Here is a 72,089-nt window from a genome sequence, read left to right as displayed (position 1 = left end):
CACCACCTTGTATCAGCATAGTCCTAGTAGCTTCAACCACTGACCGGTTATTTCTTTCTGCTATACCATTCTGCTATGGTGTCCTTGGTGTAGAAAGTTGTCGCTTGATACCATTATCATCACAATATTCAGTGAACTCTATAGAAGTGAATTCACCGCCTTGATTTGTTCTTAGACATTTAATCTTTTTGCCAGTCTCTTTCTCAGCTAAGGCTCTGAATGCCTTGAATTTATGAAAAGCTTCATTTTTATCCTTCAAGAATGTGACCCACATCAATCATCAGTGAAGATCATGAAGTATATGTCACCTTGAATGCTTCTTGTTCTTATTGGTCCACATAGATCTGTGTGAAACAAATCTAACAAGTGCTCTATTGAGAAGGACTTTCTCTTAAAAGTTGAAGAAGTCATCTTTCCCAGTTGACATTCTTTACAAAGAGAATTAATCGGTTTGTCTAGCTGAGGTAGACCTCTTACTGTCAAAATTAATATGACAAAATCTTTTATGCCAGAGCCAGCTATCATCCACTTTCACAATCAAACAGTTGCTAATTTTAGGATTGAGATGAAACAGATTACCTCTGGTTTGTTTACCGGTTGCAATCAATTCACCTTTATCATTAAGTTGTGCCACACTAATAAGATTATGATTTAGGCCTTCAAACCAATAGACATCGTCAGCACTACTTTTCTCATTAAGAGAGATAACTCCCTTACCTTTAACCATACAAGGTGAGTCATTGCCAAATCTGACAACACCGCCATCAAATTACTCCAAGGAAATAAATTTGCTCTGATCACCGGTCATTTGATGTGAACAATCACTATCAATGATCTAATGATTAGAGTTATCCATTCTGGATACTAGTGAACAAACACAATACCTTCACTAGCATCATCATCAAATTCTTCATCAGTAATAACACTATCAATAGCTACAAGACAATCTCTCTTGCCTTTACCCTTGTATTTCTTAAATTTGTCTCTCTTGTATTCATTTTAACCATTAGGGCAATTTGTTGCTATATGACCAATCTTGTTGCATGCAAAACATTTTAAAGGTAGCTTACCTCTATATTTACCAGTGCCTCTAGGCAATTGTTTTGCCAACAATGCTTCAAGTTATACTAAGTTGTCTTTAGCTTCAGCATCTCTATTGGGTCTAGATTCATAGTTATGGCTGGTATCTCTACTTCTTCTCACAGATGGGTTAGAGACAGAAGCTCTAAATGCAGATTTTGATTTCTATGCACTACCATCATAGCCATTTAGTTCAAAAGCAGTAAGTTTGCTAATAATAGAGTCAAGAGTTACCTTTGTCTTATCAATGGATTTCAACTCCTGAATAGCTGCAACTCGGATAGCATAGAATGGTAGCAGGGTTCTCAGTACCTTACTAATTACCTATGGCATCTTCCACTTTCCCTCCTGTGCTCTTTATCTCACCACCTATCTCTTTAATCCTTTGACCATACTGCTGGATGTTCTCACCTTCAGACATTATCATGTCTTCAAACTTGCCTCTTAAAATCTCCTCTTTGGCAATCTTAACATGTTCATCACCACTATAAATCTCTTCCAGTTTCTTCCATACTTCATATGTAGTTTCAAGACCATGAACATCTACATATTCAACATTAGACAGGGAAGTGATAATAGCTTCAAGTGCCTGGTGATTTTCTTGTTGTTCTTTCTTCTGATCATCAGTCAGGGGTCCAGTAGGTGTAGTGTAGTTATTTTCAGTATGTTCCCAATACTGACTACCAAGACTCTTAATGTAAATCTTCATTTTGTCACTCCATATTCTATAGTTATCTTTGTTGAACTTGGGACCTTATTTCTTCATCATGATCTACAAGATATTTTCCTCAAGCTATTAGGCTTTTAGATTAAGAGGACCTGAGATGCTCTGCTACCAATTGATGGTATGATGAAAGAATAAGTATCCCATAGAATACTGAGAGGGGGGGTGAATTTGTATACTAAAAAACTGATACAAAGTTCCCAAACTCAAACTCAGTCAAACAAAGTAAACATATCTCAGTCAAGATCAATATTCATAAGAATACTTGACATCAACTGGTTTAATTGTTATGACAACTTTAATAGTAAACAACTTCAATCTTGTGAATATCAATAATGCTTAATCATAAATCAACATATTCATCTCTTAATGCTTCTACTTAACATGCCTTATCAGAGATTTAACCAAATCAACATGTAAGATCACAACCACAAAAGCATTCACCACTTGAAACAAATGTTTATATGTGGAAAACCCAAATAGGTAAAAACCACAGTTAGATGAGACTCACAAGGATAGCTATCTGAACTTTTTCAAAGTTCTCCCTGTTAGGAGCCAAAGCATATTAGATCTTTACAATAAGTCCTGTTAAGAACTAATTCCAGTTAGGAATCACTCGGTTAAGGGATTTTACAAATATGCCTTGTCAAAAGCACAATACCCTATTAGGAGTAACCTCTCTGGAGGATTTAAGAATCCAATCTAATGGACCACCTTGTTAGAGGATTTAATGAGTAACCAAGCTTGTTAGAGCTTACCTGGTTAAGGGATTTAACTTCTGTTGTAATTTTTAGAAAATAGCAGTTTTGTTGATTTGTCTAAATAACACTACTTTTGCTTGATCAGATCCTTCTATAACCTTCAATTTGCCTTCACTCAAAGTGCAGATCCATTCACTGGTTTGGCAACTACACGCTCAATAGGTTTTCTACCAACCTTGCCAACAACCTTTACAACAACTTCATCGACCTTAAATAGAAATCAATTAGGTTGGTAACACAACCAAAACCTAATTCTCATCATCGAGATTACAAACAAGTTGGTACAATCTTGACCGTGAGAAATCATGACAACCTCTTCACATTTTTCAAGACAATTTCAACCACTCCATGATCACCACTCTATTAGATTTTGTAACTCATCACATGCTGTGCATTAGATGCAATCCACTTTGCTCCTTCTCTAGACAAGAACAAACACGCCAAAATGATTTGAACATATCCTCATTCAATGATCACACGTGTCTCCATCATTACCGCTTATCAGATAATAAACCATCAAAGCTGGTCGGTTAGGGTTTAACAGCTAATAGGGTTTATCGGTTACATTACATAGAAAGGTTTAACCCTTTACACCTTTACACCGGTTCAACTCACAAACTTTACATACAGGTTGACAATATCTTCCACAAAGCTCTCTTTACTAGTTACTAGCCAATATCAAAAACAACTATATCAGCAATAACATAAATACCATTACCGGTTCAATTGACATCAATGACAACATATCATTAATGCAATTTCTATGCAAAATACCAACAGGTTATACTTTATTGGGTGGTTTCAGCCCATGGTTTTGTAATACTATTTGACAGTTTCTTGTAGTGTATCTCCTATATATGAGGTGGGTGAGATAGAGGTTGTGTGTAAGAGTATTATGGCTATTGAGTTACCTCTAAATCTCTTATTAGTGGTACTCTCACAAAGAGATTTCTCTGTAATTATATTGTAATTTGTTTTTGATTGCTGAATAATATATTGGGCAGCTTTTGGAGTGTGGGGTTTTTCTCCCGAAAGGGTTTTCCCCATGTAAATCACTATGTTATGGTTTGAATGTTATTATGTCTATTTCCATTTTCTATAATTATTGTGAAGATCTATAAAAGTTTTTGTGTTACCCTCCTCTGAAGGTTAGTGTAGGAAGTTGTTCTGCTACTTAATTTCCTTACAAGTGCTCGATACCACTTGTTACTGTTACAAGCTAGGGTTGTCATTGCACCAAAACATCGACCTGTCATTGGCCGATACAACCACTAGACTTATATAATGTACAAGAGGTTGTTAAACCATGTCGCAAATCCTCACGAGGGATGTTGGCCCACTACCAACAATCCCCCTCCTAGTGTCACTCGTTGCAACCTATGTGATTTGATCCCGTGACCAAGCTCTGATACCACTTGTTACAAACTAGGGTTGTCGTTGCACCAAAATATTGACCTGTCAATGCTCAATACAACCACTAGACTTATAAAATCCACAAGAGGATGTTAAACCATGTCACAAATCCCTGCGAGGGACGGTGGCCCACTGCCAACAGTTACAAGTGTGGTTGTTGTTACACCAAAAGATTGATCTGTTAATGCTTGATACAACCACTAGACTTATCGAATCCATAGGAGGTAGTTAATCCATGTCACAAACCTGAGCGCTACACTGCACAACACAAGGAGACCAAGGGCACACACCTTGTAACAATCCCCCCTAGCACAAGCGAGGGGTTTGAACCCGTGACCAATCTCTGATACCACTTGTTGCAAGTGTTGTTGTCATTTCACCAAAATATTGACCTCTTAATGCCTAATACAACCAATATACTTATAGAATCTATAGGAGGTGGTTAATCCATGTCACCAACCTAAGCATTGCACTGCACAACACAAAAAGACCGAGGGTGTACACCTTGCAACACACTCATCACTACTGAACTTCTGAAACATGTGCACAAATTGAAAACATTGACTATTGTGTGACATAAATGTGTTATGCTCGTCAAAAAACACACCTTCATGCTGCTCATAACATTAATTTTGACTTAAACCACTATCACACCTCATAAAACTACTACCCAACTGAAAAGGAAAAGACTCACCTTCTACCACACAACTGGCATCATAAGCATCATTCAACTTATTTATTTTCATGGGAAAAAAATTTCCTTCTAAAGAATCCATTTGTAGATTACACTCATCATGCAAACCATCATCAAGAGTATGAAAAGAAAATGAGTCATACACAAGCACTTCCTTGGGCAACCGCAGTTCACAATGCTGATAGGAATTTTCAACTTCATGCTCCAAATATTTGTCAACATCCCTTGCATCAACAACTTGTAGACATGGTAGACTAGTATTATCATTTTTTCAAGGTTACACATAAGCATGCAACTTTGACTGATCGTTACAAACTAATTTCAAACTCATGTATGATCCTTCATCCATGTGAGGATCTTGAGAACAAGACTCCAACTCATAAGATAATTCACCATCATGGGACTCAATGCACTGGGCTGAGTTCTTACACATATTTAAGAAATTGGACTTATCATCACTCTTTCCGGGCCCATCACCATTCTCAACTGCCCACATATCATCAAAATATGAGTCTAAATTTTCATCAGTATGCATATCTTCATTATCAGCATCTAGATCATGATTATACTTATGAGATCCCATGTATTCAATCTCATCATCATCTTGTACATTAGCTGGATCAAATGTATGAAGAGGATTAGCAACATATGCATCAAATTTGGTACTATATGGGGAAGCCTCAATGTCAAAGCTTATCTCAGCCAGAAACAAGAGTTGTTGACCTCTCCCACATTATACCTCTAATACTCAACTACTAACAACTCTAAGACTCCTTCACTACTGATCAAGCATGTGTCCTCCTCATCCATATGTCCCATAGGTCTTTCCTCCAAGTCATCATAGGGGCTACAAATATTATCCTCTTGCAAATCACCATCTTCATCGTCATCCCTGAAGCCTAAAAAACTCAGTTGATTTATATGAACTTGCATTTTTCTTAATATGGGAGATTGAATCTCCAACAACCTTCTCAAGATCATGATCAACATCTCAAAGAAAGAATGGACCCTCATGGTATGCATCCTTAACTGCATTTAGGTTGTTATGAAAGTCATTTTTAGGTATGCATTCCTCATCTATCTGATGTTCACAACCATTATCCATTTTATGTCGACAATGCATTTCTTCTTCAACTATACATGGGGTATCATCACCAATCTTTTCATTATCAATAGTTAGATGTTCATTGTTAAGTGCAATCTTATACTTGAAACCTTCTATCATATCAATCCATCCAATAATCTAATCCAAACCTGCTAGTTTCAACTCCTTAGGCCAATGAACAACATTAGGTTCATAAACTTGCAAAAATAAGTCTATCCATTCATAATCTCGAAGCCTGAATCTCATGGGAATGTTTTGCAATGCCTTCAATAACCTTGACAACGGTGCATGTGCTGACTCACCTTCTAACCTTTTCATGTTCAGTTGTGCACTAACATACAATATTGGGTTCACAAGACTTCAGGACTGCACTTATATGTGACTTGAGGCTGGTAGAAATGCTCATAACACTGAGGAACATATACTAGGACAACAGGGAAATCGATACTTTGAAAAAAAAATTTAACACTTGACACACGTTGCACTTGTGCACACATTACATCCTCATATGCTGAAAAATTCTGAGAGCTAAAGGGCTGTCCATAACCTTCAAAATTATCACTGAACCTACTCAAGAAAAACCTCTTGAAATCACATGATGAAGATATACATTGTGATGGCAGACTATCATACCATTCTTTTTCATTATCCTTCAAAGAACTCACAAAACATTTCATGACAATGTCTTCAACACAAATCTGAAAATATTTGACAAACTCAAAGAATTATTGAATATGCTTAACTGCTGACTCATTTTAATTTGCATAGAACAAGAGAATTTGATCCTTGATTTCAATGGGGACAAGGTGTGGGTATCCCTGAATGTTGCGAAAATCTAAAGGCTTGTATCTTTCAGGGACAAACACCTCTCTAGGTGGACTTTGCTCAAGTTGTTGATTATTCATTATGCCTGGGTCAAAACTACAATGATACATTTTGACTTGACTTTACAAACACTTCATACAAGAACCACAATTACAAATTTCATTACTCTTTCTCTTTTACAACAAAGCCTTAAGTAGAAATGATACAAGAATGACTAAAAATTAGACTTAAGGACTCTTTGAATGAGCCTATGACAACATAACACACTTCTTTTGACACAACAATGGCTGGAACTTACAACAAAGAAGCATGAAACATGAAAACAACTATTTTCCCCTTCTAATTGGTGCTTCAACACTGAATAAGGGTTCATTTCAGAACTTAACATTTCATGGTTTTCAGAGAAATGTCAAAAGAAAATAACTGGAAAATATTGCAGCAACATGTAACTTCCTTTCTTTGGCTGAGAAGTCTTTAAATATGGAGCTTCTCTTCTATATTTTTAGGTTCTTGAATGTGAGAGTTACCACCTCCTTGTTGAGGAATGTTTCTTTGAACAACTAAAAGTTATTCAAAGTCTTCTTTCATTCTGGGTCTTCCTTTCTTCAACAAAGCTACTTGAATCTTCTTCAAACAAGTTGCAATGAAACTTTTCCAGACTGAAAACCTTTGAACTAGAGACTCATGGGAGACTTTTAATAGAATTTTCATTGACTTGGTCCCCAGTAGAGTCATTAATTTATTAGATGCATAGACTCTGATGGGCTAGTCTCTGGTACAATTTGACAAAACCTCAACCATACAATGTGTTCAATAACTTTTAATCAAAGATTATGTGTCAACTCCCCAGCGGAGTCACCAATTTATTGGTTCCCAAATTAATATATTCCTAAGCCCTAAAGATTTAGCCACTTTCTTATCTACAGGTTGAAGATTGGATTTGGCCAACGAACGAGATTAAATCACAAGACTGAAATCTCTTGCACTTTTGGCTCTGCAAGACCAAGGTGGGTGTACCTAAGTAATGCATAATTGACTTTCATCTTCCAACACTCAAGGCATTGCAAGATAAAACAAATATCCCAATATGAATGTGCCAAGGAAAGTGTATGAAACTTTGATTTGGCTACAATCCTGACTTGTCAACTATCACTCAACATTTGGGATGTGTTTTCTACACTAGACCTATTCCTAAGAATTGAAAATAAAAGAGATTTCAAGAAATAAATGGTTCTAGAAACTAAGAATAAACACATAATCAACGCCTTTATCTATTGTGCAGTTGAGTCTACTTTCAGTATGCAATCTTACACCCAAATAGTTTGGACTATAACCAATGAAATCTTAGTATTAATGCATTACATCAACACCCATTATCTTTGTTTCTCTTGTGATCATACTTTAAGATTGTGCATGCATAAGTCACTATTCTTCATCCTACTAAAGTAGTTTAATTTCTTCCTTGAAGAGAAGCAAAAATAGGATGAACAATAGATCTTGATCATTAGCTTCTAAAAATAATGCTTTTACATGTTGGATACAATAACAAGACAAACAATAAACATTGCATGCACTTCTGGTTACAACTACTTAGAGGATAAAGCACTTACAAACTGAAAATAAAACTCTAGCTAGCATTAATCCCTGCACTATACATTACATTGCATGCTCACTTGGAGCTCAAAAATATGGAACTTGGAATCTCTTAGAATAAGAAAATAATAGAATAAAAAAGTGCAAGAAAAACCCTAGAGAAGCCCTATAATTCTTTTCATTGGCTTGTGCATTTTCATGAATTTTAAATCCCTTCTTCAAAATCTGCACCTTGACATTGGATTTTGCAAATTTTAAAATATACACTTTATGCACCTTGAGACTATTGAAAATTTCTTGAAAATCTGGAAAATCTTCCTTTAGTAGCTTGTCAAATTCTCACCTTTGCCCATTTTCTAAAACGTTTAAATTTTAGCCAGTTGTCCTGCCCTGTTAATAACACACTTTTGTGTGGGGAAAATCATGTCTCAACCTCACATTTACATGATGTTACTATTTATAGAAATTTTTCATTTCAACACGAAATGGTGCGAAATTCTCCCCAAGGCTTTTGACTGGCTAGATAAGCATTCCGATAAAGTTTCGTCACAAGATCACAGTTAGTTTTGAAGATATTAAAGTTTCCATTTTGGAGGGGTCCAGTGAAAGGTTTAAAATTAATTTTGAGGACTTTAGAGGCCCTAAAAAACCCTAAAAAGTAGGCATAAATGACATAGCCATTTACGAGGTGATAAATCACTTTGGGAGCTTTCCGACGCTTCAAACAATTGATCAATCAGACACACGGTTCACAAGTTATGGCATCCAAAAGTTTGTACTCCTAAAATAGGAAATATAATTTGTATCGGACACAAAAATGAGCTATAAAAGGGAGGTTCATGTAATGATGTGTGTTTTAACACGTCATAGGGCATCTAGATTGGATATAAGGTCGGCTATACTTTATTGGGTGGTTTCAGCCCATGGTTTTGTAATATTGTTTCTTGTATTGTATCTCCTCTATATGAGGTGCGTGAGATAGAGGTTGTGTGTAAGAGTCGTATGGCTATTGAGTTACCTCTGAAACTCTTAATTGTGGTACTCTTGCAAAGCGTTTTCTCTGCATGTATATTGTAATCCTTTTTGATTGATGATTAATATATTGGGCGACTTTTGGAGTGTGGGGTTTTTCTCCCGAAAGGGTTTTCCCCAAGTAAATCATTGTGTTGTGGTTTGAAAGTTGTTATGTCTATTTCTATTTTCTATAACTGTTGTGATGATCTGTAAAAAATTTTGCATTACCCTCCTCTCAAGGTTAGTGTAGGAAGTTGTTCCGCTACTTAACTTCCTTACATTTTGCACCCCAGATTTGAAAATAAAAATTGCTCCTTTTGGTTGCCCTGACCTTTAGAACAAATTTCCTCCTTGAATAGAAAAAATATCCCCACTGGCTAAAAGTGATCACTCAGCTCAATCATTGTACATTTTCTTAGAAAATATTCCACCCTTTTCCCTTGGAGTAAAAACATTTCACCTTAACCAAAAATGTTTTCCCCTCTTCGTGAATGATTTTCAGATTAATAAAAATGCTCCCTATCTATTTATCCATCATCTTGCACAATGATATTTCATTCCTGAATGGATGCACTGGAATATTTTGGTTGTAAAGTCAAGAATAACCTTAATCATATTCACTCATGGACTTGAAAAGAACTGAGAGGGTGGGGGGGGGGGGTGTGTGAATCGATGACACCAAAAATAGAACTACCTCAAATATTAACTGGTAGATGAACTTAACAAAACTTTTAAACATAATGCATGTAATCCAAAATGATATAACAACATTCACAATAAGTAAAACATCCACCATAACACAAGTGTTTGTACATGGTAAACCTAAATAGGTAAAAACCACGATGAGATGGAACTCACAAGTTAACTATATGCAGTAATAGATAACTGACCGGTTAGGGTCTACAAAGTGCTCTGCTAGGAGCAAATCTTGTTAGAGATCCCAAATCTTAATTAGAAGCTTATACCATGGGTAAGTGCACAAAGATGGTGGTCAGAAAAGTGGACACACCCAAAAAAAAACATGAAAAACAACAAAACACGCATGTGGTATTTCAAATTTAAAGATCTGTAAGAGTTATAATGCAGATTCTAGTTTTTTGAGTATTCTTATAAATTTCAGACTTAGTCAAATTTCAGTAATCAACATGCTTATATCAGCATTATCTCTCTCGTCTCTTCCCTACATTCCCCCTCTCTCTTCCTTAACCCCTACCTTTTTGTCTCTTACACATATCCCTCTCTACTTTCTTCCCTCTCTCGGGTATCTCTCCCTCTCTTTCTCATCTCCCTCACCCTCTTTCTCTCTTTCATCTATCCCTCTCTTTCTCTCCCTCTCTCAAATATCTCTATCTCTCACTCTCTCCCCCTCTCTTCAGCGTCTCTCTCTCTCTCATTCTATCCCTCTCCCTTCCCCTCCCTTTCTCTTCCTTTGTCAAGTATTTCTTTCCCTCTAACTCTCTTTCTCTCTCCCCCTCTCACTCCATTTCTTTTTCTCTCAAGTCTCTCTCCTTCTCCCTATCAAGTCTCTCTCTCTCTCTCTCTCTCTCTCTCTCTCTATCTATCTATCTATCTATCTATATATCTCTCTCTCTCTATCTCACTCTCCTCCTTTGTCAAGTGTATCTCTTTCCCACTCTCTCCCTACCTCCCCCCTCCATTTCTATTTTTCACTTAAGTCTCTCTCTCTCTCTCTCTCTAAACTCTCTCCCTCTCATCCTCTTTCTCTGTATCTCACTCTCTCCTTCTTTCAAGTTTATCTCTCTCTCATTCTCTCCCTCTCTCCTCCCCCTCCCTCATTCCCTTTCTCATTACCTCTCTTTCTCACTCTCTCCCTCTCTTTGCACCTCTCTCTCCTTCCATCCCTTCCTCCCTCTCACTCAGACTCTCTCGATCTCTCACCCTCTCTTTCTCTATCTCTCACCTTCACTCCCTCCACCTCTTAGGTATCTCTTTCTCTCCCAATCCTTCTATCCACCTCTTAGATCTCTCTATATCTCCCCCCCTCTCTCTCTCTCTCTATGTGTCTCTCTGTCTCTCTGTCTCTCTCTGTCTCTCTCTCTGATTCCCCTTCACTATGTCTCTCTCTATCTTTATCTCTCCCTATATTTCCCCCTCTCTCTCTCCATCTTTCTCTCCCCCTCCCTTTCCCTTTCTCTATCTCTGTCTCCCCCCCTCTCTCTCATTTATCTCTTGTCTCTCCCTCCCAGTCTCTATCTCTCTATCTCTCTATCCTCCTCTCTTAGGTGTATCTCTCTCCCATTCCCTCCCTCTCCTCCCCCTCTCTAGGGTCACATGGTATTCTTAGGTGTCATATGGTATCCTATGGATCCATGCATGTGTCCTAAGGGGTCATAGGACACCATATGATTGCTTAGGACACCATATGACCCATAACGACACATATGAGGTCATATGGAGTCCTAAGGGGTCATAGGATACCATATGACCCCTTAGCACACCATATGACCCATAATGACACCAAATGGTGTCCTAAGGGGTTATAGAACACTGTATGACTTCTTAGGACACCATATGACTCATAACGACACCATATGGAGTCTTAAGGGGTCAAATGCTATCCTAAGGGGTCGTAGGAGAACCTGAACTTGGAGGACACCATTTTATGTTTTTTCATGTCATATTGTATTCTTAGGGGTAATATGGTATCCTAGGGATCCATGCATGTGTCTGAAGGGGTCATAGGACACCATATGACCCCTTAGCACACCATACAACCCATAATGACACCAAATGGTGTCCTAAGGGGTCATAGAACACTATATGACCTCTTAGGACACCATACAACCCATAAAGACACCATATGGAGTCCTAAGGGGTCAAATGGTGTCCTAAGGGGTCATAGGAGACCATATGACCCCTTAGGACACCATATGACCCCTAACAACACCATATGGTGTCCTAAGGGGTCATAAGGTGTCCTAAGGGTCATAGGACACCATAAGACACATAACGACACCATATGGTGTCCTAAGGGGTCATAGGACACCATATGATCCTTAGATCATAATATAACCCCTAACAACATCTAAGGGATCATAGGACACTATATGATCCCTTAGCACACCATAGGACCTATAATGACACCAAATATTGTCTTAAGGGGTCATAGAACACCATATGACCCTTTAGGACACCATATGGTGTTGTTATGGGTCGTATGGTGTCCTGAGGGGTCATATGGCATCCTATAACCCCTTAAGACACTATATGGTGTCGTTATGGGTCGTATGGTGTCTTAAGGGGCCATATGGTGTCCTAAGGCGTCATAGGACACCATATGACCTCTTAGGAAACAATATGACCTCTAATGACACTTAAGGGATCATATGGTGTCTTAAGGGGTCATAGAACACCATATGACCCTTTAGGACACCATACGACCCATAACGACACCATATGGAGTCCTAAGGGGTCATATGGTGCCCTATGGGATCATAGAACACTACATGACCCCTTAGGACACCATATGACCCATAACAACACCTAAGGGGTCATATGGAGTTCTAAGGGGTCATATGGAGTCCTAAGGGGTACACCATATGACCCCTTAGTACACCATACAACCCATAAAGATTATCCAACCAATACATCCACATGATCCAAAGAATCCAATACGTTCATCTTCTTCAAACATTCTACTTTATATCCTATCTTCTTAAAAAAAAACCAACCACCTTGTTAGTCTTCTTATCACCTCATCTATATGCAAACAAAAAGAAGATATATTGGAGAGAGAGAGAGAGAGAGAGAGAGAGAGAGAGAGAGAGAGAGAGAGGGGGGGGAGATAGAGAGAGAGAGAGAGAGAGAGAGAGAGAGAGAGAGAGAGGCACCTTGTACATGCTTGAGAGGGGGAGAGAGGGAGATAATACACATACACACACATATGTGTGTATATATATACTTAATATATTATATATTATTCTATACATATATATATTATATATTATTATATACATATATATATATATATATAAATATTATATATTATATATAAATTATTTATTATATGTATATACACATATTATATATACAATATCATACTATAAATACTCCCAAAATTTAAACATACAAAGCGCGTACGCGCTATTTATAGTAAAAATAGTGCGTACATGCTTTTTATAGTTAAGATAGAGCATACGCGCTTCTTACACCATAAGTCCCCCGTACATGCTTTTTATACCATAGGTACCCCATACACGCTTTTGACTGTTTAGGCTTGGAAATAGGCCTGGATGACAAAGCTACGGTTTGGAAGTTTGATTTCCCTCCATTTCTCTCCTTTTTGACGTGTTTTATTTTACCAACTTGGTTTTTCAACTTTGTCATCATCAGGTTTAGACTTCATCAAGTGGGTATCTCTAAAATTTCCACCATATTCTCACCCATCTTCTGAGCTTTCTAACCATATAATTTTTTTAAAATTTAAATAACAATACATATTATTATTGAATTTCTTTTACCAGTGTCTCCATATTTCTCACAGACATACATGCACCATTTTTTTAATAACTTTTGATATACCTATCCAAATTTTAAAAACTTTATATATTATTGTAGTGCACTTGATTATTTACAATTTTTAAAAAAAGTTGTATTTTTTATTTTTTTAGTGCAACTTATGCTTCGCGCACGAACAGGTACCTAATTTTCAGGATGTGCTCGATTGGAAAAATCATAAAAAAAAAAATACTCAACAAAAAATTATAAAAAAATACACATCTTCTATTACTCACTCTTAACTATCTTTCTGCTAAAGGATTTGTCAAAATACTAAATCTAACTATGACTTTTTTGATGCGCACGTCAGACACTATGTTATGTTTTTCTGAAAAAATCAGGGTCTATTTTTTGTGCGCAAAGGATTTGACCCCTTTAATCTTGTCCAATTTTTTAAAAACTTAGTAGTTTGGAAAATAGATTCAGAGTACTACAATATTTGTTCTTTGATTATCTTCATATCTTGAGTGGATCACTTTCAAATTTTGCCTCCAATTTCAGGTTCATCTGATTTCAGAAAAAAGTGTCCACTTATACCCCTCGTTTTGACCACCATCTTTGTGCACTTACCCCCGTGTTAAAGGTAGTACCCTGTTAGAGGATTTTTACAAAGAAGCTTGTTAGAGCTTACCCGGTTAGGGGATTTGAATTCTGTTGTGATTGTTAGAAAACAACACGATTGGTTTGATCTATCTGAGTAGCACAATAATTGCTTGATCAGATCCTTCTAAGCATATTCAACACTTCTCTTCTGCATATTCTCCAACTTAACTATTTTATCTTTCATACACAGCATATCACTTTCACTCATATGAAATAATTCATTGTGTAGACACATAAAAATTTCCATTAATTTGTTCTCATTTAATTTCAAATTTCTTCGAAAATTAGGCGAGTCCTTATTATTGCATTATTATTTCTCCATAATTCATTATTCATAATCTACATCTTTCATTATACTGTTATTGATATATTATCATTTATCCATTAAATTTATTAAATAAAACATTTATCATATTCATTTATATGCCTTCATGCATTCACGTTATATACATTTCTCTATTTATTTAATAAAACCCTTTAATATCCCCTCCTACCACTTACCATTTCCCATTTACCACTCATCTTCCCTATACCACTCATCTTGCATTACCCCATATTCATCCCACAACATGAACTCGCCCAGAGAAAATCTATTTAAACAAGCCCCTCTCTCTTATTTGAGCATCTCATCTTTATGTGCCAGACTTATGTCAATTTGGATCCCATTATCTTGACATCTTATCTGCTATATTTGCATTCTCAAATCTCCATTTCCTTATAGCTTTTTTGCATAAGTGCTTCTAAGAGAAAATATATTAAATGTGAAATCTTGAGGAATAGGAGTGCAATGGAGTGAATTTTTGTTGCATGCATGTGTGTTTTAGCTTAGATATTTGCATTTGCATGTGTGTGTTTTGCAGGTACTTCATTGTGGGATGTTGGAAGATTGAATCTTGTATTCAATCCATTTCCTCCATCTACACATTGTGATGTAAATATATAGCCATTAAGATTTAATGTCGGCCTAAAGAAATCATAATGCAATTTCCTAGGTACAGTGTATCTAGTCAAGTGATCATAACTCATCACAAAAATACCTCCAAAATTTGTCAATTGGATAACTCATCACGATTTGCAGTAACTCATCACAGAATCAACGAATACCAGTTGGAACAATCAATACTGGTTAGAGTGAAATCTCTTGATATGACCTCCGCTTGATCTTCATCTTGATGTTGACTAATGTGTATCCACCGGTTGTCTTCTATGCATATACCGGTTATCACAAAGTACCGGTTAGAGATAAATCTCTTAGTATAACCTCTAGCATACCGGTTGTAGAATAAACATCTTGAAGTTATACCGGTAGACAATATAAACATATGTGTGTGTATGTGTTTCATTAATGACAACATATGATGAATATATTACAATCATCATCAAGCCAACAATCTCCCCCTTTGGCATTGATGGCAACACTTAGAATTTTTTTGCAGTAATACCACTAAGTGTGCATACAAAACAAATTTACACATATACACATGCTCCCCCTTAATGCATACATTATACAAAATTTTCAAAAAAAAACATACATATTTCTACTCCCCCTTTGACAACAATGCCAAATTGAAAAAGCAATATATATATATATATATATATATATAATTTGTATCAAAGTGTTCAACATATACAACAATGACTGTAAAAAAAAAGTTCATGCATTCACCAATCTCATGAAAATATCATTTAAGTTCTAGTTCAACTATGATATGGCATTTTCCCATGTCTCTAGCACATTCTCAGTGTACTATTTTGTAGATATAAGATGTGAATGGAACTCTTCCATTAAATCCAGTGTATAGGCTTTTGGAGTTGCTAAGATAGCTTCTACATTTGAGTAGGCTCTCTGTAGTATGTCCACTTGTAATGTGAGTAGACTCTTGAGTTCCTTGAGAGACCAGAGTCTCTTTGCCTTCTCATGATCATAAGTATCCAACTTGTTGTGCAAATTATCTACAGATTTGCTAAAAGCAAATATAGAGTCCTGAAGTGGAATATATATGCATTGCATACCCTTTCTAGCTCTTGCTCTGTTTCTATTTACCTTTTTGTGATATTAGAATAATAGAATGAAACATTAGAGGTAGAAGAAAGATACTTTCCTCCTCTTTCAATAGGTTTTCTCAACAAATATTTATTATGTGATAGAGCCATCTTGACAGTATCAATGTCCTTTGCCAGTTTGTCTCCATACTTCTTCTTGTGATTTTTCTCAGCATAGGTTTGAGCAGCGTCTTCAAGTGACTTGATTTGATCAGATGCATCAGCAACTAACTAACCAAGTTTTCTAATAGGGGATGTCAAATGTGTTGTAGATGTTTTCGGTAGTAGACTAGATAGTATATCTACTGCATTATGAATTGTTTCTACCTCAATCCTTTGCTCTTTTAGTCTCTTCTTATGCGCTCTAGATTACATGACATTAGCAATCTTCATCATTTTAGATGTGCTCATTTTGTCAACATCAATAGGCCCTGAAATTCTCAATGAATCATCATCATCCTCATCAAGTTGTTGCTTTGTTGGTTTAGAGGATGGAACCTTAATGATCGCTTTCTCTAGATTTTTCTCTGGTTCTTTTTCAGAAGTTTGTGTGTCAACATTTTCCATAGACTACTTCTGAGTATGTTGAAGGACTGGTGGAGATTGGGGTTTTTCCAGTTGTTTTGTTTCTGGTGGATTGTCCACTTTCAGTTGAGTTTATGGTTGCTCAACTAATTTGTCTTGTAAGTCAGTGATTTTAGGAGGTTCCATATCTGGTGCAGTGTTGTCTCCAGAGAGATCAATTGTGTCCTAAACATCATCAACAACATGAATAATGGTGTCATCCTTCTTCTTGACATGATAGACCTCATCAGCTTCTACAATATCTTCTTCATCCATTTCCAATCAATTAACAACATCTTCATCATTCTTAGAGGATTGGAGAAGTTCTTCCATCCATTTGATTTCATAGGATATTCGATGGGTCTTAGTTTCAATAATTGCCCTCTTTCCACTAAGTAGCTTAAATCTCCTTGCTTTGAAAGAAAATTGAATTTTGTACTTATCAACCAAAGCACTTATTTCTTTCGTAGACAAATTGGAAAAATATTGCAAAAATATCTCATTTATAATTTCTTTTTCCAATTTTATAGCTTCCTCCCATTTATTTAACAGAATAGTGTATAAATAATTTGAGATATCCTTTTCAAGATCATGTGGATATCTACTGTAATGACACAAATGAGTAATTACCTGTTGAATGACTTGCTTCTTCTCATCTTCAGTGAACGAATCAAAATGCTCTTTGACATTGTCAAACCTGTTCCTCCCTAATTTCTTCATTGTTCTTTCAAAATGAGTATCAAGCTTGAAAGTTGATATATCGATAGGCACAGTTTCCTTTGGCACTTCCATTACTAACTTTTCTACTCTACCGATAGATTTCATCTTCTTAGGTTCTTCTTTAGTGTTAGTACCCTTAGATTCTTCTTGAAGAATAAGTTTCCGAGTTCTCTTCTTTGGTACATTCTCCTTCTATATGTAGACTCTAGGTGCCAGTTCCTTTTTGGTTTGGATACTCTGAGTCACCATTGTATTCTTCATCACCAGAGGTGCTTCATCAGTTTTCTTTTTCTTTCCTTTCCCACTTGTGGCGGGAGCGATACTAGTTTTGTCTTGTGCATCTGGGAATACCACAATATCCAATTTTGCCTTCTTTTTATCTTTAGGAGATGCTAATAGGTTATTAGCATAACCAACCAGTAAGTCATGGTTCACCTCATAACTCATATCTTCCATTGCTTCTTTTCTCAACTCAATTGCTTGCATCAAACAAAAATTAATGGTAACAATAAAAACAATGTCTTTTGCAAAATGTCTTACCACATCTTTAGGCAATCTCATTCTCATGCTCATTTTCTTATGAAACTCATTGAAATATTTATTCATAATAGCAGGGAAAGTATTCTTTATAGCCTTGATGTTGTTCTTGATTTGAGCAGATACCAGTAGGTCCTTTGGCCATTCAATATCTCCTATACCCGGTAGAAATTTTTGAAAACAAAAGAATAACCCAACCAATAGCTGTCCATACTTGAACTTTAGACTGCTGTCCTTCTTGATAGATTGCAAATTTAGAAAAAATTGTCTTCTAATTGCCTCGCAAAGATCATAATCTGCATTTTCAACTATCATCCAGTAAGTTGTATGAATTGTTACAAATGGAACACTATTTAGTCTACTGGAGTAAAATACTTGGTAGCCTATCACCATTGCTGCCAGTTTCACCACAGGGTCTCTGATATTGTTAACAAAAAAAAAAAAAATGTTTGTCAGATGTTGAACTAGTTAGAGAGAATACCGTCTCTTTTGAAATTTTCCTTAGCTCAGGTACTACATTGATTGATATATAACCAGTTACAGCCTAAATGGCTTCCTTAGTTATGGTGTGAGTTCTCTCTAAGTACATGTTCTCACCATGAACCTGACTCAAAATAATTCTGATATGCTCTTCCTCAAAATATTCAAGAAAATAAGTGGAGTTATGAAAACCCTTCTTGAAAACCCTAGCATATTGTGTTTGAATCTTTTCATTCTCATCACAGAGGGATTTCAATTGAGTGTGAATGTATAGTGATCCTAGATCCTCTATTTTACAATCAATATAACTTGACAAATCTCCTTTAACCAAAACTACACTAGGAACTTGTGATATTGCATTATATGACATAATTTGTTCCACCTCTACAACTTCCATAGGCTTAGATGTAATCATTAGCCTTTCTACAGACTTTGAAGATGATGCCATTGTAGATGAACAAGATTCGAAGCAGGATTTTCAAAGAAATCTCTTTTCTTACACATGCTGCCTTGTTTATCAGTTGAATGCCCAAGTGCACACCAGTTCAATTGTTTTGCAACCTTCAAATAAGCTTAATTGTAAATCACAATGCAACTTTGACAATTATCGACCAACAATCTTTCTTAGCTAAGAAAGCACTCCAATTTTTTTTTTCGAATGCATTAGGGTAAAAATAACAAGTAAAAACTCGCTTTTATCATTTTCACCTATTGCATTAAATGCTCGCACGTTAGGGTTGCAAACCCTAATTTCACCACTCAAGGAGAAAAACCAGTTGATAACATATTGACAAAAGGTTATCAAAATTTCATGCTTCAAAATTCTCTTACTGCTCATTTATCTCAAGGGGTCTGGAGGTGGATTTACCATTAAGCCCCCCTTAGCCATATTTAAAGGCTTAATTCATCGGTCCAGGGTTCTCTTCACTGGGTGAAGGAACAATTTCTTCTCCAGGTGAGTCATCACTTTTCTTCTTCCATATCCAATTCATTTCCTCTCTTGTTTCTTCAACATTAACTTTTTGCTTTCCTTTCTGATCCTTAGAAGAATTGACCAGTTTTCTATTTCTAGATCTACAAAATTTTGCTAAGTGCCCCTATTTGTGGCAGTGATAACAAGCCATACCAGATAACTTCCAAGGTCCTGCATTTCCTCTCCCAGTTCTTCTTCTACAGTTCATAGCCACATGACCAAAGTTATTATAGATGGTGCAAATGACATTTGTTACCTTTTCCATCTCAAATGGACTAAACTAGTTGTCGTAGGGTCTTTGCCAGTTCATGTTGACCTGATTGTCAAAATTCCTCATCCAGTTGCCATTCAGTCTTGGATGCATATGTGGTACAGGATTTTTTGCTCCATATCTTCACTCAATAGATCTATGCCCATACATTCCACATGTAAAGAAATGAACTTCAAATTTCTTAGACACATACCTAGAATTAATATTGAAACTATAAATTTCTGTTAGGTTTGTCTCTACAAACATTTGCAGTGTGACCAGATTTATGGAAAACAAAGCAAACATGTTTAAAGACCTTCTTACCAGTAGGCTTCTTGATATTAGGAGCAGATTTGTTCTTAAGAGTGTTGCTCTTAGTACCGGAGGATTCACCTTCCTCATATGTGTGAAAACCAAGTCTAGAGGTATCACCTTTCATCCTTTTTGATTGAATTTGTTCTTCAAGCAAGGTAGAACTCTTGTTGAACTTGTCCAATTTCCCATTAGCTTCAGTAAGCTGTTTGGTGAGATCTTCATTATGCTTTGACAAGTTCTCTCTCAGAGATGATGCTAATTCAAGATCTAGCTACAAGTTCTCTTTCTCTTCTCTTTCAACATTCAAATGCTCATGCAAGGTAGCATTTTATTGCTTGATCTTGGCAATCTCTTGATCTCTTTCCTTGATAAGATCTTCAACAACTCTTCTGGCTTCTAGTTCCTGACTCATGCAAATAGTAAGACCTTCTAGCTCTCTCCTCAAATTTAGTTTCTCACTATTTAACTTTTCATCTTCCTGGGCTAAAGCATCAATATTGGCCTCATCTGAAGAACTATTATTAGATATCTCCAACAATTGTTCAGTAAGCTCTCTCCTTATGACTTGCGAAGCTTTCAGTTTGACCCTAAGGGTTTCAAGCTCATTCCTGCTAGCTTTTAGCTCTCTAGCCATCTCAAAGTAGCTCATGTCACCCATGGAGGTTTCAAGACTCCCTTCTAAGCAATTAGGCTTCAAAGAAGTTAGGCTTTGATACTAATTGATGGACTTGAAAAGCACTGAGAGTGGGGGGGGGGTGAATCAATGACACCAAAAATAGAACTACTTCAAATATTAACAGGTAGATGAACTTAACAAAACTTTCAAACATAATGCATGTAATCCAAAATGATATAACAACATTCACAATAAGTAAAACATCCACCATAACACAAGTGTTTGTATGTGGAAAACTCAAATAGGTAAAAACCACGGTGAGATGGAACTCACAAGTTAACTATCTGTAGTAATAGATAACTGATTGGTTAGGGTCTACAAAGTGCTCTGCTAGGAGCAAATCTTGTTAGAGATCCCAAAGCTTAATTAGAAGCTTATACCCTATTAAAGGTAGTACCCTATTAGGAGTAACCTCGGTGGAGGATTTGAGAATCCAAACTAATGGATCACCGTGTTAGAGGATTTGTACAAAGAAGCTTGTTAGTGATGGACTTGAAAAGCACTGAGAAGGGGGGGGGTGAATCAGTGATACCAAAAATAAAACTACTTCAAACACTAACCAGTAGACAAACTTAACAAATCTTTTAAACACAATGCATGCAATCCAAAATGATATAAAATCATCTACAAAAAGTAAAACATCCACCATAACACAAGTATTTGTACGTGGAAAACCCAAATAGGTAAAAACCACGGTGATATGGAACTCACAAGTTAACTATCTGCAATAATAGATAACTGACTGGTGAAGGTCTACAAAGTGCTCTGCTAGGAGCAAATCTTGTAAGAGATCCCGAAGCTTGATTAGAAGCTTATACCCTGTTAAAGGTAGTACCCTGTTAGGAGTAACCTAGGTGGAGGATTTTTGAATCCAAACTAATGGATCACCCTGTTAGAGAATTTATACATTGAATCTTGTTAGAGCTTACCCGGTTAGGGGATTTTATTCTACTGTAATTGTTAGAAAACAATAGTATTGGTTTGATCTATTCTGAGTTGCACAATACTTTCTCAATCAGATCCTTCTAAAAATATTCAACACTGCTCTCCTACAACTTAACTCTTTTTCACCTTCGCACATAACATAACACTTTCACTTATATCAAATAATTCATTGCGATGTCAATATATAGACCTTATGATTTTATGTCGGTCTTAAGAAATCATAACACAATTTCTCAGGTGCAGTGTATCTGGACAATTGATCATAACTCATCACAAAAATTACCGCCAAGCAGTTGGTGCTAGTAACTCATCACGATCTGTGGTAACTCATCACAAAATTACCGAATACCATTTGGAACAACCAAATACCGGTTTGAGTAAAACATATGAATCGTTGTCCTTGAATATATGCTTGATCTCCATCTCAATCTTCATCTTGATGCTGACTTAGTATAATCAGAGGTTGTTTTTTATGCACATACCGGTTAACACAAAGTATCAGTTAGAGATAAACCTCTTAGTATAACCTCTAGCATACCGGTTGACAGTGTAAACAATTGAAGTTACACCGGTAGTCAATATAGACATGTGTGTGTGTGTGTATGTGTTTCATCAATGATAACATATGATGAATATATTACAATTATCATCAAGCCAATAATCTCCTCCTTTGGCATTGATGGCAACACTTAGAAAATTTAACAGTAATATCGCTAAGTGTGCATACACAACAAATCTACACATATACTCATACTCCCCCTTAATGCATACATTATACGAAATTTTCAAAACCAAATATACATATTTCTACTCCCCCTTTGACAACAATGCCAAATTGTAAAAGTAAAAAATATATATATATATAGAAAATTTGTATCAAAGCATATACAATAATAACTTAAAAACTTGAATCAAAGTGTAGACATCTAAAAATGGTCAACGCTTATGGAGTCATACTTTAACATTTGCGCATTTCCTTATTTTAGGGTTCTTGCGTCGCATTAACATTTCTTCTATGTTGCGCATTTGGTCTTTATCATTTGTGAGCATTCAGTCCTTCTTCTACATTCTTCATTTTTCTCGCTTTCGAATTAGGTCTTGTTGATAGCAATCTTCAGTCATGATTTTTGGTTGATCTTATCCTATCGCATCAACGTGTGTGCACATGTATCATCATTTTGGACATTGTCAATCCTAATCGATGATAGAATTAGGGTTTTGTCCTCTTGTCAATTTTGTCATTTTGCGATCGATTCGTCATCGATCCTTATCCTTGTCAATCTTGTCATTTTGCGATCGATTTGTCATCGATCCTTGTCCTCGTCAATCTCGTCATTTTGTGATCGATTTGTCATCGATCCTTGTCCTTGTGAATTTTATCATTTTGCGATTGATTCGTCATCTATCCTTGTCCTTGTCAATTTTGTCATTTTGCGATCGATTTGTCATCGATCCTTGTCCTTGTCAATCTCATCATTTTGCGATCGATTTGTCATCGATCCTTGTTGTCGTCAATCTCGTCATTTTGCGATTGATTCATCATCGATCCTTGTCCTTTTCAATCATGTCAATTTGGATCAATTAGTCATTGTTCCTCGTCAATTGGCGCCTATCAATTTGATCTCCTTGTCAATCTTGGCCAATTTGTCATTGATTTTTGTCACCCAATCTCAATCATTTATCAACACTGGTCCTTTGTCAGTCAGAATCATGATCAAATCGACCCTACATCAATTATCTTTTGTCAAGACCTAATTGTCATCCTTGCATTTCTAATTCATCTTCTAGGGTTTTATGATTTATTCATTTAATCTTGTTTGTCATTTTCCCTCTAGGTTAAATAATTTATTTATTTATCCTAAGTCTTCTTGTCACAATTAAATATTTATTTAATTGGCTAATTAATTCCCCCTCTTTTTGTGAATTAATTAATGAATGAAAAATTATTAATTAATTCACCTAATTTTCTAATTTCATCAATTTCTAATTTCCTAATTTCCAATTCATCATTTCTAACCTAATTTTCTAATTTCTATTTCTAATTTCAATTTTTTGTCATAACATCTTGCATAGCAATTTGTCATAATTTTTCATAACACCTTGCATAGCAATTTGTCATACACTTGTCATAATTTTTCCATTCTTGATTTGAATTTCCTTTCAAATCTCTTCATGCTAATCTTGTCCTCTCTCCAATTTGTCTATAAATTGGATGAGTTCCTTTGTCAATCAATCAATCACATGTTCGAGTAACCTTATGCTACAAATTTCATCAACAACTTGCTTTCCACTTGCAAATGAACTTTGTAGGTGAGAACAACATCAAATTGGAAGGTGAAAGAAGAACAATGGAGCCACATGAAGGAGATATCTGCATTTGGTTTGCTTTGATTTCATTTTGAATGTGTTGTCTTCATGTTTTCATTGATTAGATTAGGATTGTTTTCATTGCAGTTTTAGGTTTTGTGATTGTCCTAATTGTTAATTTGTTTTGATGCATCCTCAATTTCCTAGTCTACATTTTGGTGAACCTGACGTGAACTAACCATTTAACCATGTTTTGAGTGACTTTTGAGCTGTTTGCAGGTGAAAAACTCAAGAATCAGGGCAACTCAGACCTTTCTGGACACTTATGCGCCTGTGTTGAGGCATTTTGTGCTTGTGTAGAAGGGATCTGTGCCTGTGTAGATGAGATCTGCACCTATGTAGGAGGGATCTGCACCTGTGTTAAGGAGATCTATGCCTGTGTTGATGAGATCTGCGCCTGTGTAATGCCAGAAACAAGGGTAAAAATTAGTTGTTTTTCTTGCAAGTTTGTTTGTTTGCAATTTGTTTCTTGCATTAGGGTTTTTCCTTGGTACTAATTCTCTGTGCAACATCTTGGTGTTATGTATGATGGAGACAAAAATACAACTACTAACGAATCTCATGCAGGACATAGTCAAAGACTCACATTAAAACATCTTGCTTGCAAATTTTTAAAGTAGTTGCACATTTCGTTTCTTAAAAGATAATGAACAACATGCATGCTTTGTTTGTTTTCAATTTGATTGTATGTTTTAACCCTTAGAACTGGGCCTGCCTCCCGATTTGCCTGGCACTTCACACAGGCATTGGTGAGAGGGAATGACCCAAAGTGGTGATGGGATAAAACCAAGCTCTTCCGAACCACTCTAAATAACCGTGGATGCAATGAAAGTTGTAGACAACGGGTGCTGGAATGGTATTGCGACGATTTATTCACCGGATCAATACCCACCCGAATGGATGCCCTTACTAGAATCTCTTGTTTTTAGATGCCAAAATCCTTCTATCTGTTGGCTCAAGCGTTGTGATACGCACATGCCAAAGACACCTCTCATGTACTCCTCAGTTGGAGATAACAAGTTCTTGGGAAGTGATGCCCCTTGAACTCAAAGCTTGGTATGCCCGAGAAGTGAGTGCACTATAAGGGGGAGCTAGTGCTACCAAGCGTCTAGCTATCCGGCTGAGTGTTGTATTTTATGGTTAGAGGATTCAACAGATATTGCCATTGCCAGCCATAGGATTTGTTGTGAATGAGCATGATTGTCTTGGGTCTAAGTCCAAACATCTTGTCTTTTGTGATTGTCAAAAGTTAAATTATACAATTGTCACAAAACATCATTTGTCAAACAAGTCCAAACATTGTCCAAACAAGGTTTTAAAAAAACAACATTCATCCAACAAAGTTCAAAAAATTTTCAAAACATGGCTTTCAAAAACATTGAATATCCTTGTTTCAACATTCATGTCACTTTAGGCTAGGTTTTGCATAGTCCAACTTAGGTCCTAGGGCATATTGTCATCTCCCTTCATTTTAGTCCTTTTCATTGCAAGCGTCCTCATTTTTCACTTAGGTTCAAAATCATTTCCCTAAGTTTGCATTTCATTGTCATATCCAAGCTAGATTTCCATTTAGGTGACATTCGAGCATTATCCTTGTCATGCTAAAATTAGGTCTTGCATAGGTTGCATTTTGCATATTCCAAGTCATAGGTCTTCACATATCCTTATCATTGTATTGTCATATCATATCCTTAGATCATTTTCATGTCATATCCTAAGTCATTGTCATAATCATTGCCTTCTTGCATTTAGTCTCAAAAATTGGGTTTGTCAAACTTAAAAAAATCAAAACTTTGGATGATACCCTAAGTTGTTGTTAAGGAGTCTTGACCTTGTCTAAAAATTTGTCCTTTCATTAATATCATTTTTGTCAAACCTAGCTTAGTATCCAAGCATATAGGTGAGACATTATCAATTTGTCCTATTGTCATTTGGTCTTTTGTCCTTTAAGGTCTTCGCTTCATTTCAACTTCCCAAGGTTGAGTCTTTAGGTTTGCATTTCATAAAGTTTGTCAAAATCTTGAAAAACAACAAAAACATTAAGTTGCATTGTCATCCTTTTAGGTTGCATTTGTCAATCCCATTAGTTGCATTGCATAGTGACATGTTTGTTGAAATGAGATCTCAACCTTTTTACGAAGCCATGTCATCACAATTGAGAAATCAATCATGTCAATCCAATCTCTACATGTCTTAGAACTTGGATCAAACTTATCATGATGATGTAAATGTCCAAATACAAAAACTAGAGGAGAAACTAGCTCAAGAAAAGGAGATTTTGGAACAAAAAGTGAAAAACATTGAGAAGAATAGATCACAAATGTCAAAAAATGGTCAACGCTTGCGGAGTCATACTTTAACATTTGCGCATTGCCTTATTTTAGGGTTCTTGCATCGCATTAACATTTCTTCTATGTTGTGCATTTGGTCTTTATCATTTGCGAGCATTGATTCCTTCTTCTGCATTCTTCATTTTTCTCGCTTTCGAATTAGGTCTTGTCGATAGCAATCTTCAGTCATGATTTTTGGTCGATCTTATCCTATCACATCAGCGTGTGTGCACATGTATCATCATTTTGGACATTGTCAATCCTAATCGATGATAGAATTAGGGTTTTGTCCTCTTGTCAATTTTGTCAATTTGCAATCGATTCGTCATCAATCCTTGTCCTTGTCAATCTTGTTATTTTGCGATGAATTTGTCATTGATCCTTGTCCTCGTCAATCTCGTCATTTTGCGATCGATTTGTCATCGATCCTTGTCCTTGTGAATTTTGTCATTTTGCGATCGATTCGTCATCGATCCTTGTCCTTGTCAATTTTGTCATTTTGCGATCGATTTGTCATCGATCCTTGTCCTTGTCAATCTCATCATTTTGCGATCGATTTGTCATCAATCCTTGTCCTCGTCAATCTCGTCATTTTGCGATCGATTCATCATCGATCCTTGTCCTTTTCAATCATGTCAATTTGGATCAATTAGTCATTGTTCCTCGTCAATTGGCGCCTATCAATTTGATCTCCTTGTCAATCTTGGTCAGTTTGTCATTGATTTTTGTCACCCAATCTCAATCATTTATCAACACTGGTCCTTTGTCAGTCAGAATCATTATCAAATTGACCCTAAATCAATTATCTTTTGTCAAGACCTAATTGTCATCCTTGCATTTCTAATTCATCTTCTAGGGTTTTATGATTTATTCATTTAATCTTGTTTGTCATTTTCCCTCTAGGTTAAATAATTTATTTATTTATCCTAAGTCTTCTTGTCACAATTAAATATTTATTTAATTGGCTAATTAATTCCCCCTCTTTTTGTGATTTAATTAATGAATGAAAAATTATTAATTAATTCACCTAATTTTCTAATTTCATCAATTTCTAATTTCCTAATTTCCAATTCATTATTTCTAACCTAATTTTCTAATTTCTCCTAATTTCTAATTTCTATTTCTAATTTCAAATTTTTGTCATAACATCTTGCATAGCAATTTGTCATAATTTGTCATAACACCTTGCATAGCAATTTGTCATACACTTGTCATAATTTTGCCATTCTTGATTTGAATTTCCTTTCAAATCTCTTCATGCTAATCTTGTCCTCTCTCCAATTTGTCTATAAATTGGATGAGTTCCTTTATCAATCAATCAATCACATTTTCGAGTAACCTTATGGTACAAATTTCATCAACAAATTGCTTTCCACTTGCAAATGCACTTTGTAGGTGAGAACAACATAAAATTGGAAGGTGAAAGAAGAACAATGGAGCCACATGAAGGAGATATCTGCATTTGGTTTGCTTTGATTTCATTTTGAGTGTCTTGTCTTCATGTTTTCATTGTTTAGATTAGGATTGGTTTCATTGTAGTTTTAGGTTTTGTGATTGTCCTAATTGTTAATTTGTTTTGATGCATCCTCAATTTCCTGATCTACACAAAGTTTAGGCATAAGCAATTCTCATGAAAATAACATTGTAGCTCTTCTTTAACTGTGATAAAGCATTTGTCCATGATTCCAACATGTTCTTAGTATACTCGAATGTAGACATTAGCTGTGAATGGAATTCTTCCATTGAGTCCAGTGTGCAGGTTTCAGGAGTTGCAAGGATAGCTTTTGCATTTGAGTAGGCTCTATGTAGTATGTCTACTTGTGATGTGAGTAGACTCTTGAGTTCTTTGAGAGACTGAAGTCTCTTTGCCTTCTCATTATCATAGATATCTAGCCTATTGTGCAAATAATCTACAGATTTTCTAAAGGCAAATATAGAGTCCTGAAGTGGGACATATACCTTGCATATCCTTTCCAGCTCTTTCTATGTTTCTGTTTGTCTTTTTGAAATGTCAGAATAAAATAAAGTAACATTAGAGGTGGAAGGGAGATACTTTCCTCCCATTTCAATAGCTTTACTCAACAAATGTTTATTGTGTGACAAAGCCATTTTCCACTATCAATATCCTTTGCCACTTTTTCTCCATACTTCTTCTTGTGACTCTTTTCAGCATAGAGTTGAGCAGCATCTTCTAGTGCCTTGATTTGATCAAATGCATCTTCAACTAACTGACCAAGTTTGCTAATAGGTGTAGGTAGATGTGTTTTATATGTTTCCGGTAGCAGACCAGATAAAATATCTACTGCAGTCTAAATTGTTTCAGCTTCAACCCTTTGCTCTTTCAGTCTCTTCTTATGTGCTCTAGATTGCATGACACTTGCAATCTTCATCATTTCCGATGCGCTCATGTTGTTCATATCAATAGGTCCTGAAATACTTAAAGAATCATCATCATCCTGATCAAGTTGCTTTTTCTTTGCTAGTTCAGAGGATACAACCTTAATGATTTCTTTCTCTATATTCTTCTCCGTTTCCTTTTCAAAGGACTGAGTGAAATTTTTTTTTGTAGACTCCTTCTGAGTATCTTCAATGACCGGTGGAGATTTAGGTTTCCCCAATTGTTCTATTTCCGGTGGATTGTCCACTTTTAGTTGAGTTGTTGGTTGCTCAACTAAGGTAACATGTACATCAGTAATTGCAGGAGGCTCCATATCTGGTCCAGTGTTGTCTCCAGATAGATCAACTGTGTCCTGAACATCATAAACATGAATAATGGAGTCATCCTTCTTCTTGACAGGATAGACCTCATCAACTTGAAAAATCTCTTCTTCATCCATTTCCGGTTGATTAACATCATCTATAACATTATCCTCATTCATAGAGGAATGGATGAGTTCTTCCATTCTTTTCATTTCACAGGCTATTTGATGGGTCTCCGTTTCAATAATTCCCTTCTTTCCACTAAGTAACTTTAGTCTTCTTGCTTTAAACATAAACTAAGATTTGTATTGAGCGACTAAGGCACTAATATCATGTTTAGAAAGTTTAAGAAAATATTGTACAAATATTTCATCAATGATTTCTTTTTCTAGTTTTATAGCTTCCTCCCATTTATCCAAAAGAATAGTGTACAAAGAATTTGAGATATCTTTTTCCAGTTCATGTGGATATCTACTGTAATGACACAAATGAGTGATTACCTATTGAATGACTTTCTCTTTCTCATTTTCAATGAAGGAATCAAAATGATCTTTGACATTGTCAAACCTATTCCTCCCCAATGTCTTCATTGTTCTTTCAAAATGGGTTTCAGGCTTCAAAGATGCTATATCAATAGGCACAGTTGCCTTTGGCACTTCCTTAACTAATTTTTATACTCTATCGGTAGCCTTCATCTTCTTAGGTTCTTCTTCAGTATCTAAACCCTCAGATTCTGGTTGGAGAATAAGTTTTTGATTCCTCTTCTTTGGTGCATTCTCCTTCTTTGTATATACTTTAGGTGCTGGTTCCCTTTTGGTTAGGACACTCTGAGTCACCCTTGTATTCTTTATCACTAAAGGTGAGTCAGTTTTCTTTTTCTTTCCTTTCACATTAGCAACAGGAGCAATAGTGGTTTCTGCTGGTGCAACTTGGATTGCCACAATGTCCAATTTTTCCTTCTTTTTGTCTTTAGGAGATGCTAATAGGGTATTAGCATAACCAACTAGTAGATCATAGTTCACCTCATAACTCATGTCTTCCATCTCTTCTTCTCTTGGCTCAATTGCTTGCATCAAGCAAAAGTCAGTGGTAATAGTAAAGACTATGTCTTTTACGAAGTGCCTTACCACATCTTCTGGTAATCTCATTCTCATGCTCATCTTTTTCTGAAATTCATTAAAATACTTATTCATAGCTATAGGAAAAGTATTCTGTATAGCCTTAACGTTGTTCTTGATTTGTGTAGTGACTGGTAGGTCATTTGACCATTCAATGTCTCCAATTCCAGGTAGAAAGTTGTCAAAATAGAAGAATAACCCAACTAATAGCTGACCATATTTGAACTTTTGACTATTATCCTTCTTGATAGATTGCAAATTTAGAAACAGTTGACTCCTGATAGCTTCACAGAGATCATAATTTGTAGTATCAACAATCATTCTATGAGCTGTATGAACTGTTGCAAATGGAAGACTATTAAGTCTACTAGAGTAAAATACTCGGTAGCCTATCACCATTGCTGCTAGTTTCACTGTAGGGTCTTTAATATTGTTAACAGAAAAGGCACTCCCACCAGAAGTAGAACCGGTTAAAGAGAATACCATATCTTTTGAAATTAGTCTTAGAATAGGTACTTCACTGGTTAAGAAATAACCAGTTACAGCCTGAATGGCTTCCTTAGTTATTGTGTGAGTTCTTTCTAAATACATGTTCTCTCCATGAACTCGACTCAAAATGATTCTGATATGTTCTTCCCCAAAATCTTCAAGAAAGTAAGTGGCATTATGAAAACCCTTTTCAAAAACCCTAGCATACTTTGTTTCAATCTTTCTATTCTCATCACAAAGTGATTTCAACTATGTATAAATGTATAGAGATCCTAGATCTTCTATCTTGCAGTCAATATAACTAGATAAATCACCTTTGATCAAAAATCCATTCGGAACTTGTGACAATGCATTATATGATGCAATTTGTTTTGCCTCTACAACTTCCATAGGCTCATAAGTAATAATTAACCTCTCTACAGTCTTTGAAGTTGATGTCATCCTAGATGAACAAGATTCAAAGTAAGATGTTCAAATAAATACCTTGTTTCACACATGTTGCCCCGTTTACTAGTTGAAATGCCCAAGTGCACACCAGTTCGACTTTCTGCAACCTTCAATTCAGCTTGATTACACATATCACAAAGCAATTCAACAATTGACAACAAATAATCTTTCTCAGCTCAGTAAGGGCTCCAATTTCTTTCTCGAATGCATTAGGGTAAACATGACAAAGTATAAACACACTTTTATCCTTTTTACCTACTGAATTAAATGCTCACCCGTGAGGATTACAAACCCTAATTTCGCCACTCAAGGAGAAAACCAGTTGATAACATATTGACAAAAAGTTACCAAAATTTCATGATTCAAAATTCTTTTACTGCTCATTTTTCTCAAGGGGTCTAGAGATAATTTGACTTTTAAGCTCCCCTTAGCCATATTAAAAAGGCTTAAGTCATTGGTGCAGGGTTCTCTTCACTGGGTGAAGGAACAATTTCTTCTCCAGGTGAGTCATCACTTTTCTTCTTACAAATTCGATTCATTTCCTCTCTGGTTTCTTCAACATTGACTTTCTGCTTTCCTTTTTTATCCTTAGAAGAATTGACCGGTTTGCAATTTCTAGATCTACAGAATTTTGCTAAGTGCCTTGGTTTGTTACAGTGATAATAGGCCATACCAGATGATCTCCAAGGTCTTGCATTTCCTCTTCCTGTTCTTCTTTTGCAGTTCATAGCCACATGACCAAAGTTATTACAGATGGTGCAAATAACATTTGTTACCTTTTCCATCTCAAATGAACTAAACCGGTTGTCATAGGGTATTTGCCAGTTTAGGTTTACTCGATTGTCAAAATTACTCATTCGGTCACCATTTGGTCTTGGATGCATGTGCGGTATAGGATTGTTTTCTCCATATCTGCACTCAACAGATCTATGTCCATACATTCCACATGTGAAGCAATGACCTTCAAATTTCTTGGACACATACCTAGCATTAGTATTGTAACTAGAATTTCTATTAGGTTTGTCTCTACAAACATTTGCAATGTGACGAAGTTTATGGCAAACAAAACAAACAAGTTTAAAGACCTTACCGGTAGGCTTATTGATCTTAGGAGCAGATTTGTTCTTAGGAATGTTGCTCTTTGTACCAGAGGATTCACCTTTTTTAGATGTGTGAAAACCAAGTCCAGAGATATCACCCTTCATCCTTTGAGATTGAATTTGTTCTTTCTGCATGGTAGAACTTCTATTGAACTTCTCCAATTTATCATTAGCTTCAGTAAGCTGTTTGGTGAGATCTTCATTATGCTTTGATAGGTTCTCTCTCAGAGATGATGCAAGTTCAAGATCTAGCTATAGGTTCTCCTTTTCTTCTCTTTCAGAAACCAAATGCTCATGCATAGTGACATTTTCTCATTTGATCTTGGCAATCTCTTCATCTCTTTCCTTGATAATATCTTCAGCAGCTCTTTTGGCTTCTAGTTCCCGACTCATGCGGATGGTGAGACCTTCTAGATCTCTCCTCAGATTTAGTTTCTCACTATTTAAATTTTCAACTTCCTCTGCTAAAGCATCAATATGGGCTTCATCTGAAGAACTATTATCAGATATCTCTAGTAGTTGTTTAGTTAGCTCTCTCCTTTTGACTTGTGAAGCTTTCAGTTTGACCCTAAGTGTTTCAAGCTCATTTCTGCTAGCTTCTATCTCTCTAGTCATCTTGAAGTAGCTCATGTTCCCATGGTGGTTTCAAGGCTCCCTTCTAAGTGATTAGGCTTCAAAGAAGTTAGGCTCTGATACCAATTGATGGAATTGAAAAGCACTGAGAGGGGGGGTGAATCAGTGATACCCAAAAAAAAACTACTTCAAACACTAACTGGTAGATGAACATAACAAAGCTTTTAAACACAATGCATGTAATCCAAAATGATATAACAACATCCACCATAACACAAGTGTTTGTACGTGGAAAACCCAAATAGGTAAAAACCACTGTGAGATGGAATTCACAAGTAAACTATCTGCAGTAATATATAACTGACTAGTTAAGGTCTATAAAGTGCTCTGCTAGGAGCGAGTCTTGTTAGAAATCCCAAAGCTTGATTAGAATCTTATACCTTGTTAAAGGTAGTACCCTATTAAGAGTAACCTCGGTGGAGGATTTATGAATCCAAACTAATGGATCACCCTATTAGAGGATTTATACATTGAAGATTGTTAGAGCTTGTCCAGTTAGGGGATTGATTCTGCTGTGATAGTTTGAAAACAACAGGATTGGTTTGATCTGTTCTTAGTAGCACAATACTTTCTTGATTAGATCCTTCTAAACATATTCAACACTGCTCTTCTGCATACTCTGCAACTTAACTCTTTTTCACCTTCGCATATAATGTAACACTTTCACTTATATCAAATAATTCATTGCGATGTCAATATATAGACCTTATGATTTCATGTCGGCCTTAAGAAATCATAACACAATTTCCTAGGTGCAGTGTATCTTGACAAGTGATCATAACTCATCACAAAAATTACTGCCAAGAAGTCGGTGCTAGTAACTCATCACGATTTGTGGTAACTCATCACAAAATTACCAAATACCGGTTGGAACAATCAAATACTAGTTTGAGTAAACCATATGAACCAAACTGTCCTTGATTCTACACTTGATCTCCATCTTGATCTTCATCTTGATGCTGACTTAATATAATCACAGGTTGTCTCTTATGCACATACCGGTTAACACAAAGTACCGGTTAGAGATAAACCTCTTTTTAAAACCTCTAGCATATCGGTTGACAATGTAAACAATTGAAGTTACACCGGTAGTCAATATAGACATGTGTGTGTATGTGTTTCATCAATGACAACATATGATGAATATATTACAATCATCATCAAGCCAATACTTAGAGCTTACTCGGTTAGGGGATTTTAATTCTGCTGTGATTGTTAGAAAACAATAGGATTGGTTTGATCTGTTAGAGTAGCACAATAATTGCTTGATCGGATCCTTCGAAGCATATTCAACACTGCTCTTTTGCATATTCTGCAACTTAACTCTTTTGTCTTTCATACACAACATATCAGTTTCACTCATATGAAATAATTCATTGTGATGTCAATATATAGACATTAAGATTTCATGTCGGCCTAAAGAAATCATAACTCAATTTCCTAGGTGCAGTGTATCTAGTCAAGTGATCATAACTCATCACAAAAATACATTCAAAATTTGTCGGTGGGATAACTCATCACGATTTGTGGCAACTCATCACAGAATCAACGAATACCAGTTGGAACAATCAATACTAGTTAGAGTTAAATATATAAACCATTATCCTTGAATCTCCTGATATGATCTCCGCTTGATCTTCATATCGATGTCGACTAATGTGTATCCACTGGTTGTCTTCTATGCATATACTGGCTATCACAAAGTACTTGTTAGAGATAAATCTCTTAGTATAACCTCTAGCATACGGGTTGTAAAATAAACAATTTGAAATTATACCGGTAGGCAATATAAACATATGTGTGTGTGTGTGTTTCATCAATGACAACATATGATGAATATATTACAATCATCATCAAGCCAACATTCACCTTAACCACTTACCTTTGACCTTGGTAAAACTCATGCTTGCAAGGTAGCATTTCCATTTTCACATGGTTCACTTTGTTCATTTACCTTGCCGAGAATAGATGGACTATCAACATATTTTTGTCCTTCTACATACATTATCTCTAAATTTCTCACATAAATGGAACATTCGCATAGCTCCACTGGGGCCCTCCGGGAAATAATTTTACCCTTTTACTCTTCCAAAGAAAATGTTTTTTACTACATCCATTCACTCTGAATAAATTTCAAATTTTGGGACTAGAATATGTTAGGTCCCGAAGACAACTGAGAGGGGGGGGGCGGGGCTGAATCAGTTGTCTAATAAATTCAAACCAAAAACAAATTAACCAACTTAATGCTTAATACCGGTAAACAAGTTAAGTAATCCAGTAGATAGTGTTAACAATAAATTGTTATACTGGTAAAGATTAATGCATGAAACACAAACATAAAGTCATCCACAACACATAACACCATTATTTGTACGTGGAAACCCTATAAGGGGAAAAACCATGGTGAGAAACCTTACCCACAATCAGATGATACTAATGTAGATAGTAAGTGTACATAAATGGGGTCTGCACATGCAGAAAGGCCAACAGCCTAGAGCTCACTGCTCAAACACAAAATGGGAGTCACACTGACTACAGTTGGATGGTTAAATCCAATAAGAATGTACTACACAAAATAGCATCTTTATATGCTGGATTCAGTACTGGTGTAATGCTGATATGCTTATACAAAAGCCTAGCTTCACCTTCAAATGATGTCTCTGTGTATACCTCTGCTTGATCTCGCATATACCTTCACTCAATTCTTTTTCGCATTCCACACTTGATCTTACATTTATACCATACCTTAAGACCAATTTTAGTAGGTCGGCTCTACAAGATATTACAATAAAAAACATTATACATACAATATAATATCCGATGCAATAATCGATTAAACATGTCAGCTTAATGCATTTACATCAATGATAAATCATCTCCATAGCGTGCCATGCTGATCTGGAAAAGATAAACCTGCCGGTGTAACCCTAGATAACTTGGACCTATTTGCCAGTAAAAGAAAATATGCAAATATGAATATACCAATGATTAATTCTTCAAAACAAAGTGTCCACACGATGTCTTCGACATTACCAAGTGTCTTCCATATCATTCCAAGTGCCGGTGAACCATATACCAGTAACTGTGCAATAGTTACTTGTTTGCCGGTGAATGTTGCTGGATCTCCAAAGTGCTTGTTTTCAGTAGGTGTTGACATCAATGACAAAACCATACCAAAATACCAACATAATAATTTCCATTTATACAAATGAAACATTAGTCTCAAAGTCACACAAATTCATTGGTAAAAGTCGCTTCCCTTTTACTGCACATTTTCAATTTTCCTCCTTTTTGGATTTCCTCCTATTCAATCTTACAAAGGACATTAATCATTTAGTAAAATCACTTTCTCAGCTGCCTTTCCTTTTGAGTAAAATCATTGCATTTTCTGCATCTTGGAAAATCATTTTGTAGCTATTCCTCACTCTTTTGCATATATAAAAATCTCAATCTTGGCAAAAACAGGTTTTCCCTCTGTAAAATAAACCCCTTTCACAAACTATAGGGCATTCATCCTTTCACCTTTAATGAGAAAAATGATGTCCCACTGAAAGTTATCCCTAACTGAAGATCTTCTCTAATCCTACAAATATATGCATTGCTATCGAACCATCCAACAATAGTGGAGTTGAGGATTTTTTCCTTTGCAACTTGTATACACAGATTTAGAAAAAATAAACGTTACAAAATTTCATTTAAAACCCATGCTCAAATATTTGAACGTTGTAGATGGATGTGTATATGCCATCCCCAAAACTTGCCCATTAGCAATGTCATGAGGGCAGTGAATGTCATGGGGCATGGCAGTGAATAGTTCATGTGCTTTGCTTGTGTCTTCACATTTTGCATATATGTAATTTTGACTAAATCTTCTAGGTATTGCATACTATACCTTCAAGATACATTGCAATCCAAGGCGTTCCAATTGCGACACTTTATACAACTTTATTTTTATCCTATACACCTTAATGGATGTTCCAGCCATTTTCCACAGTTCATGAAATCCCATTGGCTTGAAACCTGCGCTGGATGAGGAAGAAGCACGCAATACCCCTGGCATCGGTCTCTATGTTTCTTCTTCACCGCTCTTTGGATAGCCATTGTCAGCCATATCAAAAGTCATTAGTAAAACCTCTCACATCAGCCAACATATTTCATGGGATACACTCTCACTGGGCACTTATGCTTGGAAACCTTCAAATTATTGTTATATTCCTTGATGCCTCTGATCACTTTGTGTAACAACAGATAAATCTATATACCTCTATACTACTCTTCCCCTTGGCCCAATCGGCTTCTTCCTTTGCCATAGATGCCAAATCAACAAGCACAGTGGACAATACACAACCCTTCAAACATCTCAATGACAAAGACACAAGCAGCTCATCGATGGAAAACTTAGGAACTTATGAAATCCTACAATGAAAAACAAGGCACTAAGATACTTTCAATGTCCTACTGCTCAGGTAACGCTGGATTCAATCCGACACTTTGAATTCATTGCTTGATCCATTGGCAGAATAGCCATCACATTGGCAATATCTGCGTCTTCAAATCCGCCCCCTATGTCCTCCATTGGTGTAGTTTGCAAATTTCATAGTGCCGACAAATGAAAAACCCTAACTACATCATCTCGTTACATAACTTTCATAACCTAACATTTCATTTCTCTTGCGCCTTCGCATGCACCTTTCGTTTCACATTTCATTTTCTGCTGTCAAAAATATTATCTCGCGCTGCTTCTTTGTTATCCCTCTTCATTGTGCGGGATACGGGAAGGAGCCACATCTTGGTTATTTCATTATTTTGCGACACCTATTTCTTGCTTGCCTGCACTGCGTGGGATAATGAGGGTGTCCTTCATTTTGCGTCCTCCATTTCCCCACACGTCCTTCCAACCTGCTCGAAACACAATGCGTAGTAGAGGGAAAGCCTCCTCTCCCGTGCCTTTACCTTATCCCATGCGACACTTATTTGCTGCCTTCTCATTGTGCGAGGAAAGAAAAATTTTAAAAAATGAAAACCTTTGAGATTCATAGGCATTTTCCTTTGTGGGCCCACCACATATATAACCTCCATTTGCATTTAAAATATTTCGTGAAAGCATTTTACTTTTTATTTAATCTTTATGAAATGATTTGAAACATATTACGCGTCACCCATCTTCACTACCTGTCATCTTTTTCTCCCTCCTTTTATGGGCCCACCAAAGTTTATTAATAGGCAAAGATGAATTACTTTGAAATTTTAAATCATTATTAAAATTATTTAAAATTTATGGTCATGCTTCTTTCATATCAAACTCTTGTTATTAAATCTTTGAAAAATGATTTGATATACTTTGATTTTTCCTTGGTAACCCCCCTTTATGCTCACATCAATTCAAATACAATATTATTTAAACCAATCTAATTTAAATAATATTTATTTCTTTTGGCAGACTCGAACTGGCCTTACTAGGTTATAACTTTTGTCGGGCCCTTGGTGGGCCCAGCTATTTTTTTTTCGTTTCTATGCAATTGACCCACAGAAATAATCTGATACACTGACTAGAGATGCTCTGAATCTAAGAAACTAAATGTGTAACCATTAAACTTGACATTTTTGCAACCTTGAGTTTTGGTCAAAACAATCTAAGTAGCCTCTAGAACTGGCTTTAAAAATTGATCAAAACATCTGATCAAGGCATGAAACTTGGCACCCTGGTAGAATGTTACACAAAGAATCCAGGGCATCAAACAGATTCTCAATTTAATATCCAAGGAAAAATATATTAACATCTGAAGTTGCCTACTCAGGCCTATCTAAAACTACATCTGTTAAAACAACTTGAAACCCCTTCAATGACTCATTGGAAAAAATATCAAAACTTCGTTTCAGAGGTTGCCACTTGGTGGATTGGTATATGTAGATACCCTGAGCAAGTGTACAAGAGGGTTTGGCCTAGATTGATCATATGTGCGAGATATTAATCTCCCAACTTGCCTTCGCAAAAAAATTTGAACATGTTGCTTGAAACCCTAAAAAACTTTCGCTTGAAACGGGCTTTGAAAACTTATCAGACGATGAGCTGGGGGTTATAAACCAAGAAAATGGTAGATAATTAAATAAAAAAATCAATGGGTACACTTTCTTTGATGTGAAAGTTAATAGGGTGTGAAATAAATATTCACATTCAAGGCTGCAAACTGCAGTTTGACACAATCTAACTTGCAAAACTGAACTTTTTGCAAACAGATTTGACTTTGAAAACTTGGCAAATAGATTTATGGGGGCACAACAACTGGTATGGAGATTAAAAAAATTACAAAGAATCATGGGAAACTATTAGTTTGGCACAATCTTTATCAGGTGTGAAAATACAATGCCTCAAAGAGGGCTCCTAAAAAAAGGTGCAGCATGTGTAATCAACAAACCTATCTCTGGGCCTTGAAACCAAAACTTTCAAAAACATATCAAAACTAATCCCAATAGGCTACAAATGGACATATGGCATCTCCAATAGGTTCTCAACACTTTACCAAAGGGATTTTGCATGACAATTCATAGGTGCAAAAATATAGGCTCTCAAAATGAGCTACTCAAGCTAATTCTGTAAGGTGCTTTTTGAATGCAAGAATCAAAATTTCGAACATGGGCCTTCAAAATTTGACAAAATTTTTGATGTCCAAATAATTTCCTTAAGAGTTTTCTTCATCCATAGTACTTGAGAGCAACATGTAGTAACGACAATATATTCAGCTTCAACAGTGAATTAGGAGATTGACTCTTGTTTCTTGCTATGCCATGAAACCAACCTATTTCCAAGGAAGAAGGCTTCACCACTGGTACTCTTCCTATCATCAATACAACCGACCTAATCCACATTAGTATAGGATTGAAGAGTAAAATCACCTTTCTTTGGATACCACAGGCCATAATCAAGTGTTCCTTGTAGATATTTGAATACTCTCCTCGCTGCATTGACATGTGTTTTCTTTGGAGATTCTTGGAATCTTGACACCATGCACACTGATTGAACTATGTCTGGTCTTTGAGCAGTTAAGTACAAAAGACTTGCTATCATGGATCTATACAAGGTCTGATCTACACTAGATGACTTATCATCTTTACTTAGTTTGAATAAATTAACCACTAAGTTTGTGTAACTTTCACGAAAATTAAACTTGTAAGTGAAAAGTATGCAATAATTTTCAATGTAAAGCATGTAAGACGTCAACTTCACCAAAATGTAAGATGGTGAAAAATGATGAGGGGAGATCAATTGGAAAGCTTTACTCCCCTCAAAACATGGATGAAAGTTTCACAAAGGATTCCCTTCAATTTTTCACACATTACATTCAAAAGAGGGGTTGAATTCGCTAGATCTAATCTCCAGTGGTAAGATATTGAATACTAGGTGAATTGTAGTAAATTTCAAAGGTATTAGGAAATTAAATTAACCCTCTTTTGTAATAGATTAGTTGAATTAAGAAAATTGAGACTAAGTGCAGAAATGACAAAGAAACGATTATATGTTGAGATAGAGATGTCGAATAAAGTTGTGCACCTGGAATTAGCAGTAAAATGTCGAGACGAAGCTTCCCTGTAAATTAATTTGTAGGGACCATGTGTAAGTTGCACATAGTCCTCTAAAAAATCCATGCGCTAAAAAGGGTTTTCCCGTCTCTGAAAATGAAGACTAAACCTGCAATTATAGCCCCACACCTACAACTTACACACATAAAAGAGAGGGAAATGTTGTTGGGATTGGGGGTTTTCCTTTAGGTCAAACCCCATTTTGGAATTAACCAAGTGGTTGAAAAATGCTACAAGTAAATGAAAGGAAATGTCTAAAGTAAAATCCACCTAAAAAAGGGGATGTAATTGAAATGTTGATACCTTTGTAGATGAATTTGCTTGAATGGATATGTGAAATAGGATGTCTTGAATGTTGATATAAATTTTCTCTTTAATGGTTGAATCCTTGTCTTGAATGCAACACCTAGCCTTGAAAGGAGTCTTGAAATGCTCAATGCTTGAATGAATACTTGAATGCTTGTACTTGATTTCACTTATTGCTTATGATCAACTTCACTTATGAAAATTGGAGATGAAGTGCTCCTTATATACTCTCCAATTAGGGGTATTTAGGTAATTTCCCATCTTAGGCCAACATAGAGAAAATTTTCCCACTTTACAATTGACAACCCCAATGCAATGGGGGATCAAAGGGGGCCCAAAATAGGGCTAGCATAAGGGTGCCATGCCCCTATCCTACCCTGATTTAGGATAGGCAACAACAAAAGGTAGTGCAGTATGATGAAAAAATGCAAGTTATTGATGACATGAGCATGTTTCGGGTCTCTGATTAGGCTTAGAGATTCATTTGCTAAAATAAAGACCCAAATGTGGTTGAAAATTGCAAGGGTCGCAATTTTATGACGCTACATTTTGCCCCCACTTTAGCGGGAGTATAAGTGTCGGCCAATACTACCGGTAAAGTACAAGGAGACAATATTGAAAGACTTTCACCACATCAAGGAGGCAAGATACACCAAGCCCCCAATAGAATAAGGATCTTACAACTTTGATTGACAAAGTAAAAGGGAAGATCAAGAGGGAGAACCATGACTACAAATAATAAAGTTCCTCTCACTATGAGTCATGAAAAGAAAGGGTACAAAAAATTACAAAGAATAGCCAAAGTCCGCTAAGTAACTTTAAGTATCAAGAAGGAAAATATGAGAAAAGTGTATGTACCCATGTTAACGCGGTCGTGCATGCCTTATCAGGAGTGATTGGTTTAAGGTAGGATACACCTCTGAGAGAGAAAGAGAGGGAGCACGTTATTGTAAGGATTTAGCCCCCAATTGAGGAATAAACTGAAGGATAATGAACACAAAACAAAAAGCATGAGGTGGCTTCACTTTCCTTGGGGTCAGTATGTTGTATGATAACTCATGTATATCATGTATATATATGTATAGAATAGTCCTCATTTCCCAAAGAAAGGAAACCACCTTGGAAGAAAGGGAACACATGTGTCTTTTGAGTCAACATCAAAGAGACCAAAAGAGATCTCAATGCTTTGCATCATCCTCAAGTAGACATCACTAGGGACAACAAATAGAAGAATGGTCACAAAAGAGCAAGAAAGGAGAGAGGTAGAGGATCTATGGTACTAATGCAGCTAGTATAGCATAATATCCACCTCCTAATCTTGCTAATCATTATTTTGGGAAGGCGAGAAACATGCCAGAGGAGCGAAATCAAGTACAACAAATGGAGCTATCACAAGATCCAAACAAGGACTATGCTTATGTGCTAAGTCACTTTGTTTGTTTCTAGGAGATAGGATTAAGGCTTTTGAAAATTCTACAGATAACTGTTTGTCAATATCAACATATTCATATTCACTATCAGAAGTATTAGGATTTGTATTTCCATTATGAATAACATTTTCACCCATTTCTTCATCAAGATTTATAAAAAGAGGAGCTCTAACATGAATAGAAATAAAACGGTCACATGTTTTTTGCAGCTTATGATTTGGAGATTTAGGTTCAACATCTTTCTTAGGAGAAAATGGAATCACATCAACTGTTGGTGTTTTGGGAGATTGAATAGTTTGAGAAACAACTTCATGATCTATAGCACAACATTTTCTTCAGTGTTCTCTCACACAATGATTCTATCTAGTCTTAGCAGAAGGCTAAGAAGACTGAGGTATATTTGTTGAAGGATGAATGTTCTCATCCTTGGTAGTTGGATGGTTAGGTTGAGGTATTTTAGGTTGGACAAGAGGAGAGTCAAGTCTCTTCTCTCTATAAGAGGTAGGAGGTCCAACTGCACCATATAAAGGAGGAATAGTTGGTGTAGGAAGGAGACCAGGTCCATCATGAGGAGGAGGTATAGGTCTAACCTTAGGAGGAGTATTATTTTTATTCTTAGGAGAAAGCATATTTTCATCCATAGGAATAGGTTGGGAATATTCCTTAGGAGGAAGATTAATTATATCCGTTAGGGGATGAACTTCATCTTCAAGAATGATGGGAATATCAAGTGTTTGAGTTCTAGATTTTCTCAAGGATAAGATCATATCTTTGTTCCATTTTTTATAAGATTGAAAGAGAGCATCACTTCTTGGTGGAAGAGATCCAAATTGTTGAGGTCAAAATTAAGCAATAGGAACACTTGGGATTCTTATGGTTGGTCAAAATAAGCTATGGTTAACACTTATGATTTCTCCATTGTTGGGAAATTTCAAAAACTTATGGATTCCTCTATTTGACTCACAGTCTGTTGATAATTATGAAGTGTTGGGCACAACTGCGGAAAGGAAGTAAACTCAGAAAAGAGAAGCTTTTCCCTAATATATTTTTGCAAATTATAAATGAAAATTATTTGAATATCATTATCAGGCACTGGAAAAGAGATTTGAGAACATAAGTGCTTGTATCTACCAATGAAATTAGTCACTTTTTCTTTAACACCTTGTTTACAATGCATTAAATCAGTCAAAATGATTTTAGGACCTACATTATGTTGAAATTGTTGAATAAAAGAATTTTCTAATTGTTGAAAAGAAGTAATAGTATAGTAAGGTAAAGAATAGTACCACTATAAAGCTTTATCTCTTAATGTTATAGTAAACAATTTGGCAAGCAATCTTTGATCATGAGAAAAGTCAGTACACAAAGTTTGGAATCTTTTGACATGTATTAAAGGATCACCTTTTCCATTATAGAGTTCCAATTGAGGGACTTCAATATGTTTAGGAGGGACAACTCTAACAATATCAAGAGAGAGGGCTCGTAACATCAAATATGGGCACACTAAACTTGGATTGACTCATTGAAGCAATTTGTTGTTGCAATAAAGAAACAGTTTGAGCAAGGTTATTAATGGTTGCTTCAGCTGAAGAATTTATGTTAGACATGTTTGATTGAGAAGGTGGTGTGATGTTATTGAAAGAAGGAATTGATTGAGAATAAGGTGGTGGAACAATATGGTAACTAGGCATAGGTGATCAATGAGTAGGGAATGGGACACTAAAAGGAGGAGTAAAATGATTGAACGAATTGTCCCCTTGTGTCACATTGATTGGTTGAGAGACAATAGGAATACTCATTGAAGGCATAGATAAAGATGGAGGATTGAATGAAGAAGAGGGATTTCCCCATGACTAATGGTTGTAGGTATGACATTTTGAGTTGAAGTATCCATGATGTTTGAAGTCAAAGTAGGAATACTAGCCATAGAAGTGGTCAAATGAATGGAATGATTGGTTTGTGTAGGAGGTTGTGAATAACCAATTTCTCAGCACAACTCTTCATAGGAATAACATTAAGATCAACAATATGAGCAATACCATGCAATATATCAATTCCATTCTTATCACTTTGAATCATGCATTTTAGAACTTCAATAAGCTTCACTACGAGGATATTATTGGGACATCCATTGTTGGAAATTATCAAATTGATTATCCAATTTTGAAATTTGATCTATCGAAACTCTAGTTAAAGCTTCTTCTTCATCATGGGAATCATCAACTGGATAAGTAGAGATATTATTAGGATGGGAAGAATTAGCAATATCCTCATTGTAGAAGTCACCCAAATTAAGCTCCATCTCTTCGTGAATTAAACCTTGGGAAGCCTTAATTCTAATGCTTTGTCCAATGAGGATAGTATAGGCAGGACTAATAGTTGTAAAATTCATGCACTAGAGGGAAAGTTTTAAAATTTGAATTTGAATTTTGAATTTTGGGAACAAAGTGTGGAAAATTGAGTAATGCAAAATTCAAGAAAATGATGATTATATAATTTGAACTTTGTGGAAAGAAGCAATGACATAATCTCCAAGAAATATTTATAATAAATAAAAAGAGATTGAAATTTAAAAATAGGGCCAATGGGATACCACTTAATTTCAAATTTCAAATTGACACAATTAAGATCTTAAAATTAAGGCAGATTATAATTAACCACTTAGTTTTAAATGTTTCCTTGAAAGTTGCAATGTTGAAATTGGGAAGTGTTTTGAATTTTAGAGGGATCAAATTTGACAAAATCAGCCAATTCTCTAGATTTAAGCAATCAAAATATAGTCATAACAGTCTCCTGAAATTTTGGGGAAAAAGCCAGGGACCGTGTGTAAGTTATGCACGACCCTCCCAACTTTTTTGGAAATTTTCAAGGATGAAAGATATGATGATTTGAGAGCTAACCCCAAAAAATTGATTAATTTTACAATCTCTAGATAGGTGAAATTAAGGTTTGAATATCAAAATAGGACCCTATTAGGGTTTTGGAAAAAGATAAGAAATTGAATTGCAATTTTAAAAAGGTCAAACCTAATGGATAAGGCCACCTTAAGTCATATTTAGAAAATTGAAATTAGTTGAAATTGATTGAAATTTGCACAAAATCCAATTAAATTTGAAAATTAGGGTTTTAGGACCTAACCACTGAATTTTGAAATTTTGAATTCTGGGAAAAGGAGGGAAATTGAAAATTTGAATTTTAGGCAAGAAGACAACTCTGAAAATAGTCACAAATCTAAAAATTAAATGTAAATCCAATTTTTGCACAAGTTCAAGTTGATGTTTGAAAATTAGGGTTTTGACAATTAACCACTTATTTTTGTAAATTTGATTTGCAAATTGAACAGGACAATGAAAGAATTGTATTTCACAAGTAATGTAATTTTTAGATCTAAGACAATAGATAGAAAGTTTTGCAAAATACAAGTTCAATTTCAATTTTAGCAACTAGGGTTTTGAATGAATTAACCACTAAGTTTGTGTAAATTGCAAGAAAATTAAACTTGTAAATGAAAAGTATGCAATAATTTTCAATGTAAAGCATGTAAGACGTCGGGTTCACCAAAATATAATATGGTGAAAAATGATGAGGGGAGATCAAGTGGAAAGATTTACTCCCCTCAAAAGAGGGATGAAAGTTTCACAAAGGATTCCCTTCAATTTTTCAAACATTGCATTCAAAAGAGTGGTTGAATTCACTAGATCCAATCCCCAGTGGTAAGAGATTGAATACTAAGCGAATTATAGTAAATTTTGAACGTATTAGGAAAGTATATTAAACCTCTTTTGTAATAGATTAGTTGAATTAAGCAAATTGAGACTAAGTGCAAAAATGACAAAGAAACAATTATATATTGAGATAGAGATGTCAGATATGATGTGCACCTAGAATTAGTAGTAAAATATCGAGATGAAGCTTCCCTGCAATTTTTTCTTAAATTTGTAGGGACCATGTGTAAGTTGCACATAGTCCTCTAAAAAATCCGCGAGCTAAAAAGGGTTTTTCCGTCTCTGAAAATGAAGCCTAAACCTGCAATTATAGCCGCACACCTACAACCTACACACATAAAAGAGAGGGAAATGTTGTTGGGATTGGGGGTTTTCCTTCATGTCAAACCCCATTTTGGAATTAACCAAGTGGTTGAAAAATGCTGCAAGTAAATGAAAGGAAATGCCTGAAGTAAAATCCACCTCAAGAAGGGGATGTAATTTAAATGTTGATACCTTTTTAGGTAAATTTGCTTGAATAGATATGTAAAATAAGATGTATTGAATGTTGACAGAAATATCCTCTTCAATGGTTGAATCCTTGTCTTGAATGCAACACCTAGCCTTGAAAGGAGATTTGAAATGCTCAATGCTTGAATGTTCGAATGCTTGAATTCTTGCACTTGATTTTTCTTATTGCTTATTTTTGCTTATGATCAACTTCAATTATGCAAATTGGAGAGGAACTGCTCCTTATATACTTGACAATTAGAGGTATTTAGGTAATTTCCCGTCTTAGGCCGACATAGAGAAACTTTTCTCGCTTCACAATTTACAAGCCAAATGGAAGGGGGGACCAAAGGGGGTGCAAAATAGGGCTAGGACAAGGGAACCACACCCCTTTCTTGCCCTGATTTAGGATAGGCAGCAACAATATGATGAAAAAAAGCAAGTTATTGATGACACGAGCATGTTTCGGGTCTTCGATCAGGCTTAGGGATTCGTCCGCTAATGCAAAGACCCAAATGTGGTAAAAAATTGCAAGGGTCATAATTTTATGACGCTACAATCTTTAGCATACTTTGTTTGAGAAATGAATATGTTGGCATATGTGCATAGTATGTTGACATGATGATATTATGTTGTCATTGATGTCAATATGCTGAAGAGTGAACCGGTAATATGTTGAAGAGTGAATCCATTTGTTGAAGTTAAGCAACTGGCAAAGTGAACCGGTATAATGTTGTGAACCGGTATGTTGAAATGTGAACTGACATATGGAATGTTTTCTATCAAGGTTTAATATGGTATCACTACTGGTTGGTAGTCTCAGCCTCAGGGTTTCTGATTGAAGTGCTTCGAGCCTGTGTGATTCAACCGATGACATTGTGTGATGAGTTAGCATTGTAATAGAGATCAGATCATGTTGGCATGTCAGCCTTGTGTGCATGAAGGATCTTGCATGAAGGGGACTAATCCTATCTACCTCAAGAATGTGCGAAGTCCCTACAAAAGGTGGAGAACGCGTTATGGGTTATTGCCTCCAAGAAGTGGTGAAGAACGAATGATGGATAATATCTTGAGATCTGTTCAAGGCCATTGTATTCAAATGTAAAGTGTTCAATGGTCAGGATTGAACCGACTGAATTTCTCAACCTAAATGTTTAGGGTTTAGGGTTTATGCTACTGACCTATTTGTTTCCTATAAGGTCGATGTTGTGTTTCATGTTGAGGTTGTTGGTAAATGTTGTGTATGTATCTAAGTGTAGAGATACGTGATTCTTGCCAAACCAAATACAAGAATTGATACCTGCAGAGTGTGTGTGCAGAAGGAAGGAACTAAAGCGGATCTGCATTGGTATTGTGTGCTATTACTAGATCATTGTAATACTTGTTGATCTCTAACCACTTCAACTGTTGGAAAATCCCTTAACAGGGTAGCTTTAACCAGCTTGATGTAAATCCTTTAACAGGGTGACTCAAAGCCATTGAGTTCATAAAATCCTCTAACAAGGTAACCTCTAATAGGGTTTAACCCTTAACCGGGTATTCTAGCCATCCCTTAATCGGGTGATCCCTAACAGGATCAGTTCCTAACAGAACCTATTGTAACAGTCTTTAACTGAACTAGGCTCCTAATAGAGCGGACTTCTAAAGAGTACAAAAATAGCTTGTGGGTATTCATCCCCACTGTGGTTTTTCCTAGTTGGGTTTCCATGTGAAAAATATGTGTGTCATGTGTGATACCTCTTTCATGTGATGTTTTGTTATTTCATGTTTTGTGGTGAATCATGTTGATATAGCAAGTTTTTATATTTCTGATGGTAGATTACTTGTTTATGCACAAGGATAAAGTGGAAATGAAGGTGTAGGTTGTGTGGAAAGATAAGTGTTTCTAGTTTATATCTTTCATAGTCTCATTGTGCTTAACCGGTAGTAATCTGGTTCAGACTAGTGTTAGTGATTGTCAGTCAAGTTCACTGTTTGCAGTCAAACCAGTTCTGGAGAAGAAGTTGTGTCTGTACTGATTCACCCCCCCTCTCAGTACCAGTTTGGTACTCACTGTTCCTCATTGATTTATCAAAATATACCTTTGTCTAGATGTGATATTTGCAGGCCAAGAAAGTATGATAACTCTCCAAGTAGTGACATTTCAAATTTGGACTGCATTTGATAAAAAAACTCCTTACACAGGACATCCTTATTGTCCCCAAAGATAATATCATCTACATACATCACTACTATGATCATATGATTATCATTTTACTTGATGTATAAATTTCTATCAACATTCCTCGTTTTGAATCCTTGTTGATGGAGATATTTGTCTGCCCTAGAATACCATGCCCTTGGTGCTTGTTTTAACCCATACACGGCTTTCTTCAATATGCAAACATAGCTCTCATCTTCATGAAGTTGAAATCCATGAGGTTACTCTATATATACCTCTTCTTTTAGGTTGCCATTAATGAATGTAGATTTAGCATCCATTTGGTATACTTTATATCCCTTGAATGTTGAAAATGATAGAAACATTTTGATTGCTTCAATTCTTACAACTGGTTCAAATGTCTCCTCAAAGTCTATCCCCTCAACTTGAGCATATCCCTTGCATACCAATTTGGATTTGTTTCTTATCATTTTGGCTTCTTCATTCATGTTGTTGCTATAGACCCATTTAGTCCCAATGGAATTTTTATCACCTAGTCTTGGAACTAATTCCCATGGTTTGTTCTTCTCACTATGTTGCTGCTCTTCTTCCATTGATTTAATCCATTTTTCAATCTTGCTAGCCTCATTAAAGTTTATTGGTTCCATTTTAGTTATAAGGTAGAAATTAACTTGATCATTTGTCCTTGGATGTCTTCTTGTTGCCTATGATCTTCTCTTCAGGATGATTCTTTTGAACATACCTATTTGGGGTTTTGTGAACAACCTCTTCTTCACTTTCAGATTGCCCTTGATCTTTTACATAAAGTTCTTCAATCTGAATCACTATCTTTTGTCTTCCTTTATGTAAGTCCTCATCCACTCTCACATGTACACTCATAACTACTTTCTTTAGCCTTTTGTTGAAACACTTGTAGACCTTGTTGTGAGTAGAATACCCCCAAAAGATCCCTTCATCACATCTTGACTCAAAACTTCATAATCCATCCTCATCTCTTCTAATAAAACATTTTCTACCAAATAATTTGAAGTACTTGACCGAGCATTTTTTATCATACGACAATTCATAGGGAGTCATCTTTCTATTAGCCTTTAGGCGAACCTTGTTGAGTGTGTATATTTCTGTATGGACAACCTCTTTCCAATATACATTAGGAAAATTTGATTCATTTAACATAGTTCTTTCCATCTCCTTGACAATTCTCTTCTTCCTTTCCACAACTCTATTTTGTTGTGTTGTTCTAGGGAATGAATATTGCCTTCTAATTCCATGTCTTTCACAATAGTCCTCAAATTCATTTGATGTGAATTCTCCTCCATGGTCTAATCTGAGAAATTGCAGTTTGTAACCACTCTCTCTTTCAACCATTTTTCTAAAGATTTTAAATCTTTCAAAGGCTTGTGACCTATCTTGCAAGAAAGTAACCCATGTCATTCTTGAGAAATCATCAATGAGCAACATAAAGTATTTCTCACCATTAAGAGCTCTTGTCCCGGTTGGACCACACAAATTAGTATGTGAAAGTTCCAAAGGCCTTGTAGTAGATTACTCTTTGGTCTTGAAGCTTACTTTAGTTTGCTTTCCTCTTTGGAATTCATCACATATGGTATTTTTTGGCCTGATAATTGTAGGAATGTGCCCTACACATCCTTTCTTGCTCACCTTAACCAATTTGTCAAAATTAATGTGTCCTAGCCTTCTATTCCATAGCCAACTCTCATCAACTTGTCCCATCATGCACTGAGATTCAAAGCATTCCTTTAAGTTGTAGATATTTCCATCTATTCTCTTGCCTTCTCCAACTAATTTTCCATTGCTCTCTTTTCTAATCTCACATCCTTTTGAATCAAAAGTAAACTTATACCCTTTATCACACATTTGGCTCACACCAAGAAGGTTATGTTTCAGTCCTTCCACATAATATACATCATGTTCTTTTAACTTTCCATCAATGCACAATGTACCTGCTACAAAATTTTTGCACATGCCAAATTTGGTGCCCTAATGAAGTCTTGCATTCATTTTGAAAAGGTCCAAATCATGAGCAAGAAATCAGAAATACACATTTTTTTCTCTAACTTGTTTGATTCATCTGTAGATACAGGAAAGTAAGACAACATGTGAGTTAAAATGTGGCTCTCGCAAGGGCTGAGCTCAGCATGTTGTAGATCATAGAGATATTTATGCTCTTTCGTAGATGAAATGGCATGGTTGATGTAAGGCCAAATGAAACTCAGAGCAAATGCAATCAGCCTTTGTAAAGTTTTTACTTTGGCACCAAAGAGTTTTTTTTAAAAGGTTAGAGAACTTCCAAGCGTTTTCAGTCACCAGACATGAAGAACATTTATCCCACATTGGTCATGGGGAGGAGATTTTTTGTATTTAAAACCAAAGTCACATATAACTATAGTGTCAAAGCTTATGGGCTTTTAGCAAGAAGAGGCAGCTTGTGCCCTGGTGGACCCCACGTGTGCACACATCTCAAGGTGACCCAAATTTTGCATCAAACTGTAAAGACCAAGAATAAAGATCGAGCAGATTGATCACATCCAACGGACAGGAAAAAGCTATGACGACTATCGCTAAGGCACAATGGAAAGATGCAAGTCCAGTTATCGCCGCGACTTGGCAACAAGGTGAGCCCAAGCCATCGGACATCAGAGTAGCAGATTTAATGTTATCTCGAAGGCATGATGAAAGTCCGATGGAACCTATCAAATAGTTGACTCAAACGAGGGGCAAGTTAAAGATCAACCACCAAATCAAGAGAGATCAGATGACGAAGTGACATTCTAGGGCTATTCATGACTATCACTGTACCATAGTTGTGAAGTGCCCAGAACGAATACCCTCACGACAGGTGGTGCCGAGGTGGACTCTAAGAAAATCACAAGGTGAAACGTGGTGACACGCGGCAAGACAGGTGGCAGTCCAGTGGCTAGTGACATGGCACAGATGGATGACTTATCGAGCAGACCTTTGCCGCGATGAGTCCTAAAAGGTTTTCATCGAAAGCTCAGCTCCATTGACATCAAGCAGACCTTGGCAGCGATGAGTCCTGAAAAGGTTTCACTAAAGCCTCAGTTTCATTGACATAACAATATCAATGAAACTGCAAGTTCGATGAGACTGGTAAACGGCTTGCCAAGGGATTACATTGTCCAAAAGAAGGATATCTGACAAAGCAAGATGCATGGAAGGCCTGACAGCCAGATGGTGCCCAAGTAAATCTCATGAGCCAATCAAAGGGAGACACATCTTGACAAGCGACACAAGAGAGAAAATCAGTCGATGCTAAAGGTCGAGCAAGTTGAGGAATGATCAATGGTAGTTACAAAAGATCTAAGGGCTATTGCTATACCACTATAGAAAGAAGCTTGCCAGTTACCTCCACGACCTGGCAATAAAGTACGCGTGGAAAAGGTGAGCGGCTAAGGTGCTAAAGATTGAGCAATTTGAGGACAGATCGATGGTCGTCGCTATACCACATGGTGAAGGTGCTTGATGATTATCGCCTGCCACATAGCGACTGATGACATGGTGGTTAAGGTGGCACCTAGTTGGATCCAAAAGCGGTGACATGTGGTGACACCGTGGCTTAAGAGAAAGTTCTCAGAGACGCTAGAGATCGTACAAGTCCGGAAGATCTGACGGTTGTCGCTAAGGCACAAGGAAAATTTGCATGCCCAGTTATCGCTGCGACTTAGCAACAAGGTGGGTCCAGGTCCAGTGGCAGTTAAGATGGTAGTCCAGATGGCAGACAAAGTGGACCCATGAGCAAATCAGAGGCTAACATGTGGAAAAGTCTACAGATGAGCGGATGTCTATATTTTTTAATTCAACTTTGAACTTGAACTTTGAACCGGTTCAAAGTGGTTCAATGCTTCAAAGTTCATTATTGTCACTCATTCTCGTGGGCCCAGGATGAAGAAATAAAACAAGCAGAGATAAAAGAAAATGGTGGGGCCCGCTAGAAAGTAAATGAAAAGTTAATGCATGTGGTCATGGTTCATGCAATCGATCCAGTGGCTGGCAATAAAAAAATTGCATGGTGGACTTAGAACTGGCTGTTTGAATAGTGAAAAGCCTGCCAAGCAAGGAGATGAATTTCTGCTTGAAAGATTAATGCAGATGCTTATAGATTGTCTGAACATGAAAGCATTACATACCATTCGAAAGCTTGCGAAATAGAGAGATGCATTTTTCCAACCATTTTTAACAGAATTTTCAACACGAAGAGCAGTTGCTAGGGAATGCATAAGATTTTTTTAAGTGGGATTTCTTTTCCATACGGTTACAGTTCAGTTCATCATGCAACTTTCACATTGGGATAGCTATTTTTCGCATTCAATGGAGCTATTCAAGTTGAGACTGGTCATTCCACATTCAGTAATGAGGGTTTCTCTTCATGGAGGATCAGTGGCAGTCCTTTTGAGTATTAAAGATTATTATTTTTTACAGTATTATGCATGAGTTTTTATGCCATTTTGGGGCAGATTCGGCCAAGGCTTTTCTCATGCAGTCATTTTAGGTTTTGAAGGGGATTCATCATAATTTTTATATATTCCTTCTCTCATTTTTTCCCTTTGGTTCTTTCTTTTTTGTATACATATTTTTGCAAAAAAGCATTGTAGCTCAGCAGTATTTGAGTTTTGTAACAACAATACTCCTTTATTTTTCAGTAATATAGCAATAGATTTCCTTCTTGGTATTTATTGTATTATCTAGTGAATGAATTTGATGATTTCCTGTGATTTTTATCCTCTAATTTATCTCATTCAGTCAATTTGTGGTGCAAGGAGATACGTGTTAGTTGCAGGTTCTAGTTTGTGTTAGTTGATTTTAATTGCTTGAAGTTGTGAAAAATTGTTGTTTTCCTTCATGCCTGTATTAAATTCATCCCTTTCTAGGAAATGTTTATGCATCTACATGTTCAGTTGAGTTGTGAAGCAATCAGGGTTATTTGTTGAAGGTTTTGTGAGTTAAGCAGGTTGCAAATCTTAGATAAGATATTTGGTGCATCACCTTCATTAGAATAGATTTTTATTAAATACAATCTTTCTATCCCTTTCTATCCCTTTTCTTATCAATAGTATTTACAAGAGATTCACCAAACAGGAAGTCAACCTAATCTCTAGAGATTCACCTTCACTTAGAGCAACCCACAGGCTCGAAGGTGTTTCCATGTTTCACAGGATTGCTTGTTTTCGAACTTAGCATCACGGGTGCAATCCTCACTGACAACAGTTTTTGACATGCCCAGTGGGACCCATTTGAGCTATCACAACTCAAAGAAAATCCATTTTTGTTGTTATTTTGGAATTGACAACAACATTTCAGCCTATTGAGGTTATTTTTTCTAAGTACCTGGCGACTCTATTTTCTGGTTTTATGTGCAGAATAGGTCTTAAAAGCACATGAAAAAGTATCAAACCAGACAAAGTGAGGATCCAGTTGAGCATATTGAGCTACCACCATCATAGAGAAGGTCAAGGACAATGAAAAAGACAAAAAAAACAACAAATTCAGTAGTTGAGTTTCCAGAAAGTTCGTCAATTGAAGTTTTTCTTGAAACTCCAGATCTTAATCTTCTATCTAATTCTTCTCCTCTATTTAATAATTCTTAGCCCAATTTTGGAACCCATATAAATCCTCTTTTTGTCACTACTTCAATTCAGCCATCTATTACCCAAAATCCACCAATAAATCCTTCAGTATTTACAATGGTTGTACCAAGAGCACATGCTTTTGTACCCTTCAATGGAGGCAACCCTTTGAATTTGACCCAACATGATCCTATACCAGGAGAAGCTCTGAAAAGTTTGCCTATTTCCACTGGTGAAGACCACGTCACACCCATTGAGCACATAAGAGATATAACATCTCTATGTGTAGTTCACCATATAACCCAAGAGAATGTAGCACTTAGGCTACTGGCAGCATCATTCAAAGGAAAAGCACTTCAATGGTTCAGGGGTTTGCAAATTAGTTCAGTTACTGATTGGGATGATTTGGATGATAAGCTAACAAAGTAGTTTGCAGATAAATCGGATCACCTATCATTGGTAGAGCAGATGACTACTATCAAGAGGGCATCGCAAGAGTAGATGACTAATTTAAATTACTGTTTTGAGCGAACTTGGAATAGAATTCCTACAACAGTAAAACTCTCTCTTGAACATGTAGTTTTATATTATTTAAGAGCTTTAAATAGTGATATTGTTGTTAGATTCAATCTATGGGTGGGGTTACATTACCAACAGCTTATGATATATCTATTAGAGCAAAAAATAGCCTTATACAAGCTAGTAAAATTGCCCCTAGGCCTCCTATGCGTATTTTCTTGGCATTTTTGATGTTTATGTTGTGATTGTCATTGATGGACACACACTTGCATATAGATCTCCTTTATATGTATGAGTTTAGAGCATAACCAGTATTTGTTCCAACCAGTATTTGTTCCAACCGGTATATTGTATTATAGTCTTTAGACTATTGGTGTTTTGCAGAATGTGTTTCTCGGTCTGAAGCGGCATGTTGACCCCAAGCGGTTCATGGATCTCAAGCAGTATGAGGGATCAAAGCAGCATAACACATTTTTCTAGTCTTCACTTTGTTAAACCGGCAACCGGTATTTTGTATGAACCAGTAAAACTCTATGATGAGTTACCAACCAACATTTTGTGATGAGTTACCATCCACCGATTGTTTGACGGTGCCGACACTTTGGCAGTGCATTTTGTGTCGTGTTACTGAAATATGTATAGATGCATTGAACCTAGGAAATTGTATTGTAATCCTATTGGACCGACATGAAATTAGATTCCTTTATAAGGACATCATGTCTAGGGTTTTATGTGGTTGTTATGTGGTCAATGTTGTTGCTAGGGTTTAAGGAGGTTGATGAGATAGAGAGAGTCTGAATGTGTGGAAGACTAAAGTAATGCTAGAAAGCATTAGGAACGAGCTATCAAGGATCTAACTGAGTAGTCTGTGCTATTAGCTAGATCAAACACTTGTTGATTACTCACATCTTTGACAAGTCTATAGCCCTTAACCGGTTAGGCCCAAAAGCCTTTTGTAAATCCTCTAACAAGGTGGTTCACAAATGTGGATCTAAAATCCTCTAGCAAGGTAGTCTTTAATCAGACTTATCTCCTCACAGAGATTGAGATTCCTAATAGAATCTGTTCTAGTAAAGAACATTGTAAGACCTTAACTGGTCTAGTTCCTATTCTGCAGATAGTTACTTGTGAGTTCCATCTCACCGTGGTTTTTCCCATTTGGGTCTCCACGTCAAAATCCCTTGTGTTATGATGTTTGTGCTTCTGTGGATAAATGCATTATTTTCTATTTGGTCTGCATGTGTACTAACCGGTTTGTCTGCTAAACTATTTTACCGGTTTACTATTAGTCTTGCAAAGTGTTTTAGTGCAAAGATTTTTGGCATACTAATTCACCCCCCCTCTTAGTATTCATCAATTGGTATCAGAGCCAACCTTTCTATAAGTTTAACCACTTGGAAAGAGATATGGGGAAATACACATTGAGGGAACTTACTCATCAGCTCACTCAGTCTGAGAAAGCCTATGATGAGCTTATGATAAAATATAAGGCCTCTCAAGCAAAAAGGAGAGAACATGCTGAGAAACTGATGGAGCTATCTGAAAATAGTTCTTCTGATGAAGTGGATATGGAAGCCCTAATTCAAGAAGTAGAAAAGCTAAATGAGTCAAACTCCAACCCAAGAAAGGAGTTGGAAGGACTGACTATCCGAATGTGTCAAGAGCTTGAAACCCAGAGGAAGGCTGAAGATCTGGTGAAGGACAAAGATCATGAGATCTCCAAGTTGAAGCAAGAGATCAGTGCTCTAACCGCTCAACTCCATGCAAGCAAAGTGGAAAAGGAAGACATGCAAGGAGAAATGAACATAGCCATATCTGAGAATGAAAACCTAATGGAAACAAATGTTGCTATTTCCAAGGAACTCTCTAAGTCAAAGGAAATACTTGCTAAGTTTAACAAGAGTACTGTCAAGCTAGAGCAAAAGATTGAATCTGCCAAACCTGTCAAGAATACTGATGGACTTGATTATTCTGGTCATGAGGAAGGTGAGACCTCTGGTGCAAAAGTTGAAGCATCAAAGAAGCAATCGACATTCAAAGGTAAAGGTAAGCAAAACTTCAAACCTGTTTGCTTTAAGTGCCTTAAAGAGGGACATACTGCTAATGTATGTAGGAGTAAGGCTTACAACAATTTTCTTTATTTCCTAAATGATAAGCCTAGATCCTATAGATTCAATGGTAACTGTTATGCATGCAACAAGTATGGGTATAGAGCATCTGAATGCAAGTCTGTCATGCACAACACCGGAAGGTATCCTTAGAGGAATCAAGGAGTTGGTTTGGACTCTTTTGTGAATTGGAATCCCAACCGGTTTAGTACCTATAATCATTAGTCAGGTAACAATGGCTATCAAGCGGCAACCAGATGGAGAGAAAACTATATGGTCTGTCATGGTCATGGTCACACTGCTACAATATGCAGAAGGAAGAATGGAAACATGAACAATGGACCTCAAAGAGCACCTAGATTGGTCTGCTATCACTGCAACAAACTGAGTCACTTTGCCAGATTTTGTAGATCAAGAAAGAACATATTTGATGATATACCAGTCACTCCAAAAGGAAACATTGATGTTGACACTGTTCAAGTGGACATGAACAAAACCTGGAAGAAGAAACCAGCGGTATTACAAGAGGAACCGGTTTCTGCACCTAGTGTGGAAATATCAGAACCGGAAAACTAAGCTTCAAAAAATCTTAGGGGGAGAAAACGGCAAAATGTTTCAAACCCCCGATTTACACTGGTAAAAGACATTAATTGGTATGTGATACCTGTCATTTGGCAGAAGACCTAAAATGGTAAAAAGGCAAATTAGGGTTTATGCCCTAATGGAGAAGCATTAATGATGGTAGGTGAGGAATATGCTTAAAAGCATTTTTCAAATCATTTCTCACTATCAATTTTTGAGCGAAGAAAAGTTTTTCAAAGAGCAAAGCAACGAAAAGGCGATTTGAGCTGAGATTTTGAGAAATTGAGAAACCACGAAGGAGATTCAAATTCAAACTGCAAACGGTCAAGTGGAGAACACAAAGCAGTGATTCAACAACCGATGGAGTGTGAAGTGAAGGGGAATCTACAAGCCCTAAATTCACATTTTTCAAAAGGTATTTCTCAAGTTCTTAAAAATTCTATCATGGCTTCCGCATCTCATACCAGTTCTAGTGCATCTGTCGAGTCTGCAAGTTTTATTCAATGAAAGTCTAAGTATAATGCCCTATCACAAGTTCCAGCTAGTGTGATAGTAGAAGAGGGAATTTCTGACTACATAGATTGCAAGATTGAAGACCTAGGGTCTCTAGCTATCCACTCCTAGTTAGGTTTATTTTATGGAAAGGATAAGAAGATCAAACCGGAGTATAATATTTTGGAGAAGAAGAAGCTCCACAATGTTGTTTACTTCCTGGAGGATTTCACAGAGGATCATATAAGGATCATTCTGAGTAGAGTCCATGGTGACAAAATGTACCTAGAGAGAATGCATTATATTACACCACAAGCAATTCATGCCGTCACCAGTTTCTACAATACAGGGGAAGTACCAGCCCTAAGGACGGTAAGCAAAACTGAAATGTCCAAGCTCATCGATTCAGTGAGCGACTCACGAGGCATGACAGTCAATTCTATCAAGGATGATCTGGTTAAGTATGCTTGCATGGTGATAGGCTACTGGACATTCTCTTCCAGTAGAATTAACTCTATATCTACTACAGTGGTAAATGTCGCTTACCGGATGATAAAGGAGGATGCATCATTTGACCTATGCACCGGTATGCAGAGACAACTCCTGTTGAATCTGAAGTCGATCAAACAGGATAATGCACTAAGGTTCAAGTTTGGACAACTACTAGTTGGGTTGTTCTTCTATTTCCAAGGCTGCTTTCTAGGAGTAGGAGATGTCCAATGGTCTACTGACCAACCGGTGACCAAGCAAATCAAGGAAAGCATTCAAGCAATTGGAACCAGTTACCCTGATGTTCTAAACAAGTATTTTGATGAGTTCAGATGGAAAATGAGCCAAAGAATGAGAATATCAGGTGACATCATCAAGAAATATGAAGACGATATCTGTTTCACCATTAAAGTAGATCAATGCATAATGGAGGCTGTTAAGCCCAGAGAAGAATAAGTGGAGCCAATGGGCGATGAAGTGATGAATGATATGTTGGACGGGTATGCCTCTACCCTTATTGCCTCACCTCTTGATCCAAAGGTGAAGAGAACTGGAACCTATCTGGAAAGGGTTACACCGGTTGAGGAACCCTCTGCAAAGAAAGGAAAAGAACCTACAGTGAAGAAGGCAAAGGCAGTGCTTGCAACATCAGCAGTAGTTACAACAGAAAGTCCTAAAGTGACCAAATGGTCACTAGCCAAGAAGAAACCAGAAGCAGCACCAGCTAAAGTCTTCAAGAGGAAGAGGAAGACAAGGAATGCCTCACCGGACTCAAAAGAAACTATTTTTGAGGAGCAGCCCAAGAAGACGAGGTAGACAAGAAAGAAGACAAAGAATGAACTGGCATCATTGGCACTAGTAAATACAGATATCTCTTCCTATAAACTTTTGACACATTGTCAAAGGACAATAAAGAATATTAAGAGAAAATTGCTACATGATTTAGTAGATTACTTTGATGATTTTAGTGATGAGGAAAAAGAAGAGGTAGAATAGGAAATCATCAAGTATTTGTGCACCTATGATCAGTCCCCCTCAAAGATTAAATCTCAGACACTGGATTCTTTATACAAGTCATTAGATAATAAATGGCACATTGCCATAGAGAAGGAACAGGAAATTAGGGAGAAAGTTTTTGCACAGTACTTTCCTGACCTATCAAATTCTGAATCATTTGATGTTATTAACCAAAATAAAGGACTCTTCTTCACTAGAAGAAGAAGACTCTAGCTGCTAGAAGGAAGAGTTGATGTTGTTGAAAAGGACACTCATTAGTATATGGCAACCATTGTCCAGACTCACAAAGCACATCTAGCCAACCGACAAGCTGAAAGTGAACCAGTTATATCCAAACCGGATGAAGTATTTGATGATGAAGGTAACCCGATTGATGAACCGGTCAACACTATTGATGTCGATGCCTTGGACGTAGAAGATGTTACTCAGGAAACACCATCTGAGGTAATAGGACAGGAGCAACGGGTTGAACAAGTTGATAAGCAAGCCAAGGACAGACAGGAAGCGGCAAAGGAACGAGCTGAGAAGAAGAAGAAGGATGAAGAAGAGAAGAAGAAAAAGGATGAAGAAGAGAAGAAGAAGAAAGATGAAGAAGAGAAGAAGAAGAAAGATGAAGAGGAGAAGAAGAAGAAGGATGAAGAAGAGAAAAAGAAGCAAGAAGATGAAAAGAAAAAGAAAGAAGAGGAAGATAAGGAAGAAGAAAGGAAGAAGAAGGAAGAGGAAGATAAGGAACAAGAGAAGAAGAAGGAAGCAAAGAGGAAGAAGAAGGAAGAGGAAGATAAGGAACAGGAGAAGAAGAAGGAAGCATAAAAGAAAAAGGATGAGGAGAACAAAGAAGAGGAGAAGAGAAGAGAAGCGGAGAAGAAGAAAGCTGAAGAGGACAAGGAAAGAGAAGTGGCAAAGAGCACCCAGATGGAGACACCGAAGGCAACCTACAGTCTAGCCAAACCGGCTGACCTCACTAGTCCTATCAACCTCCAGTCTGCAAGTGAAATGGAGTTGATGCAAAGCATCAAAGTTGCCCAAGAATGACTTGAAAATATATGGAGGAAGAAGGAGCAGGATGTAATTCAAGCAGCTGTGGACACTCTTACCAGTTTGATACCCGGTACTAACCTTCCCAGCACTGAATCATCACTGGCCAAACTAAAGCTCCTATTCATAGTAGCGGATGATCAGGTGTAGAGCCTAGAAGAGGTAGCAGAGGCAAATGTCAAGAAGGAGCATCAAAAAGCTCTTAATATAGCTCTGGTGAAGAAGTTGAATGAGCTCCGGTTTGAATTGCAAAAAGAGAAAAAAGATATAAGGGACGCTCTGGATGAGGGGAATCTGCTACTTAGCAAGATCTGTCAACCCCATCTGTTCTATGATGATGTGCTAGCTTAGAAGTAAAATATTCAAATGGACTTGCAGTCCTACATCAGCACATTCAAGCCACCTTATGATTCCTTTACAACTTATGGGCAAACTGTTCACCGGTTTCACATCCAATCAGCAAAAATGGAGCAAGAGATCAAACATCTGGTCTCAAGATTTGCAGGAGTTACAACTGGTTCTACTCCCACATCTACAAATTCTTCAGAAGTGCTATCTAAATCTAGATGCCTTGACAGTGACACAAGAGATGAGCACAATCAATGCCATGGAAGAACAAGTCTCCCAGATGCAAACAGAAAAAGAAGTAGCCACCTTCCTACTTGAGTCCTGGTCTTTGTCGATGAAACAAATCTTGCAGGACTTTAAATCTGTTTTTGATAAGTATCATTCCTTATTGTCATAAACTTTTATTATTTTAATATCGAATGAAAACAGGGTTGTTCAGCTGTACTTTGTCATTGTTGGCAAAGGGGGAGAAGAATTCTATTTGGGAGAAGTATCTGGTAATCAAAATTTTGATATATGCTCTAAATATCTCAATGTTTATGCTCTATATGCAAAATTGTTATACATTGTATTGACAAAGGGATAGTGTATATGCTTAGGGGGAGCAATTTTGCTAATGGCATGATTTTGTTGTAAAACACTTAGATGTCAAAATTTTTATTTTCCTAAGTGTTGCCATCAATCCCAAAGGGGGAGATTGTTGGCATTTTTTATGTTTATGTTGTGATTGTCATTGATGGACACACACTTGCATTGAGATCTCCTCTATATGTATGAGTTTAGAGCATAACCGGTATTTGTTCCAATGGGCATATTGTATTATAGTCTTTAGACTATTGGTGTTTTGCTGAATGTGTTTCCCGGTCTGAAGCGGCATGTCGACCCCAAGCGGTTCATGGATCTCAAGCGGTACGAGGGATCAAAGCAGCATAACACATTTTTCTAGTCTTCACTTTGTTAAACCGGCAACCGGTATTTTGTATGAACCAATAAAACTCTGTGATGAGTTACCAACCAACATTTTGTGATGAGTTACCATCCACCAATTGTTTGACGGTGCCGACACTTTGGCGGTGCATTTTGTGTCGTGTTACCAGAATATGTCTAGATGCATTGAACCTAGGAAATTGTATTGTAATCATATTGGACCGACATGAAATCAGATTCCTTTATAAGGACATCATGTCTAGGGTTTTATGTGGTTGTTATGTGGTCAATGTTGTTGCTAGGGTTTAAGGTGGTTGATGAGATAGAGAGAGTCTGAATGTGTGGAAGACTGAAGTAATGCTAGAAAGCATTAGGAATGAGCTATCAAGGATCTAATCGAGTAGTCTGTGCTATTAGCTAGATCAAACACTTGTTGATTAATCACATCTTTGACAAGTCTGTAGCTCTTAACCGGGTAGGCCCAAAAGCCTTTTGTAAATCCTCTAACAAGGTGGTTCACATCTGTGGATCTAAAATCCTCTAGCAAGGTAGTCTTTAATCGGACTTATCTCCTAACAAATATTGAGATTCCTAACAAGATCTATTTTGGTAAAGAACATTGTAAGACCTTAACCAGTCTGACATTAACCGGTCTGGTTCCTATTCTGCAGATAGTTACTTTTGAGTTCCAGCTCACCATGGTTTTTCCCATTTGGGTTTCCACGTCAAAATCTCTTGTGTTATGGTGTTTGTGCTTCTGTGGATAAATGCATTATTTGCTATTTGGTTTGCATGTGTACTAACCTGTTTGTCTGCTAAACTATTTTATCGGTTTACTATTAGTCTTGCAAAGTGTTTTAGTGCAAAGATTTTTGGCATACTAATTCACCCCCCCTCTTAGTATTCATCATATTTTTCTTGATATATAGCCATTGATGCCTTAACAATTACCCCTATAGCTGCAATACATGTTGTTCCAGCACTAGGTTTTAAAAATTATGTTCAAAATAGTGTTGTAGCAGACTCGTCAAAGCAACTACAGTCGTTACAAGAGATGTTAATAAAGAATCTTGAAGCAACTCAACAAATCCAACAGACTATGCAAAATTTTGACAATGAATTAGTGAACCTCAAGAAAAAACAGAGCCAAAATGAAAGGTATCAAGCCCCATATCAAGCTCCTTATCAACCCAATAGGCCTAACTACCAAGTTGATGCTCAGAATCAAAGGAGGAAATACAAAAATAGGCAAAACCAACAGTATAATTAGAATACTACTAGAAATTCTAAAGAAATTGTTCCTACTCAGAATAATATGGCACAAGAGTGTTGTTTTCCTTGCCAACAACCTCATAATCAAGCATCATGCCAAAATGCAATGAATGCTCAATTACAAGCTTTGATGGTTCAGAATAACATGTCTTATCAGGATGGAGGTATAAATGGGGAACCAGAAGGTCCTGAGATGGCTATGATGAATTGGCAAGGTGAGGAATTTTGTGGAGTTAATCATCCGCAAGCACAAAATAGACCTTTTTCACCTGTTGCAGAAAATACAAGGTCAAAGAAACGTGCTATTGATATTGGACAACAAGTTGCAAATAATTAACAACAAGCTATAAATAATGGACAACAACAAAATAAATCCAAACAACAGCCAGATAAAGGAAAACAACAAGCTTCTACAAGTCAGCAAGTTGTTAGTACACCTCCACCTGTCAGAATGTGCAGATTTTATCAAGAGGACATCTTGCAACACCTAAAGAATAGCAGAAAGTTTGATCTCAGTTAAAACCGGCTCATCAAGAGTCCGTTGTTCCAAAATTACAACATAAGGTTAGTGGTGTTCCATTTAATATTGTTGAATCTATGGCAAAAACCACTATTTCCATGACAATGATAGATGCATTGCAAATTCCTGGACAAAAGGAATTGCTGACAGACGAATTGGATAATCTTTCCTTGACTAATGATCCTTAAAAAGATCAGCCTAGAGTTACATTAGCTAATGATATCCCAGTTAAGAATAATCAGCCAATCCAAACACCAAAGCCTCCTCCGTTTTTTGTAACATTGATAATTGCCAACCATCTAGTCCACAATTGCTTGATAGACTCAGGAGTGTTGGCATATGATGAAATGGCATGTTGATATGATGATAATGTATGTTTTCATTGATGTCAATAAGTGCAAGTGAACCGGTATGCAAATTGGAAGAAGTTGGTGAACTGGTATGAAGAGATGCAGTGTACCGGTGTCAAGGTTTCATTGAGTGTGACTACCGGTTGGTAGTCCCGGCTTTAATGTTTCCAGTTTGGCAATCTCGCTTGTGTGATGCAACCGATGGCATTCTATAATGAGTTAGCTAAGAAATGAAGATGAGATTGAGATGCCACGTCATCTTTGTGCACATGAAGGATTTCCTTGAGGTTCTTCCATGTGAAGATCAATTGCATTAAATGTCTACCTCGGGAATGAACACTCTTCTTAGTGGTATGAGAAGAGAGCGTGATAGGTTATTGATTCCCATGAGCGATGAAGAATGGATGATGCAGATTGTCTTGTGATCTATTTGAAATTGTATTGCTCTATGCAAAGTGTTTGGACGGTCAAGATTTGACAGCCTGTAATTGTAAACCTAAATGCTTAGGGTTTAGGGTTTATGCTATCGACCTAATTGTTGTCTATAAGGTCGATGACGTTTATTATTGTAAGTTGTTGGCAAAATTTGTGTGTGTATCCGAGTGATGAGATACTTGCCAGACTAGTGAGAGAAAATTGCAGAGTGTGATTGTAGAGTAGAGGAACTGAAAAGGATCTGCCTTAGTATATAGTGTTGTTATCAGATCAAAGTTTTACCTGTTGTCTTCTAACCATCTCAACAGAAGGAAAATCCCTTTGTTGGGTAGCTTTAACAGGCTTACTATAAATCCTCTAACCAGGTGACTCAAGTTCATTGAGTTCTTTAAATCCTCTAGCAAGGTAACCTTTAACAGGGTTTCAACCTTTAACAGGGTATATAGCCATCCCTTAGCCAGGTGATCTTTAATAGGATCGGTTCCTAGAAGAACCTTATTGTAAAGTCATTAACTGAACTAGGCTCCTAACAGAGCAAGCTTCAAAAGAGTTCAAAAAAAGCTTGTGGGTATTCATCCCCATTGTGGTTTTTCCCATTTGGGTTTCCACGTGAAAAATCTGTGTCATGAGTTGTGCATTTTTTATGTGATGATTAAGTATTCTTTGTTTAAGTGATTATGCATGCAGAGCTAATGGTTATGGTATTGTTGATACACCACATGCATATGTTTATGGGTGAAGTAGTTATCAAGTATTGAATGTATTTGAAGGGTTCAGTTTTACTGGTTTATGTTGTCTGAAGTCTTACTGTGTTTAACCGATATTGCCACGGTTAAGTTCAATAATGAAGACAACCGGTTAGCATTGTTTTAACTTGATAAGTTGTGGAGAATTTTTTGTATAAACTGATTCACCCCCCTGCTCTCAGTACTAGTTAGGGTATCTGTTGTTCATCATTATTCATCAATTGGTATCACAACAAGTCCAGGTCCCCGGTGATTTAAGCTTAAGCACTTGAGGTAAAAGATCCTTCCTTAATGATGAAGAGGGAAGGTCCTAAGTTCAATAGAGATAACTTCAAAATATGCAAGGACAGAATGAAGATCTATATCAAGAGTTTGGGTGCTCAACGCTAGAGCTATGTTGAGAATGTCTATGTAATTTCCACTGGCACTTTAACTGATGATCAGAAAAGAGAGATTCAAGAAAATGGGCAAGTCATGGAAGCCCTTATTAGTAGTTTGCCTGATATTGAGTTCATTGATGTACAAGATAAGGACACTCCTAAAGATTTATGGGACACATTGGAAACTATTTATGGTGGTGATGAGAATGTAAAGAAAGCTAAGGAAGAGAGCCTTAGAGGAAAATTTGAATACATGAGGATAGTTGAAGGTGAGAACATTCAGCAATATGGCATAAGGATCAAGACTATTGTTGGGGATATCAAGAGCACTGGTGGAATAATTGATGATGCCACCATTGTCAGTAAAGTCTTGAGATCATTGTTACTGGTCTATGCAATCATAGTTGTTGTTATTCAGGAACTAAGGTCTATTGACAAAACCAATATATCCTTAAACTCTATCATTCCAAAGTTAACTGCATATGACTTGAATAGCTATGATGGCAGTGTTCAGAAGACTAAGTCAGCTTTTAGAGGATCTATTGCACCAAATAGAAAAGGAAAAGAAGTAAGTACCAGTTATGAATCCATGCAAAGCAGAGGTATGGATGATGAAGATATTCTGATGGAGTTTGAAGCTCTTCTTTCCAAGAGACTTCCAAAAGGTACTGGAAAATACAGAGGTAAGCTTCCTTTAAAATGTTTTTCTTGCATTAAGATATGACATATAGCTGTTAACTATCCTAACAATGAGAATAAGGATAAATCGAAGAGGTTTAGAAAGTATAAAGGAGGAAATAGAAGAAATTGTCTTGTTGCAGTGGATGAAGGTGTTACTGATGAAAAATATGAGGATGAAGAGAATGAGGACATAGTGTTTGTAGCTATAAGGGAAGAAGTGTCTGACAAGAAAGTACTTGTCTCTTACATTGACAACTCTAATGAGTGGATAATTGATAGTGGTTGTTCTCACCACATGACTAGTGATCAGAGAAAGTTTTGTCTCTAGAAGAATATGATGGAGGTGTTGTCAGATTTGGCAATGATGCACCATGCTTGGTAAAAGGAGAAGGATCCATCTCACTGAATGGAAGGAGCAGTGCGGATGATTTCTACTGGGTAGAAGGTCTTAAGAATAACTTGTTGAGTGTTGCTCAGCTAAATGATAAAGGACTCATTCTGGAGTTCAAAGGTGGAGTCTACAGTATAATTGGAAAAAGTGGTGAACTTATTGCCACCGGTAAGTAGACCAGAGGTAACTTGTTTTAGTTGAATGTCAAGATAAGTCAGTGTCTGATGGCAAAGTTTGATGACAATTGGTTATGGAATAGGAGACTTTGTCATATGAAATTTGATAATATTGTAAAGGCTAGTAAGATCAAGGCAGCAAGAGGATTGCCTTTGCTGAACAAATCGAAGAATTCTTTGTGCAGAGAATGTCAAGTTGGGAAGATGTCTTCCTCAACTTTCAAAGGTGTCTTTTTTAGTAGAAAACTTACTTGATCTTGTGCATACTGATTTGTGTGGTCCTATGAAAACTAGAAGTATTCAAGGAGATATGTATTTCATGATTCTTACTGATGACTACTCAATAATGATGTGGGTCACATTCTTGAAAGACAAGTTTGAGGTGTTTGGAAAGTTCAAAGCCTTTAGAGCATTAGTAGAGAAGGAAAGTGGTCAAAAGATAAAATGCCTAAGAACTGATCAAGAAGGTGAATTCACTTCTAATGAATTCAACAAGTACTGTGAAGATAGAGGTATCAAGCGGCAGTTGTCTGCCCCAAGGACACCACAAAAGAATGGCATAGCAGAAAGAAATAACAGGACTGTAGTTGAAGTGGCCAAAACAATGCGGATCCAAGGAAAGGTTGCTCACACTTTTTGGAGAGAAGCAGTGAGCACTGCAGTCTATGCTATGAATCAGGTACTCATCAAGAAAGGTAGAGTTAAAACCCCTTATGAGTACTGGACCAGGAAAACTCCCACTGTGAGTTATTTTAAAGTGTTTGGTAGTAAGTGTTACATCAAGAGAGGTGAGCATGTGGGCAAGTTTGATGCTAAATGTGATGAAGGAATATTTCTGGGATATTCCACTAAGAGCAAAGCTCTCAAGTGCTACAACAATAGAACACAGAAAATTGTTGAGAGTATCAATGTTAGGGTTGATGAATCCCCTAAGGAACCTGAGGAAACCTACAGTGGGAAGTGGAAGATGAACCATGAATAGCCTTCTGGGAACCAGTTAAGAAAGAAACAAGTAAAGATCTTACTGTTCCTGTACTGGTAGAAGCTGCAATAGGTGAAGAAGAAGAAGTAAATGAAGAAGAAGAGGAAAAGCTAGCAGAACCAGCTAGAGTCATTCCTAGGTATGTGAAACTACATCATGATCTGAAGCAAATCATAGGAGATAAAGATGCAGGGATACTCACAAGAAGAAAGGTGAAAGAAAACTCTTGCATGGTTTTTGAATTAGAGCTCAAGATTTCTACAGAAGCATTTATAGATGAAGACTGGATTAAGGCAATGGAAGAGGAGCTAGACTAGATAGAAAAGAATGCAACATGGTCCTTGGTACCTAGACTAGAACACAAGAATGTCATAGGTACCAAATGGGTTTTCAGGAATAAACTAAATGAAGAAGGCATAGTTGTGAGGAACAAGGCAAGACTTGTATGCAAAGGATATGTTCAGGAAGAGGGAGAAGACTATAGAGAAACCTTTTCTCCTGTAACTAGACTGGAAGGTGTCTGAATGCTACTTGCATTTGCAGCATTCAAGGGATTCAAGGTATATCAGATGGATGTGAAGTCTACATTCTTGAATAGAATCCTTGAAGAGGAAGTGTATATAGAGCAATCGAATGGGTTTTCCTTATCAGAAGATAGTAACATGGTGTGTAGATTACACAAAGCCTTGTATGGATTGAAACAAGCACCTAGGTCATGGTATGAATGGTTACACTCTCATCTTGTGAAGATAGGATTCGAGCGAACAAGTGAAGACAACAACATCTACCTAAAATCTAAAGGTGATCAGATTCTAATCTATGAAGTATTTGTAGATGACATAATCTTTGGAGGAGATGATAAAATGAGTCATGCTTTTGCAGATGAAATGAAGAAAGAGTTTGAGATGTCTCTGATTGGAGAGATAAATTTCTTCATTAGTTTACAGATTCAACAAATGAAAGAGGGTATCTTTATTACCTAGTCCAAGTATGTCAAAGAGGTATTGAAGACCTTTGGCATGGAGGAGAGAAAACCGGTTGGTACACCAATGGTGACAAGCTGTAAACTGACTAAGGAAGATGATTCAGTGTTGGTGAATGAGAAGAAGTATTGGTCAATGATTGGTAAGCTGCACTATGTGGTGCACAGCAAACCAGATATTGCTCATGTAGTGGGCATAGTAGCTCATTTTCAGAAAAGTCCAAGAGAATCCCACTTGGTAGTTGTTAAGTGGATTCTTAGATATCTGAAAGGAACAGTTGACTATGGGTTGTGGTATCCATATAATGGTGACTTTAATCTCAAAGTATATACCGATGCCAATTGGACAGCTAATATGGATGACTGGAAGAGCACAACCAGTGGAGTGTTCCTTTTTTGGTGGAAGACTAGTCTCATGGATGAGTAAGAAGCAGAGTTGTATTTCCCAGTCTACAGCTGAAGTAGAATATGTGGTAGCATTTGTGAACTGTACTCAAGCAATCTGGATGAAACATGTATTGGAAGGTTTCAAAGTACCCGTATCTAAATCGATGAATATATTTTGTGACAACACAAGTGCAATAAATATTTCCAAGAATCTGGTATTGCATGCTTGAACTAAGCACATTGAGCTTAAGTATCACTTCTTGAGAGAAAAGGTTCAGAATAAGGAAGTTGTCCTAGAACATATTTCTAGTAAGGAGTAGCTAGCAGATATATTCACTAAGCCCTTACTAAAGACTACATTTACCTATTTGAGACGTGAATTAGGGGTTCTGCCCCTTCATGAAGTCAACTAAATTTGTGTGCTCCACATTAGTTAGATACTATAGTGTCAAATCTTTCATGATTGATGTGTTAAAGGATGCTACTCCATAGGGGGAGCAACATAGTGGAGAATGGAAGCTTGTGCCTCCACTTTGGCATTGTCGTCAAAGGAGGATAAGATATTTGATGTAGGGAGAAGATATCTGATGATGCAGATACACTGGTCTATGATGTTTATAGTTACAAAGCTACACTGAGTATTACCATCAATGCCAAAGGGGGAGATTGATGGCATATGATGAACCGACATGTTGATATGATGATAATGTATGTTGTCATTGATGTCAATAAGTACAAGTGAACTGGTATGCAGATTGGAAGAAGTTGGTGAACCGTTATGAAGAGATGCAGTGAACCAGTGTCGGGGTTTCAATGAGTGTGAGTACCAGTTGGTAGTCTCAGCTTTAGGGTTTCTAGTTTGGCAATCTTGCTTGTGTGATGAAACCAATGACATTTTGTGATGAGTTACCTAAGAGATGAAGATGAGATAGAGATGCCACGTCAACTTTGTGCACGTGAAGGATTTCCTTGAGGATCTTGCATGTGAAGATCGACTGCATTAAATGTCTGCCTCTGGAATGAACACTCTTCTTAGCGGTATGAGAAGAGAGCGTGATGGGTTACTAATTCGCATGAGCGATGAAGAATGGATGATGCAGATTGTCTTGTGATCTATTTGAAATTGTATTGCTCTATGAAAAGTGTTTGGACGGTCAGGATTTGACCGCTTGTAATTGTAAACCTAAATGCTTAGGGTTTAGGGTTTATGCTACAGACCTAATTGTTGTCTATAAGGTTGATGATGTTTGTTATTGTACGTTGTTGGCAAAATTTGTGTGTGTATTTGAGTGATGAGATACTTGCCAGACTAGTGAGAGAAAATTGCAGGTGTGATTGCAGAGTAAAGGAACTGAAAAGGATCTGCCTTAGTATATAGTGTTGTTATCAGATCAAAGTTTTACCTATTGTCTTCTAACCATTTCAACAAAAGGAAAATCCCTTTGCCGGGTAGCTTTAATAGGCTTACTATAAATCCTCTAACCAGGTGACTCAAGTTCATTGAGTTCTTTAAATCCTCTAGCAAGGTATAACAGGGTTTCAACCTTTAACAGGGTATATAGCCATCCCTTAATCGGATGATCTTTAACAGGATCGGTTCCCAGTAGAACCTTATTGTAAAGTCTTTAACTGGACTAGGCTCCTAATAGAGTGAGCTTCAAAAGAGTTCAAAACAAGCTTGTGGGTATTCATCCCCATCATGGCTTTTCCCATTTGGGTTTCCACGTGAAAAATCTGTGTGTCATGAGTTGTACATTTTTCATGTGATGATTAAGTATTCTTTGTTTAAGTGAATGTAGAGCTAATGGTTATGGTATTGTTAATACACCACATGCATACGTTTATGGGTGAAGTAGCTATCAAGTATTAAATGTATCTGAAGGGTTTAGTTTTACCAATTTATGTTGTCTGAAGTCTTACTGTGTTTAACCGGTATTGCCATGGTTAAGTTCAGTAATGAAGACAACCGATTAGCATTGTTTTAACTTGATAAGTTGTGGAGAAGTTTTTGTATGTACTAATTCATCCCCCCCTCTCAGTACTAGTTAGGGTATCTGATGTTCATCATTATTCATCAAGGAGCCATTAGTTCAATTATGCCCAAAGACCTTGTAGATAAATTTGGTCTAATTTATGAGCCTATTTTTAGAGGAGATGTACAATTAGATGGAACAACAGTTAAGTCAGTTGGATTGGTCAAAGATCTTGGTTTTACCTTCCATTCTTGTCCTAATTTTGTAATACCTCAGGACATGCACATAGCTGACTTACCTCCACACTTTGCTATTTGCCTATCTAGAAATTTCATAGCAAAATTAGGAGGATACCTTTCTGCTGATTGGTTACACTTGTTTTTTAGAACCTGGTATGGTACTAAGGTTACCATTAAGTCAGAACCCCAAGCCACTTTCCACTTAGAACCATATACCCCAAGTCCTATAAATGTAGATCTTGCCATTAGAGACCATGAGGAGCTACCACCTATCCAGGATCCAGATACACCTGTTCAAGGCATACCTGATGTGAATTTGGATGAGTGGGTAGCCCAAAATACTGCAAAAGATCCTTTCATCACCATGGATGAAATAGGTCTTGGTGTTTATATGATTCATGAGGAGGATTATGTTATTCCTAAGATTTAAAAAGAGGAAATTCCACTTTACTAGTAGTCAGAACAGCAGAAAAATCAAGTTTGGTAGCTCTGCTTTGATGGTTCAAGAGGTAAAAATGGTTCCGGAGGTGGTGTTGTGCTAGTCTCACTCGAAGGTATAAGATACTACACTGCTTTTAGATTTTCTTTTAGTTGTACAAACAATACAACTAAGTATGAATCATTAACACATGGCTTAGAATGGGCTAGGCAAAAAAAAGTTAAACGTTTACAAGTTTTTGGTGATAGTGAACTAGTTGTGAACCAAGTAAGTAATATCCATGTCACCAAAAATGATGTTTTGAAGA

This window comes from Cryptomeria japonica, chromosome 2 (genome assembly GCF_030272615.1).
Source record: "Cryptomeria japonica chromosome 2, Sugi_1.0, whole genome shotgun sequence".
NCBI lineage: Eukaryota > Viridiplantae > Streptophyta > Pinopsida > Cupressales > Cupressaceae > Cryptomeria > Cryptomeria japonica.
The sequence above is the reverse complement of the archived record's forward strand: the minus strand, read 5'-3'. Positions refer to the sequence as shown.